This window comes from Uloborus diversus, chromosome 1, assembly GCF_026930045.1.
Source record: "Uloborus diversus isolate 005 chromosome 1, Udiv.v.3.1, whole genome shotgun sequence".
In the NCBI taxonomy this organism is placed as follows: domain Eukaryota; kingdom Metazoa; phylum Arthropoda; class Arachnida; order Araneae; family Uloboridae; genus Uloborus; species Uloborus diversus.
Window position 1 is genome coordinate 200,330,108 of NC_072731.1, and position 67,019 is coordinate 200,397,126.

A 67,019-nucleotide genomic window follows, 5' to 3' on the forward strand; every position below is an offset into this window, starting at 1 on the left:
CAGCGTTTTAATACATATATAACATCTCTAGTTAGAATTTTACTTCTGTATTAATGAACATGTGACCAAGGACAGATCCCAAAATATTTCAAGGAGGGGGGGGGGGTTGATTTTTTAACTTACCAACGTATTTATTTAAAACAGGCTTGGCGGGGGAAGGGGGGAACAACATTTATGACTACCAGATAAATCTCCATACCCCCTTTATCCTAACATCACCAAAAATCGTCTGATATTGTACTTTTGAAACTTCAACACTGAAACATTTCTGAGAAGGAGATTCGAATTCGAACCCTATTTCTTCCTTAACATTGTCAAATAGGGCCTACATTTGTGTTTTAAGACTTTAATTCGGAAAATTTGCCGGTGAGGGGTCCCTCCAGGGAGGGGCGATCGCCCCCATCACCCCTCTCTTGTATCCGTCCTTGCATTGACATCTGTAAATCAGTTCATATTGTGTCGTTTGGGAGATTCATGAATTGCATCTAGATAATGTGATGCAAGAGTGTAATTTTCATAACTTCAAAAATATGTGGAAGGGAAGAACAGAAACTGTGGTAAGATTTTTGCTTTCATCTTAAAATAATTTTTTTCAGATAATTTGCATGATACTTGCTGCTCAAAAAAGTAACTTTATAACTCATGAACAATTTTAAACGCATACAAAATATTTTAACTAAGAAAACGACTTGAATGAAAGATATGTGGTTTGTTGATCAAAAATAAGTTTATAAGTGTACAACTATGTATATTTAAGTATTGGTATTGAAAATGCCCCCCCCCCCCCCTTCGCTTTAAAACTTTCAAGTATTTTTGCATGAATCACCCCTGATCCAGATCAATACATGAAAGATCGCTGAGAAGGTTTAAAAATCCTGTGTAAATTCATCTGACAAATTAAAGAAGACTATTTAAATATACCTCTTGGAATAAACAGTTTATTTCTTTCTTTCCTTTTCTTTACTTGTGAATATGATAGAAACATTGTACACAGTTACATAAAAAATATCAACTCAGAAAATAATTTTCCATTATTAAAAACATTTTATTTATTTATTTATTGACATAACTTCAAAATGAAACATCATGCAATGCTAAGTTTTAACAGCCAAATGGAGCACTATGCATTTTCCAGCAAAAATATAACCAATTAATTCAAATAAATGCACTCATGAGAAATACTTCCAAAACCTAAACCAGATCACTGTTCAATGAAATTTACTTAAGATAAAAATGACATGAATAAATAAGTATTTAATATAAATAAATCAAGAAATTAAGTACAACAAAATGATTACCTAAATTAAATAATATATTAAAAATGTTTTCAATGCTTACTTCTTTCATGAATATTACTAATACAAAAATATCAATCATTAAAAGGAGGGGGGGGGGTTACAAATTTTAATGTGTATTAATGACATTACTCATCATTTTTAAATCTTTTATACCATGGTTGAACAAAACTACATGTCAAAACAAAAGAAGGAATTCATATTAAGGCCAAAGTTTTATGCAATTCGCACCACAAGACATTTTTAACAGAGTGGCACCTAAAAAATAGGAACCAATTGGGAATGAGCCCTGTTCAAATTTGCTGGAAGCCTATTTAAACACGTGTTATAGATCAGTAGTGATACGAAAGTCTTGATTTTAAATTAATAATAAAGGAATTTTAACCCTAATTAAACATGAGTGCTTAATACGTCATCTAAATTAAAGTAGCAGAAATATTCTTGTATGTATGTACAGTACAATGCAGTAAAAAAGAAGTATGACATGAGTGTACTTTCACTAAAGTTTATATCTATCGATGTGATGTACATATCGTAGCCTCAGAGCAACAGTGGGACACCTTGAGTGTTATTCCTAGGATTAGATGTCTCAGTGTTGCTCTGATGTAAAGATATATAAGCATAGTGATGCCACTGGCCAACATCGCTGGTGGAAGATAAGAGTTTGTTACATCAAGGAAAAATGACCAAATTCTGTTCTACACAGTAAAGTACAAAATTGGAATGTACATTGAATTCAAAATTCAAATGCTAGCTAAAAATATGGCATTAAAAAAAATAAGCATTTGAATCATAGTTTTTTTTTTTTTTTCAAATCTAATTTTATGTCTTCACTGCACAAGCTGCATCGATTTTCTGTAATTTTGGATTCCCGGGGTTTGAATTTCTGAGGCTCCACTGTAGATATTTCACTTTTAACCTTTCAAAACATTATTTCAACATTGAGAAAAGCAATTCTTTCAAATAACTATTATATCAGTTTTGCTTCATTCAATACAAGCTGTGTTTTTGGAGGACATCTTTTAATTTTAAAAGCCTTTTACAGCTATTAATAATTTAAATTAATCTAGAAAGTGATATAGTCTCTCTCTCTCTCTCAAAGGAAAAAAAAAAAGACATTTTCCAGCTGTTAAATACATAGTTCTGGTTTTTCCATCCTTTACATCTATACCTCCAAAAAAGGAAAGGAAAAACAGGAGAAAGAAATAATGAAGAAAAAATACTATTGTACATAAAGCAATCTATTTGTTAAGCTACCTTCTGAATGTTATATGACCCCTTACATTTGTCTAAAGTGGCTTAACACCTCCTTGTAATGTTTTGGAATTCATTCATTTCAGACCGTTGAGAAATATTTGATGTCTAAAACGTCTTAAATATCTCAAGTTTTTTTGAAAACATGTTTCTTTTTTAAATACAGCTAAAGTTTGTAATTAAAAGAATGAAAAATGAAATTTGAAATGAAATTTGAAAAGAATGAAATATAATAAGAACGAATTTGAACAGGACTGTAGAGGTTTTGTTCCCAATGAGAGAATGATCTGCTTTTACAACAGCGGTTTTTCGTATACATTCCTTTTCCATGATTGCAATTTTTGTTAATTGAAGGAATGATTTTGAAATAATAATAATAACTTTTCTTTTACATTTCTTGTTGCTTTATTGCACTCAATATTTAAAACATGTACTTAAATCTCTAACGCTCAACTATACAAAAGAGTAGCATGTTCGGAATTTGGTATTTCCGCTTATTTTGGGCAATTGAGCTTTACTGTATATATAAAACTGTGATGCAGAGATAAGATCATGGGTTAAAAGAAAGCAAGAATAAATAAATGCAAAAATATTAAAAACACAAAAGCCAAAAGTATCTCCTAATAAAAATAGCTGACATTCAAACCTTAAAATGCGATATGGTTCATACACAAAATTGGAAAATTTTCAAAATATTCAAGGATAAAATGGGCCTTTTTAAGGTCTAGTTAACACTATTTGAAAGAGCAAGCTTTCTTACAATTAATAAATTAACAAGGGTTGGTTTGGTTCCAGTTCATATAAAAGTTTCAGCATTAGGCAGAAGTTTTCATAGAACACTATAAAAGCTTCAGAATTAATCTTTAATAGTGAGTGTAGTAAGAATTAGAATGACTACAACTGACTAAAAATAACAATAAAAGTATAACTTTTAAAATTTAAAGGCTAGTGTATATAGTGTAGTACAATCAGTATTTAAAAAAATTCAGAAGTAATTTCAAAATTCATTGTAAAATTTTGCCATGATGGCGCTTTCAGGAAACATATGATAAAATAAGTTGCTAATAATGCTTGTCTGCTTAATACAAACCCTTATTTTTGAGCCTTAATGCGCACAAAAAGTTTTATCAAACTAATCGTTTATAATCACATGCAAGAGTGCCAACATATGAAGATGTCAATGCCACAAATAATGCCGCTAATTGCTCTGCAGTCAATTATTTAAGAACTTCAATCAAATTTTAAAAAATAAATAAATAAACTGTTAAAATAAAATGAGTAGACTGAAGGTAGCCTATGCTTAAATAGCTTTCAGTTTTTAAATTAATTGAAAAATTTACAAGATGCAAGAGGGTTTACATCTCAAACACTGCATGCAATTTTCGGCAAAGTACAAGCTAAAAGTCAGCAAAGTTCTTGAAAATAAGATTTTGATAAAATGACTTTTTTAAAGTGAATTCTTTCAATGCACCAAATTTGTTGCAAAATTTTAAAAAATAAAAAAAAACCCTAAATAAGCAGTTTTTTTTTTTTTTTTTTTTTGAAAAAAGTGAGATTTTGGACGCAGCTCAAAGAAAATATGAAGCAAGTTAAGTATATGCACATTAAATATGTTTGCATCACATCACATTATTTACATTTTGAACTGAAACATTTTTTCAAACTATACATATTTAGTGCAAGAGAACAAAGCCTATATTTTAAGTTGTAAAAGAATTCAATTTATAAATGTAATTAACAAAACTTGATTCAGTAAATTCTCAGGTCAAGTTTCCATATCATTTTACATATACAACAAAAATCAATCATTTTGTCAATTTTCAGTTTGAGATTAAAAAATAAAACATATGCTGTATTTCTTTTACTTTTTCATTATATATTGAACCTTTAATAAAACTTCAGGACCAAGCAAACTCTAGAGATTCAAACAGACATAAATATGACTAGATTAACAACAAAATTCATACAGAACTAATACTGGGCGTATGATGTAAAAAACGGTAAAAATGTTATGCTTCCTGAAACATATCAGATATTTTTTAAAAAATGCTGTAAAAATACACAAAGCTATTATTATTCATCTGTATACACACACCCATTATAATATGGCAAGAAAACTATTTTTTTTTAATTTAAATAAATTAAACTGAACAAATATACATATTTATGCTTTCTTGGCTAAGCAATATGACACCAGTGCACAAAAATATATTTCTTTTGCATTTTTAAAATACTAGTTACATACAAAATGTTTAAATTTAAAACAGAAAAGAAAATACTAATAATAATGATTATCCACTTTCAAAGTTGGTAAATCAAAACCTTTTTAAAAGCGCAAGTTTGGGGTATCATTTCACTTCATTTTAAAGCCTTTAGGTGCAGGCTGACATAGCTGAAGTTTTAAATGTAAGAATACTTTTAAATATCTGAACAGTGTGCTTTCAAAATATCACATATTTAATAGTTGATCATCTCTCTCTTCATCCGTCTTAAGATGATCATCAATTCCACGATATGCTTGTGATTCATGCCTCAAACCCCAGCGACAAAAATAATCACATCCGTCCTGCGAATGATAGCATTTAAATCTAAATTAAACCATGCATATTAAGTAAATTATAAAAGTGGGCTTTAAAGAAAACTGTTTTCATAACATACATTTATGATAGAGGCATTACATTTAGAGTTCATGTATAAAAATGAATAAACAAATACAAAGCAAAAGTAAATGAATAAATTTTAAAAAATGGCAGAACAACATAATAGATTGTAAAATTAAACAAGGCAAATCATAGAATTTTAAAACTTTTTTAACACACAAAGCTAACAAAATAACAAACATTAAAAAAGCTTTTAAGCATTCTCTTCAATTATATGTTGAATGAATCTTTCACCAAAACAATTTTTAAATAAAAGTACATCTTACAGAAAATATGGCGAATTTTCAGAGCATGATTCTTGAATCTTATTGGTTAAACGTTGCAGCAATTAAGCTTAAATTTTGTATAAATTTAATAAGCTCAAAAAAGTAGCAAAACCAATTATTATTTAAAAAAATGTAAAACTTTGGAGTTGAAAGGTGAAAATAAAAAAAGTTTGAAAATTTAGTAGTTTTTCATGTATATCCCAGCAAAGCACAGGTTTTTTTAGAATGTGTAAACTTGAGTTCATACAACCATAACTGATCTAAACAACATACTAAATAATCGGAAAGACACCACACTTATTAATTTCAATGTCTAATTTGTCTGGAGTGGACTATTTTAAAAAGTAATGAAGTGAAATCCCGTTACAACAAACTCCAAGGGAATGATGAAATTTTTCGTTGTAACGGATTGTTCGTTTTAATGGAATCGTCTTAAATTTCTTTACTTTCATAAATGTATTAACTTTGCAAATCTCCACTGTAACATAATTAAATCAGCAACACTTACCGTAACTAACGATCTAAAATATAATTAAACACTATTTATTCTGAAAAAACAATGACTGACCCTTTAGTTCATTGGTTGTCTTCACAAAACGTGTTATTTTCTTTTGTGCGAGTTTTTTCCCACAGGACGTTATAAAAGATTCTAATTTATGACACTTCACTGACCACTAGAAAAAACATGGCATTTGTTGTCATACATCATTTTATGTTTCAGCCTGAACGGAATTCCAACTTGAAGGGCTCTATTTCGAAAATACAAAGGAGGTTTTCACATAACGACTTGTAAAAGTCATTTTTTAATTTCCGAAAACAGCAATAAGTAAAAAATATTCAAACTGGCACTGAGAAAAACATTTCGTTGTAACGAATTTTTGAAAAAATCATTTTGTTAAAACGAGATTTTTTATACATTATATTAACAGGACCACACATTTTGTTCGTTGTAACGGATATTTCGTTATATTGGTATTTGTTGTAACGGAATTTCACTGTATTTCTGTTTCTTTCCTCACTTAATTTAGAAGCCTCATGAAACAATATGAATATTATGATACAAAGTTTTTTTTTTTTTAAATACACAGTCACATTCTGAATTTCAAGATGTTTCATTAAGTAAAAAGTCTAGCTTATTGAAAATATCAAGAGTAATCTGACAACCAAATATTATTTTTGATGATTGAATGTCTCATATATAAGTGTTGTGAGCTGACTGTTTATTATAAAACTTTGTTTTCAGAACAAATTAGACACAAATATGAAAAATAGAAATATACTTTTTAAGAGATCCAGTAAAAGCTATTTTTTAGCATTTGAATGTTGTAGTCGAGCATTAATGCAACTCATGATGTGGGAATGGAGGAAGGGTACAAAATGTCACATGTTACAGGGCCACATGCATTCATAATTGGGATCTGGTTACAGAAATTCTGAGGGAAAGTACCCAATCCTTCCACTCTCACTAAAATGGATATAACTGGAATCTTTTCATGCCATTACTTATTTATTTACATATTTTAAACATGTTCCTCATTTCAAGGTTTTTTTTTTTTTTGAACAGTTGGGAATATCTTGTATATCACAAAATAAAATGTTACTAAAATACAAATAAACTAGTGATTCAGCATTCAATTTTAATGACATTTGAAAACTTGCAGTTGAAATGTCCACAGAATTTCACTTAGATACATTAGATGCATCTTAATAGTATTTTACTTCATTCTTTTGAAGGTTGAACTGTTGAAGTTTTTGAGAACATACTATTCAAATTAATACTGAAAGTAGTAAACTTTTTAATTAGATCGTTCTTAAAAACAATTAGGAAATCATTAAGATCAACCATTTAATCTTTGGCATTACATAATATTCTTAATGTACTTAGGAGTGAGATGTACAAAATTATAAAAGGAATTATAAAAATACAGATTTTGGTGGGTACATGAGACATTATGTACAGGTTCTCTTTAACATCATAGTAAATTATAGTTAATGAAACAAAACTTTGACTCACCGCTTGCAAATTCCCAAAGTCTTTCCAGAAACAATAGTTAGGTATTTGCTCCATACCCTTTGCACCCAGCACAATTCTTTTGTATAGGACACCAATCACAAGATAAACAAATGCAAAAGTAAAAAACCTACAGGGGAAAAAATAATAACATTTGTACTTCAGAACAAACAGTACAATAATTAATTATCACGTAACAGGATACATAGTTCTTAAATTAAAAGAAGTGTTTAAGTTTCTAAAAAAATTGAACAAAAATAAATAGCACTTTTTACAATATTTAAATATTTTAATGAGTCCAGTAAAATTTTTTAAAACTCTTAGTAGGCAAGAACTTTCAATGGTAAGCCATTTTTGACAGAAACAGATGAATAATTTAAACAACATCAGTCAGGTGAAACTTTTCCCCCCCAACGTCATAAAGTTATGGCATTATTTGCCGTAAGCTTAATAACAGCTCAGCCTTGAAAAATTGTCTGAGACAAAATTCTGAAAACTGGAGAGTGCAGAGCACCTCGCCAAAATTTTAAGGTTCAATGCTTCACCTGAAGAGCACAAAGGAAGAGTAATAAGTTCTATTAAAAAAATAATTTAATTAATTAAAACAATGATAAGTTTCATTTCAGAACTTAAATTTGTAAAACTTAAATGTTATTAAATTTTGAGATTCCATCCCTACCATTTGACTGCCCCAAAGAGGTTCCCATGCATACAGTTAACCAATAAGATGATTTTTTTTGCAAATGATACACATTTTCTCAGATTATTTTGACTTCACTGCTCAACATTTAGGGGTAGGGGTCAAGGTACAGATCGCACTTCACAGAAATAATCTAAGAATCTATTGCTCACAGATCACTCCTAAAGAACGACAGCAAATGTATCAGGTGTTTTCAAACCTGTTGTTAAAAAATATAACTTAATTTGGATTCAAATTTCCAAATTACTACAATATGAAATGGGATTGGTGGCAGGAAAAGTATTACAACACCATGTTTTGACAAGATCATTGAACATACAGTTGAACTCACTTAAATAGCAAACCCTGTTTTAACAAAAACGCTGATTTAGTGAAGAAATAAAAAAAAGATTGGTTGGTACAATAAGTCCATGGGAACATAACTCGATTTTGACAGGCAAACCCCGCTTAAAGCAAGCAATATTTATGTAATTCACAAAATTTCTGTTGATTTTCTCCTCAGAAAAAATTATTTTACTCTAGGAAAAATTGCATTAAAATTTTGAATTCAACCAGAAGTTACAGATAAGACATAAATCCTGAGAGGAAGTGATGACACGCCTTTTTTTTTAAATTCCTGGCATAGAGAAGCATTTGAAAATGGTATGCTTGTTGGCACCAAAGTTATCATTTCTGATAATACTTCTGAGGATGTTGTAGCTCAAAGTCAAGCTAATGCAGATAAGAACAAAAATGAATGCGACCATATTAACTACAAATGTGAAGAATTTGAAGTTAAATAGCACTTAACATAATCTTGGTTTCTTAAGTGCAGAAATATTTCAAACAATTTTGAAGCCATGGATGCGAATGACACGATGTTTTTTGGACCACACCTTCCTCGAAGACAATGACAAGAAAGAGACAATAAGACAGTTCAAAGCAAATAACCAACTGCTTTGGTATTGTACAGAAATATAAAAGTAACAAAACAAGCATGAATAAATGTTTATGATTTTTCTCAGGCACCCATTTTTTACTAGCACTCCCAGAACTTAGAACATTGCTATCCCTTCGTGCTCATTATAAGCAAGTTCTTCGTGCTTGTTATAAACCAGTTTGACTACATTAGTTTTCAAAATTTAAAAAGATATGTTACCAGACTGATACAATTTATTCAAAATGATATAACTGCTATTTCGAAAAAAAAAAAAAAAACCCACTCAAAGACAGTTGGCAGAAGAAAAATTGTCAGGGCATCTTCCTGTATAAAACAAAGCTTACTGAGGCAATGAAGAAAAAATGTCTCGGCTGGGCTCTGAAGCATTGGCACATGATGTTTAAAGACTGAAAGAAAGTAAGTGAGTGAGTGAGTTATAAGCCCTTATTCCTTTTTTTACTCTTTTGTAAGTATAAAAATTTATAATTCACTGATTTCACATATGCTTTGCAGAAGCATCCACATTTAAAATTCACAGACAAAAGTACTTTTTTTTTGGTATCTGGTCTTCTGATGATACTCACACATACATTTAAACTCAAGCTAAAAACAATAACAAGGTATGTAAAAGTTAAAAGATTTGCTCATTACAGATCCAGGTAAGTTATGGCAAAAAAGTTTAGAGGAGGGGACGTTTTTCAAACAAACTGCTACAGTCATTCTCATTGATGCGTAAACAATGTTATATGTAAAAATCTGGTTTTAATTAGTTCAATGACATCATTGAATGGGAGAGGGAAGAATGGAAAAAAGAAACAGGAGTCTCAAAATGGATTTTGCACTTGTTAAATTAAGTTAAATAATTTAGTTTAATTAATTTAGTAAATTATCTTTCTTTCTCTCCCTAAAAAAAGGAGAAAATTTATCATACTTTTCATAGTATTCAACTGTTTAAATATTTCATAACCAAATGCACAACAAATGAATGAAAACAAACTTACAAAATACAAAACACACTGCCCGAACTGAGGCCATGAGTTACATATTCAGTTCTTTTTCTTGCAGTGCAAGAGACATTACTTCCTATTTCGAAAAGATAATAGCAGCTAGACTCAGCAGATCTTCTCTCTTCTATTATCTCTAGTTTTCCCTGAAACAAAAATTATTTAAATTGGGGATCGAAAACTGAAAAAATACATTTTAAACACAAAAGGAAGTCAGGTGCAATATAGTTAACCCTATATAACTTGAAGTCCTAAGGAACCAGCTGAAACCTTGGAGTTATTTGTTGCTCAAGTTATGGGATGTTTTCACAACTGTCTCAAGAGAATGAGATCTAATGAAAACTTCCGAGATAAAGGGATGTTTAGATTATTGCAAGTTGACAGCAATACTATAATGAGATACATTAAACATCATTTTTATCAAATAATGTACATCAGATTTTGGCAAAGATAAATATTGGTCTTGAAGAAGAGAAAATAATTATGTTTAATTTATCTTCTCATTAGACATATGTTTGTGTTCATATTCATATTTTATCATTCTGTAACATCAGCAATCTGTAAGTATCATTCAGGAAATTGAGAAATCCCCCCATTCCCAAAAATTTAAGTTTAGAGTGTCTCTGGGTGGAAGTATCATAAGCGAACCAAGAGTTTCACTTCACTCAAAACTTGAAGGAAATTCAATTTTTTCCAGCTCTTAATGGATAAATATATTGCCAAAATAATACAGGGCTCATAGCAAGTGGGGAAAACTATATAGGAGTTTCGAAAAATATATGATCTTGTATGTTTGGAGCACAAGCACAAAAAAAAAGGTCCATTATCAATAACATTCTACAATGCATGAATTTATAGCAATGTAAAGAGTAACAGATGTGAGAGCAAATTAATATTTGTACCCACATGACTTAGTGAAAGTGAAACACTCAAACAAGAAAATAAGCACTCAGAGCACATTTGGAGAATTATCAGAATCCTACTACAGTGACCGCTGCTTGTATGAATCATGTTTGTTTAAAAAAAAAAATTGATTCAATAAAGCAAAACGTGGAATTCTACAGAAAATTTAAGATAACTTGATTCAATTTTCAGCCAAACGAGATATTATTAGAAGTGTACCGTTCACTCAAAATATCCATCCTCTGAGTATTTAAAGAATTATATCGTAAAACAGTATAAAAAAGCAATTACAAAATTCAGATTTTACTTATGTGCTTCGAAAAATGCATCTCTTATTGATTGCTGCAAAATGGTAATAATTAATTTAGACACTCTTTTTTCAATGTCATAAATCTACCTATAGTCCTTGGCATTGGTACTTCAGTGCGTCAATGCTAACACTAACGATGAGAAAGCAGAGAGCACAGAAGTCCCATCCTTCCGTCGACTCCATGTCTTTCTACGTATCACCGGTTTTGTTGGAATTTTCCTGAGAAAAGAGTCACTAAAAGTTTCAGGGGTGATTATGAGTTCATCAAAAAATACCTGAAAGTTTCAAAGCGTGATGGGGGGGGGGAATCTTTGACCCTTATTACTTAAGTGCACTTTTGCCATAGTATTAAATAGCTCTGAGTCAAAATATTGTGTGTACATGTGATTAAATTTTTAATGGGTTACAAAGTTACTTTTGAGCTGGTGTTATACAAATTATCTTGACATTTCTTTGTCCATCTTAAGAGATAGGTGTCCATCTTAAGGCTCTTGCAGGTATATTTGATGAGTATTATATAATTTTAAAAAATTGCGGAGGTAGGGAGATAAAAGCATAACAAAAAAAAACATAATTCCGATATTTTCAGACATAAAAATACTGGAAATACGTACGAAAATACCGGAAATTCGGTAAAATACAGGAACACAATCACCCCTGAGGAAACATTCTGCCTCCCCCTTGTTTAACTGTTTACGGATTAAAAAAAAAAAAAAAACTCTTTTTCCTAAAACGAAGGCAAAGAAAAAAAGACTGCTCTAATCCATCACATGTTTGTGGGAAATGGTCAGCCACAAACTCTCAATTCATTTAAGTTGCGTGTTTGATTCAAATATTAACAATTTTTAAATGTTAAAACTGGATTTTACTCTGTTGTTGAGGAATTAATTCATTAAAGTGGTTGATTCAATTATCTAGCGCTCACTGTAACAGCATTTTTAGTCAACCTTCATAACTTACAGTTCATGTGTGCATATGTACTATATAAATGCATGATTTTATTGTTAAAACAAAAAAAAACATGAATAGGGAAGTTGCAACCTATTAAATGTTCATATTTTGGCTATTGGATATTGTTAATTAACCCTCAAAACTAAAAAATTCCCCATCGCCGAATTTTCAAACATCGTGGTTGATTTTTAATGAATTTTTAAAAATCCATGTGCAAAAGTGCGCATTTCTGAAACGTCACGAGCCTACGTCACAGGGCGCGAATGGGCAGCCTTCGGCCGAAGATCCCCTGTTTTCGCTAGGAACATTTTGAGTGCTCTGATATTTTTATTTTTTAGAAATTCAATAATCCTTTTGAACACACTATGGGGACCGAATTCCTTAAAGCACAATCTAAATAATCTTCCTCATGTAACATCAATGATGATATTCGAATATTTCCGAGAGGATGAGAGGTTTAATGTTCCAGAAACGCGAGGGGATAAGCCTTTTACGTTTCGTCTTCGAAGTTGAATGTGTGACCTTCGGCTTCTCCCCTATTGGAAGAGCACATGACGTCACTTCCTACGCCATTTGACATCACAAGCGCTTGAACTTTAAAAATTAATTTAAAAAAAACTACTTATCGTATTGCAAAAATTTTTTCACCTATGATGTTCATACATGTTACTCTATCATATAAAAATAAAATTGAAAAATCGAAAACTTCCTTATTGCATAGATCCTTAAATATTAAACATTTTTTATGTTTTCGGAGAAAATATAGCAGTTATACGCATTTTAATGTGTAAAAAAATCAATTTTCCTATTTTTTCCAGAATTTTTTTTCCCACTAGCTTAAAATTTCTAGAAATTTTCCCCCTTTAAGCAAAATATAGACCAAAAACTGAATATTTTAAATACGTCTAAGATTATACAAGACAAAATTAAAAGCTGTTAAAAACTTTACAGCAGTACTCTTAAAGTTAACATGTTATACTATTAAAATTACACACACACACACACACACACAAAATCATTAAAAGAAAAAAAGTATCAATTTATGAATTGAAAACAAATTAAAAATTGCAAGTAAAATCTATATTTTGTATATTTCATTAAAGAAAAAAAAAAAGTTTAGTACATATACCAACATTAAAGATGTAAAAGTGCACAGTGCAGGGAAGAAAAAAAATGGGTTGAAGATCATAGGATATATAGGAGAAAATCTGACAAATTGTGAAAATATAGGAGATATTGGAGGAATACGAGCCCTGTAATACTTGCCAAAAAAAAAAAAAAATGCCCAGTCTTGCATAATATAGACGAACACGCGAACTACGTTCGCAGAAAATTTTTGGCTATGCAGAATTTTTTTTTTCAAACTGCTAATGTTGTGATTTAATTTTTTTTTTAAATGAATTTTTAAGAAAATCCCAGAGTTTTTTTATTTAAGTTAAAGCCTTTTAAAGCATATGTGTAAAAAAATAATGGTTTTGGCAGTTTTCTTCAGTGAAAAATAAGCAAACTATAAGTTATTGTAAAAAAGAATTAAATGATTTAAAGCCCTTTTTGTTTGTCTCTTTCATATTTGAATATAAATTTAATTTTTTATTCAAGGGTGAACTAGGCAAAATAATTATTTGCAGAAAATTTTCCAGTTAGGATTTGTGTTCGCAGAAAGCTTTTCATTTTATCTAAGTCTGAAAATGCCTAAAGTGCAAAATAGCAACAAAAATTACAGACATGTATTTTGGTGTATCAAGCAACCCCTTTTTAAAACAAGATGTGATTGCTTGCCCAAGCTAACATCTCTTGGCATGAAAGAAATAGGTCATTGTAATCTCAAAACACACGTCTTTAATATTTATTGCTACCTTGCACATTCAACCCTTTTTTTTAAACAGTTACTTGATGGTGCTAAAATCTGTTTGTAAGTATCTGGCATAATTTATATTTTTTCAACTTGAATATATATATTTTTTTAATTTAAACAAGAGTAAGTATAAGAAAGCTCATGAAAAAAAAAAAAAACATTGTCATGCATCGAAACATTGTGATGTAACTTCGGCAATGCATTAATGATGTAGAAATTATTATATCACACAGCCTAAGAGGTATGCATAACTGTGTACATACATCTACCATGGACGATACTGGAGTAAAATTTTACGAAGGCAGTGTAAAAATTTCAAAAACTATGAGAAAGCTTGACCCTCTCCCCCTCAAAAACTTTCAAATATTCACACAGAAATCATTAAAAAAAAAAAATTATTTTTTTTAGAATGTGTTGTTAGCCCAAAATTTTGGGAAACAATAACCCAAAATTCTCAGAATTTCCGGATTACTAACACCCTTGACTACTACTGATGAAAATAAAGCAGGAACAACAATTAACATTTCTAATACCAATGAAATTTATATTTTTCATCTAAACAAAAAATAAATAAATGAAAAATATTAAACACTCTTACTATAAGCACATCAGGGTCACAGATGATCATGATTTGTGTAACTCGATGTGAGTTGTTGCAGTGGGTATGGTACATGTCACCACCATAATATATTAACAGTATCCAATCCGCTGAAAGTTATACACATGAAATAAGATAACACATTCATTGAACATTCAGAGAACAAAATAAAATTCATTGCAGATAATTGAAATTATTTCGCCAATTTTTTATTAAATTGTTGTCTGAACTTTGGCAGCCTTCAGGCAATGCTTATGACTTTCGATTCCCAGTTTGTATCTATAGAGATTACAGAATCTAGTTTTAAGAAAAAAAGTTTCAAATTGACAGTTAAATAACTCAGTAAAATAAATAAATTTAAAGACAAACTGCATTCCTGACAAAACCATTACCCTCAAGAAATAATTTTCAATTCCTTCTGTGGCAAAAGCTTGGATTTAAATGTTAAGCCTCACGTGAACCCTGGTAATCAGTGCTCATCCTTCCATTCAGTTCTCACCTGTTTGTAGAGAAAGCAAGGTTAACTTTTTGCCGGCAGAAACTGGCAAAAACTTATAATCGTCTTAAAAAACTAAAGTAATTACTAAATGATATTTGTTTAGGTAAACAAAAAAATTTAACTTCATTTCAAAAATAAAATGTAATGCTAATGCCCTTGATTTAGTTCAGAAAGGGAACTTTTCAATTGCTGATGCTCGTAATATTTGGATTAATCTAACAAAGGACAAAAATCCTATGGGTTCTTAGGATAGAGGAGTGACGTACAAAATTAAACCGGCATTACTGTTTATAATTTGCTCGACTGTTTGTAATTTGCTCACAAATAAGCTTCATCTAAATTGCTTGTGATTGAAATTATCATGTGCTTCAAGAAGAAAATGTCAAATTTTACTTGCCAATATTAATCTAAATTTTGTACTTAATGTCACAGCTTTGCAAAACAAATTGGCCCCACTTCTCGAAACTCATTTTTCCAGTCGAATTTTTACCACTACCCTAGTTACTACATGATGGACCAGTTAAAAAAAAATATATATACAATTTGAATGTTTTATGAATATTGCTTGTTCCTTGATGCATTGCCTGCTAGCTCTTTTGTTGCAAGAATATTCAAAAGTTTCTCATTCGTGCATATTAAATTGAGAAACTATTTAGATTTTTGGAACCACCTTTTCCATGAAGCAACTTAAGGGTCCAAACAATGTAACATTTGATTCTGAATTGTGATAATATTGTAAATTAAACTGTGCTTTGGTTAACAATTAATTATTTTTCCATGCATTTTCTACTGTCTGTCAATAGTTTTTTTTTTTTTTTTTGTCATTTTGAGTTTTTGCCAGTTTCTGCCGAAAATGTGGCAGAAAGTGGTTTTGCCTTGCCGGTTTTAACTGGTTTCTACCAGTGGTTTTAACCGCTCCGGGAGAAACTTGCCAGACCTGAGAGAAAGGCCTAGATTTTTTGTGCTTGTTATCATGGCATGTACATATGGCGAGCCAGTTGTTTGCCTTAAACTGGGGTGAAAAAGTAAGGCTGACAAAATTGTCATGGCACATGCAAAAGAATGAGGGAGGTAAACCTGAAAATTTAAAATCAGTAGCTTCTGAGCCACTAACCAGTAGGCACTTTTAATTTAGTATCCAATTTTTATTATTGACAACCACTTTATGCATGATCTTCTTTTATTTGAGAAAAATAAGGAAATTTTGAGACAGGCAGTTGCTAAAAGGTACAATACACAGAAAAGCAATAGTACATATCATTGCTACAATTCATGACAGGGCTCATACACTTGTGGTTAAAAAAAAAAATCTGATTTTTCCAGGTTGATTTTTAGAAAATTCCAGGTTACTTGTTTCATTCAAAATTAAGTTTAAATAAAATTATTTTCAAAGTAATTGAAATTGTTTAAAGTAGCAATGCGGAAGAACTAAAACGTTTCCCACTTAGATATTAAAAAAAAAAAAAAAAAAATGCTCTGTCTATTTTTTTCCCCAGAAATTTTAAGTTTATTTTAAAGAATTTTGTCCAAAATCATTTTAATTCGTTTACTACAAGTTGAAAACAAAGTATAGCTTGTTGCATTGATCGGCATACCATATAATGCAGAATAACAAAAATCAACATCTGCCAATCATAGGCCAGTATAAATAATCAGTTTTTTTCCCTTTGCATCAAGGATGCTTATATTAAAATGAAATTTTTCCTTTTCTAGAAAAAAATTAATTTTTAAAAATTCATAATTTTTGCACATTTTATGTTACTTTCAATAGCTTATATTGAGAAAAACATCCAATTCTGTTTCTGGAAATTTATGTCTACTTCCATTGTGGCAAACGACCAAACATAGCGACTAAGTGAAAAATTGAAGATAATAAGTAGATTTTTTAATTTGTAGCATAAGTAGTCATAAATAATTAATAATTATGAAAAAACTACAACTAAGACAAAATAGTCAGTTTTCATTACATAGGCGTCTAAATCAATTAGCATAAAAAAATGTTCTTAAGATAAAATTTTGAGTTTTTCCATAAAATAATTATGAACTATCAAAAAGCAAAGGGGAACACTTTGCGTTGTTTTCAACAGTTTGCATTGCAATAAACATCCAATGCCGTTTTCGGAAACTAAAGGCACTTAAGAAGTCTTGTGGACTTCCATCTTGGGAATGACCGTATGGCGGCTTCTCCAAAAAATAAGAAATGATTTTTTGAATTTGTAGCATCAAAACAATTAAAAATAGCAAATCTTCATGAAACTATAGTTCAGTTGAAATTTTTTTGGCACATTTGCGTCCAAGGCAATGAGGATAAGATTAAGATTTAAGAACAAAATTTTTCATTTCTCAAGAAAATTATTTAAAATAATAATGAAAAGAAAAAAAAAGAAACAATTTAACGAACATTTTGTGTCATTTTCATCAGCTTGCGGTTAAAAAAAACACATAACTCTGCTTTGTTTTTTGAAATTTAGGCATCTAAACATTGTGTCTACTTCAATTTTGTGAATGACCAAATATCGCGACTACGTTTCACATGTAGCTAAAAAAACTTCGCGATCAAAAAACAATTTTCCCCAATCAACCCTCCCATCTCAGGCTTGTGCTTCCAAAGCAGTCAATTGTCTTCTCCCCTGTTCAGTTAGTACATAATTCTGGTTCATCGGAGGAATTTCTTTTTTTTTTTTTTTTTTTTTTTTGGGGGGGGGGAACAATTCAGGGGCAAAAATGGTGACTGCAGAAGTTTTTTGGGTTGCCACTTTTTTATTGCCAGTGTTATTTGCCTTCAAAATTTTTAACAATTTTTTCAGGAAACATCGATAAAAATGAAGATCAGATTTCATAGTACAAAATTCCCTGGGGAAAAATTGGAAGAAAAAAATTTTGAGGGGCAAACTTGGGGAATTCCCTGACATTTTTAACTATGTCATTTTCCATGACAATTCCAGGTTTTTCCGGAGCGTACAAACCCTGGCATGCATAAATTTTAAAAACAAATAAAAGGAAAGTTGAAATCTCTGAATCGAATAATTAATAAATATAACAACAAATAATGACCTTAAAACCAGGGGTAGGTGTTTAACTATAGTGGTATAAACAGGGTTAGTATAAAAAGTTACAACAAAACATAAGTTTTTTTTTTTTTTTTGGTTTAAACCAGGGTGTTTTTTTTTTTTTTTTTTTGCTTTAAACTGGGTTTATTTGGTTTTTATACAACTATTTGTAAGAAAAACAATTTTATTTTAGAAAAGTCAAGAAGATTTTATGAATTAATTGTTATGGAATGTTTAATATTAATTTTTGTACCTGATTTCTATGTAATCAATTAAATAATTCAGAGTAAAGTCTTTTAATTTCATTTCCTCATACTTAGAGATTTCTATAGGAGAATATTGTTTGAAAATCTGGAACTATTATAAAAAATGCAATACCTAAAAGTGTCTTGGTATAAATAATCAAAGAAATAATTTACTGTGATAGCTCAAAGATTATTAATTACAAATAACCAAGAATAAATTCTTGCAAATTAATTTCCTCATAATCATCTATCTACTATAAACAAAAAAGTAAAATTAATGTCACTCATGCTTAAACATGGAAAGTATTTTGCAGTACAAATAAATCATAAGTAACATTATACAACTTTGAAAATCAAAAGATCAACGTATAATTTGTTTAAAGGTTTTTTGAAAAAGTTACAAATCATGTAATGTATTTACCTAAAGTATCAGTGACATCAGTTATAGAAACAGGACAGGTTAGGTTGTACAAAAATCATTACCTATGTTTCCCATTCTAAATATTATTTCTCTCCTGGTTTATGAATTTAGGAATACAATTTTTTTATCAAAGAAAAAAAATCATTTTAATTAAAAGTCTCAGTACAAACTTAAATGAAAATATTCTTTTAACATAATTTAATAATAAAGACTGTCATAAAAATTAATGTTTATTGATTTTTCCACCTTTCACATGAGACTTCTTTTATTATATTGGGATCAAAAAAGTTCCTTGAAAGATGAAAATTTGGCGTTATTTTTTTTTTTAAATAAGTGAGTAATTTAACATCTGCGGTAGGTACAGGGGGAGGGGGGAACCCACGGGTGTAATGAAATGCCTTTATATAGAAGTTCAGTAAGAATTCATCTGGAGTAATGATGTGCAAGTTTTGTTCTCCTCATTTCGAGAAAGATATTTCATTTCTTTATTGGAAAGTATTCAAAGAAGGGCTAATAGGCTAGTAAGGAGACTTTCAAATTTAGATTATTATACCAGATTTAAAAGGCTATAATAAGTCTAGTCTGGAGCAAAGGAGAGTCCACAATTCATTGTTTAAAATTATCAAAATGAAAGATGCTAATAAATTTAATTTTTGAATGGCAAGCTGGAATAGGGTTAGTTATATTCAAATCTCAGGCTAACCTGTAAATTGAGTTTGTTGCTGGTCTTCACATTTGCATTTGTATGTTTCAAAAAATTCAAACTAAATCGAAATCTAACGAGCTGAGCCTACTATTATAACTAAAATAATTTGCAATATAAGTTTTGATGCAGGGGTGCCTTAATACCAAAGGCGCATTCCACCAAAATATCAAGATGTCCCCCCTCCCCCCAAAAAGTTAAAAATACCCTTCAAAACAATATCCCTAAAAACTTTAATGGCGCAGTTTGCGCCATGATCCCCACCCCCCTAGGTGAGCACAACTGTATGATGGGATTTTCATATTTCATTGCTATCCTAAACAACTTTTTTTTTATTTTCAAAACTCTTTGTGCAAAACACAGGGGGAAATTACTGAACCACTGGTGAAAACAAATGACAATCTATACACCTGCTGAACTTGAATCGATTTGAATGCAAATGACATAGCTGCCAAGTGCTCCGTTTTTCCCGGAGTTTCTCCGATTTTTATTGCGTACTCCGAAAATCCGATTTATTCCAAAAAACTCCGTTTTTTGACTTTGCTTGTACACTTTTCGATTTCTGAGGGAAAAGAAGAAATTTACCTATCCTGGAAGGTAGGAATTGTGCACAAACTCAACAAAATAGGAGGCAATTTAATGCCCTGGAAGCATTAGTGTCAAGATAAACACCGAGTGGGAGCGCTAATCGATCGGAGAACATCGTTTTTTCATTGAGCATTTCAGCTACGTGCAAAACGTAGCCGCCATGTTTGGTCATTCAGAAGATGGAAAAGTAGACGATGCTTAAGTGCTTTCGTTTTCAAAGACAAAGCAGAATTGGGGGTTTCTTTTAACTGCAAAGTAATGAAAATCAGCAAAATGTGCTGCAAAATGTTTTTTTTTTTTTTTTGGTTATTTTAAGTAATTTTATTGAGAAATGAAAACAAGTATACTATTTAAAATTTCATCTTATCCCTATTGCTTTGGACACGAATGTGCTAAAGATTCTCAATTAAATTGTAGTTTCATGGGGATTTTTTATTTTTAAATTATTTTCATGCAACAAATTCAAAATTTTATATCTAAATTTTTGACTTAGTCGCCATATTTGGTCATTTGCGAGATTTAAGTACACAAAACTCTTAAAGTGGCCAAGTTTTCAAAATCGGAATAAGATGTTTATTGCAATGCAAACTATTGAAAATAATGCAAAATGGGCTTTTTTTTTCGGAAAATTCTTAATTTTTTTCTTGAAAAATGAAAAAAAAATTTCTTCAGAATATTATGTTATCCTGATTGGTTTGGATGCTAATGTACTAAAAACTGTCTATTTTATCTAAATTTTAGTTTTTTTAAGGATTATTAGTTATTTATAATTACTTTTAATGCAACAAATTCAAAAATCTATCATCTTAAATTTTTTGCATTGTTGCCATGTTTGGTCATTTGCAACATGGAAGTAGACAAGACTATTAATAGCCTAAGTTTCCGAAAACAGAATTGGTTGTTTGTCTCAATGCAAACTATTAAAAATAACAAATGGCAAAAAGTTATGGTTTTTTTTTTTGAAAGAGAAATTTTATCTGTATTTGATCCTTATTGCCTCGGAGGCTTTGTTATAAGCTGAAACCATTTCATCTAAAATGAAGGTTCCTGCTGACTTCTCATTTATTTATTTATTTATTTAAATAAATCAGAAATCTATTTTAACTTGAATTTTCCATGTACAAAAAAAGTATTGAATGACTCTATTTTAAAATGTGTGAAGTCCTATTCATCTATTTTTTTCATGAAAGTTGTAAAAACTGCCCCATCTCCCCTCCAGTTTGTGTTTCAAAACTTGGTGACAGTTGTGGCCCCTAAGTTTTTGGAGTCTAGTGGCCACTGGCCACTTAGAAGATTTCCAAGTCTTGACCTTTACTATGAAGTTGCTTTACTTCCAAGTATATGAAGTAATCGTGGTTTTTTTTTTTTTTTTAATCTTCAATATGTTCTTATGCAATGCATTTTCAATACATGTAGGATATGTATAAAGGAATATTTTTAAAAAGGGTTGCAGTTTTATTAAATCAAACACTAATCATGTTTTTTTTTTTAATTTTCAATATGTACCTACGTAATGATGCTTTTTTAATGTAAAATATTTTTATCTTATACTTGGTTGTAGTTATGTTGAAAATCTAACATGAAAATTCAGAAACGCATTTTAAGGGTGCTTAGAACTTATAGAAGCTTACGGTACAGAAGGAAGGTTGAGCACAGGCCATGATTTGGTGCTCCTATTTTAACCCTCATTGCTCCTATTTTTTCCCCTTAAGTGCTCCTATTTTTTTTATTTTGAGGTTGGCAGCTATGAAATGAATTAAAATTTACGAGTGGAGATGACGAAATGATCAGTGTAGTATGTACAAGTTTGCAATTATATAACATGTAATGCAAGATGGATTTCAAAACAAAAACGAATAAGTTCCATGGAAGCAGATGCTATCAGATTTTGAAATGTGTAAAAAATCATAACTCAACGATAACATAATAGAAAACAGATAAAAGGCTTAACTTTTACATTTAATGAGGAAAATTTGGCTATAACGCATATTCTACGACTGAAAGTTAATGACCAATGGGCAGTTTCCACGAGTCTTGAGCATTTTTTGCTGAATAACATGACTTTCCGTAACAAATTTTGAACATGGTAGAACATGACTTTTTAGATGTGATCAATGATATTACAGAACCTTTTAGACGAATTAAAAAGTCATTTAAGCTGACAACTGTTCCTATTAGCCAGGGTTGGCCAGATTGGACCCAATTGGGTTGGACCCAATGGGTTTTTTTGAAAAAACCCATTTAAAAAAACCCATTATTTAGCCCACTTTTGGGTTTTTTAAAATTTTCCAAGAAGTTTTTTAAAAAACTAAGTAATTTAAATACTTTCACAATTTAAACTTCTTTTTTTATTTGTTCTTCACCACAGCCAATGGACATAAAAAATGAATTTTTAACCTTAATAGTATTTCTTCACTCTTAACAGCATTAAAAAAATACTTCAAGGATTTTAAATAAATGTATTTAACTTTTTTCTTTAACTGGTCAATAAATAACTCAAATTATCTTGACTAAGTCCTGTCACGTCTGATTTTCTCAATATTTGTAGATTGTACAGAGGAAACTAATCAAGCCGAAAGGCTTTCCTGTGAAATATTTTCTGGAAACCAACATGTCACAAATCTCGAATAAACAAGGTATATTTTTTAGAAATTAACAGGTTTCACGAATGGTCAAACGAAAAACAGAATAAGATGTGCAGTATTTTCATTATCTTACGAAAAAGTTTAATATTTCTTACTCTGTACACAGAAATAGAAAAACAGGCAACATAAAATTCAAAAAAATATCTTGATTAAGCTGGAATTCAGTAAAAAGGGATTTAAACTACTTGAGGTTCTACCGTAGTTTTGCATAACAAAATGAAATACAATAAAGTAAAATGCAAAAAAAAAAAAAAATGTAGTAATTACAAACAATAGATTTTATCGCTCAAGAAGTAACTTTGCATTAAATGTTGGTAATCATGGAAACTAAAAAATCCGAAACTTCATCATTCTTGGGTTTTGTCGTCTTTTTTACTTTTCTTCAGAAAACGCTGAATTTTTCAGCCTTTTTTACCCCAAGACAATTTTTTTGCTTTGTCCATATACTTACGCAACAATATGCTACAAGTACCCCACATTTTCCCTAAGAAAAGACAAAAAAAAAAAAAAAACCCACATTTCTTTTAAAAAACCCAGCTTTAGTTGGGTTTTTTTGGGTTTTATTTAAAAAAACCCAAAAAACCCTGGGTCCATGGGCTTTTTAAAAAAAAACCCGGGTTTTTGCCAACCCTGCTATTAGCATGCAAAAATTTGTAGTTATTGATATTATACTTACTTCCTCCCATAATATCAACCTTGTCATACCTTCCCAAAACATAGGTTTTATTCCTGGTTTCTTGAATAGCACCAGCGCCACTAGGCTGACCATCTATTTTTCCACAAATGCTCACTTTATAACTATATTGGGCTGGGTCTATAATATCTTTGGTTCTAAATCTAAAAACAAAAATTGACATAATGCACGTAAAAAAAAAAAAAGTATTACTAAGATTCATTACATACAGGGTTTGAAAATATGATACTTTTAAAAACATAGAAAATATCCGATATTTTGATATATATTCGATATTTTCAATTACCAGAAACTAAAGCCGTCAAAATAGTAAATGCATCCTCAAATCACTCTTTATTTTCTTATATTATTATTACAATATGTTAGACTTAAAATTAATGTTTCTTTCATTTATATCTAACATTTCATTTTACATTTCGATCAATTTTAATGGAGTTAATTTAGCCTTAGCTGTTTTACTCATTTTTCTTTTGCAGTTATATGCTACAGAACCGTGCAGTCATAAGACGTTTTCTTTTTTCTGAGCAATGTTTAATATTTAATTATACACTTTTACTATGAATTAAAATTGCTACACTACTAATTTTATGAACAAAAAATACAAGTAAAAATGGAATATTATATTACTCATGTTATATTAATGATATATAAATACATCATAAAAATATAGTACATAACGTTTTGGTTATTTTTAATAATACATGAACAATATTAGAATAAGTATTATATTTTTTGTTTTTGAAAATACCGTAGTTGAAAAAATAAATATCGAAAATATCATGATATTTTCAAAATAAATATCGGATATATATCATCATGATACATATAGGCGAACCCTTATTACACATAATATCAATAATACAAGAGAAGAGCTTGTGTAACAGAATGAGAAAGCGCGATCAATACAGAAGTAGTTTAAATAGATTTCCGTATTCGAAAAATATGTTATAGCTTTCTGACTTTTCCTACATGAGATTTGAAAAATTTTCGTGTCATTTCAAAGCAAAATTTACTTACACATGATCATTTAAAGGTTTTATTACATCAAGTAAGGCATTTTCTTTAGCACTGTCGGTTGTATTCGTAGGTTTTAAAAGAACACAGTCACATAAACATCGCAGAGCACATTTTAAAATAATGAAGAATATAAAAAGATGTTTCTTCATAACTTTCGATTTTGGAGTTACCGTGTTCGTTTGCAAATGCTGAAAATTGAAAAACTTCGTTTGGACAATTCCGAATAAGGAAACATAAATTTCTTCTAGTTTTCTGAGCGCTATTTCAATACTTTCTGATAGTTTTCCTTATTTTTCAAACAATAAAAAACACACGTCGGTCAATGCAGGAACGATCCTGGGTCCATGGTTACCATATTGGCGACTTCATCTATTTCGAGGCGAGTTCTTATCAACATGACGAACATGATGCCAAAAAAAAAGTGCGATACCATAAGCAATACAGTTGCAGTTTATTTTTCCTTTTTGGAAACACTTCCTGAAGGAGTATATTCTTTCCGATTTTAAGTGTACTTTTTTACATGTATTTGGTATTTTCAAGAATGGTAAACATCATTTAATGCAAATTAGTTTAAGAAAATAAACCGGTTCGTTCTGTATTCCAAAGTTATATATTTTGAATTATAATAAAACAAACTGAATGACGTTACAGTATTTCCGCATTTTTTATGAAATTCCATTTGCACCAGAAAAAATCTTTCCTAAATCAGAGATGCTCCTCCTCCCCCTCAAAAACAATGACGTACCCTCCCCTCAAATGCATCCCCAAAATGAGATCCCCTAAAAAAAGCAAAGACAACTTTTAGCAAACCCTCCTCTCCCTAAAAATTTCAATCACGCTGTGTGCTCTGAAGTCCCACTCGTTGCACTTTATTTATCTATTTATTTAGAAGCTAAGCAGCTTCACATAGATAGAGGACTGCGTGCCAAGCGCCTTGCCTCCGGACACACACAGGAAAGATTTACAACAATAGAGAAGGTAATAACACTCAGGGCACAGGCGGGAATAGAACCCACGATCTCCGGCTTGGAAGACAAAGCTTCTACCACAGAGCTACGGAGGCCCCCTCGTTGTACTAACTACCTTAATTGCGATAACATATTAGTTGACCCACTTGAGTGCCCACCCAAGGGGGATCGTGGCACGAACCGTACCATAGAAATTTTAAGGGGTATCCTGAGTGCTCTGCTCCCGATTGGGGGTTGGGTAACTACGAAAAACGTAGATGCAGAGGGGTGCCCACCTTGGGGAGGTCATGGCGCACTGCACCATCGAAACTGTTACGGGGGGGGGGTGTATTTCGAGTGGTATTTTCCCTGTAATGGGGGTCTTATTTTGGAGGGGGTGCACCCTTGCTCTTAAGGGGAGGGGGAAAACCCTAGATGCAGTAATTAAATGAATGCAGTATGAAAATACGAAGATTGCTAATGAACCACTAGTAAAAGTCCGTCGTCATTTAGGGGGTTCGGGGTATGGGCGCCCATAAGCAAAATTTTAAGGGGGGAGGAGGTCAGATATTTTCCCCATGGTTTAGCAAGATACTTTCCGCATAGAAACCGATTTCAGTACAGATTAGAGTTATTAAAATTTGACATTTTTAATAACTAATTCATTAATGGGTGGAGAAATGTTTTTACTTTCTTGCTAGAAAAAAAAGCACTAAAAGCAAGGAAGTTCTAATTTTCAAGGTGGAGCTTGAGCCCCCCCCCCCCCCCCCGCATGTGGACGAAAGGGAGGAAGGTCGAAAGTCCCCCTTGCTTTGGAAAAATAATGCTTTTTATTAGTTATAAGTGGCAAGCGGGCGTGTTTTTCGGTGTTTCCCCGAGTCAATTCCCATTCAGTGCACCCCCCCCCCCTCCATGTCAAATTTCAAAATGAAGGACCGCAGAAAAATATTTCTGGTTGTGCTGCCCCCTAATAAGGAATATGTTGGAATTTTTTCCCCCTTCCACTTTAAAGAAAACGCAAACCTACCTGCACTTAAGGCTACCCACCGATTTGTTACGTTAAACTATTATTTTTTAATTTATTGCAGCGAAAAGGTAAGGAGCAAGTTACTAACTACTTCATTAAGTTATTTACTTAGCCCAATTTATATAATATGTGCATATAAGTATACAAAGGGCAAATGTATGTTCAAACTAACAAACTTCCTATCCTCTCCTACTCCATGATTAACAGACATTAAATTAACGTGACTAGGTGCGCACCCCCCCCCCCCCCTTAGTTTAAAAATTCCCTACTCTTGATTTTCTCCTGCAATAGAAACAGTATTTTCCGCATCGTTCCCTTGGTTCTTTTTGAAATGACGAGCCTGTCAGGTGTTTGTACTCAAAACAGCCTTCATTAAAAAAAAAAAAACTATTTATGACTTTTTAGTAATTAAAAAAAAAGTTTAATACAGAAAAATGTTCATATAAGCAAACGGATTAAGGAGAAAAAAAAAAAAAAAACGATAACACTTGTTTAAAATAGAAAAGAATTTTATAAGTAATGTGTTTCATATGATATACATGATAGAATTCTGAATAGATTAAAATTTGACAAACTCTTAATTAAACTCGATGTGAAACATAAGGTTAAATAACAATTCTTAATAAAACTATGTAATATATAAAGCTGAATAATTTTCTTCTAAATATACAGGCGTCTCTCGTATTCGTTCCGTGTAGTATCGAAATCGTGTTATACGACACTTTTTTAAACTTATTAACATATTTTTTACACTAATTAATCAAGTACATAGTAAAAATAATGTAAATATGTATCGCGTTGTACCGAAACCGTGTTATATGAGACTTAGAAATAATGTAAATCAAAGCATGTCTATCGTGTTATATCGAAACCAAGTTTCATGAAAAACAAAGTAAAACCTCCAGTTATCAAACATTTACAGAATGTATTAAAGAAAAAAGAAATTTCTTCTTTATTAAAGATAACTTTCGTGTTATATCAAAACTATGAAGTATTAAATTGAAGTTCCGTACCGTGTAATATCGAAACCGTGCTGTGCAAGTAGTGTTATACGAGGGACGAATGTACTACAGTAAATTTGTTAAAATTGAAGGTCAATTACATTGATTGTATTATAAAATAAAACCTGTTAAGTGTGAAGCATATGCAAAATATAATGCTGTGGTTTTATTTTAATTTAGAAGCAAAATTACCCACTTATAATTGTAATGTGTGTTGTTAAAATGCTAACACTAAAAAAGAGAGCAAAAAGGAAATAATTCATTTATTTTAATGTAAGATATAGCTCACATTGTAAGACAATTATTAAAAAGCCTGCAATTACAGCATATAACCAAATCCAGAATAAAACATTCTTAAAAATTTGTTAGTGTGATAAATTGAGGAATGTCTCCACATGGTTTTCAGCACTTACATTCAACATGGTGCGAATATTTTTAATGCTCTTGCTCAAATGTTCTTGACATTGAAATATGAATATAGCTTAAAATTACTCCTCTGTTAATTTGAAAGAATGATATTTTAAAAAACCCCACGGAAAATACATGCCGAAATGACTGTCATGCTAAACATGTTACCAAACTATGTATATTATTTTCACGATTACTACTAATATAGTGCTTTTGTAAAAAACAATCAAAGTACAAGAAAAATATATTTGACCCAAAGAAAGACAATCATTTTCTTTTTTAGGTATAGCTCTGAAATGTAATATTAAGTACATAATTGAAAGAACTATATCTGTCATTGCTTTGATGGGATTTTTGAAACATATCAATAACATAAGCATATATACCACTACTAATATACACTTAAGTTTTGCTGATACCTTTTATTTAAAATGCAATGTTGATTCAATTCTCATTTTCTTTTGATTCCCCTCACTTGAATACTTTGCTTAATTCCAGCATGCCAAAGAACGTTTTGTAAATGTTTTCTTTTGACATTGATGAAACTTTTGCACCAGGAAAAACTTCAGACTACTGAGCTAACTACAGAAATAGCTTAGAGAAGCGTATTCATTCTTGGTGTGATAAAAGCAAGAATTTGTTTTAAAATAGAATAATACAGTTTTTTTTAAAAACCGGCTGTGTTACAATTCTAAGCAAAATAATTGTACCAGAAACCAGAAATAAAATATATCTGCGATTGAGTAAAAATGTTCAAACCAAACTTTTTATCTCGAGGGAAAATCAGCTTTAAAAATGTTAGCATTCATAAAGAGGGTTTTAGTCACAAATTAAGTGACAACATCCCTTTATATTAATTCCGTAAATGCTTTTTATTACATCAGCCACAGGAATCATATATTTACAGTCTACACTATACTATGAATGATGTTAAATGCACTTGAAGTCGGTTTTAAAGCATAATTTCCAGCAAAATTAAGACTTCACAGCAGACTTTAATAAAGTAACTGTCATGCAAGGTCTAAATTCAACTAGTATTGTGCCTTAAGTTTCCATAAAATCATCTATCTTTTCGCCATTCAGGATCAAACAATTGACATCTTGGTAAACTAACATGGAGGAACCCTTCTGAAAAATAGATACAATAAGCAAAAAATGTATTCATAATTCACAGTACAAATTTTACATTCAACTTTGGGCACAATGAAATAATTATTTTTATACTTATCCCACAGGAAGTTTGTGCATCAGATGAACTTAATACTGATTTCTGACTGCAAAGCATAGACCCACCATTTCAAAGATTCTAATGGTTGTTCTTGTTCATTGCAAGGTCCAGTTAAAGCATTATTACCAGCAAAATTAAGACTTTGCAGCAGACTTTAATAAAGTAACTGTCAAGCAAAATCTAAATTCAACTAGTGTCGTGCTTTAAGTTTCCATGAAATCATCCATCTTCTCGCTATTCAGGATCAAACAATTGCCATCTTGGTAAACTAACATGGAGGAACCCTTCTGAAAACAGGGGTCGATCCAGGTTTTATTTTTTGGGTCCCCATTTTGTGAAAAGGCAAAATATTTTTGTGAAATTTCGTTATTTTTGTGAAAAAGCAAAATATTTTTGTGAATTTTCTTTGTTTTTGTAAAAATGACCTTCTCGTGATTTTTTTCTTGGAAAAGATTATATTAAAGCATTTTTAGCTGTCGTATCGTTATAGAAAAGCCCTAGACAGGTTTCAGGGGTGATTGCAAGTTCTTGAAGAATACATGAAAGCAGTCAAGAGAAAATGCGCTGGGGGAGGGGGGAAGTAAGACCCTTAACATTTTATTCGTAATTTGACACATACAATACATTTATTGCTTTTTACAAATATACATATGCAAGGCACACTTTCTTAAGGTGAAAATCTCACAACAGATTTCCTGTTTGCCCCTCTCAAATACTTTAAGAGCAATGAAAATTGCACATGTTGCTGAACGTAATGATAACTCCTAATAAATACAATATGAACAGACTCAAAGATATCACATATTTCTTAACACAGAAGTGAAATACTCATTAAAGATTCCATGTATGTGTTTGAAAAACTTAAAAGTAATTAAAACCCAAAATAATACTGCACCAGCATTCAGCGTTTAATTTTTTGACTTTTGACGTTCTTACAGAGTAGATATTTCGTTTAAAACTTTGCAATTTAATGATGTTAATAAATATATAAGAAATTTTATTTGTTTGCCTCTTAACAAGGTACAGTAAACATCAAAAATGCGAAAAATTCGTTTACCATGGCCGATGTAAGGAAATTAAGATCTTCAAAACAAATAAAAATATAAAAACAGCATGTAAATATGTTTATTTTAAGTAAAGTTATTTTAGAATTGGATTTTGAAACTCAACACAAATTAATACTAAATATATATTGCATAATCAAAGTAAAATTTAAGATTTTCCTGAAAACAAGCTACCAATCACAAGTTTCCCTCTCCCGTCCCCCTTCTGACGCTCTCAAGCAAAAACACCTCACGCAGCAAGCAAAAAGATAAGATGGGGGAAGGTGGAAGAGGCTCCCGCGTAGATGCGTACACATTTGCGGTTAAAAAATATTGTGAAAAGGTTGCCTTTTTATAAATTTTTCTGAAGGGGCTGCTTTTACGACGCGGAATATTGTGAATAGGGCCGCTTTTGCAATGGGGAATTTTGTGAATGGGGCCGCTTCTGCGGCGCGGAGTTTTGTGAATGGGGCCGCTTTTGCCATGCAGAATTTTGTGAAGGGGCCGCAAAGCGGCCCCAATTTGGAGCTGGATCGACCCCTGGAAAAATATACAATAAGCAAAAAATTCACAATACAAATTGAACATTCAACTTTGGGCACATTGAAATAATTATTTTTATACTTATCCCACAGGAAGTTTGTGCATCAGATGAACTTAATACTGATTTCTGACTGCAAAGCATAGACCCACCATTTCAAAGATTCTAATGGTTGTTCCTGTTCATTGAAAGGTCCAGTTAAAGCATTATTACCAGCAAAATTAAGACTTTGCAGCAGACTTTAATAAAGTAACTGTCATGCAAAGTCTAAATTCAACTAGTGTTGTGCTTTAAGTTTCCTTGAAATCATCCATCTTCTCGCTATTCAGGATCAAACAATTGACATCTTGGTAAACTAACATGGAGGAACCCTTCTGAAAAATATACAATAAGCAAAAAATGTATTCATAATACAAATAGAACATTAAACTTTGGGCACACTGAAATAAAGCATTTTTATACACATGTCCGCAGGAATTTTGTGCATCAGATGAACTTGGAACTGATGACTGACCAGTGAAAAACCCACCATCTCAAAGATTTCAATCATTGCTCTAACAATGACTGCTCACTGAAAGGTGAACTTATACTTCAGGTTCTATTGACAAATGTACCAGGTACCCTACTTATTTAATAGAATAGTGTTTCATGCTTAAATAATTTAGCTCTTAGCAAACTACAAAAATCTTTCATTTGTTGCTAGACAAAGTTAAAGTTCAGTAGAAATTAAAAATCTGGCATATAATTTTAAGTAATGAATTAAGCAGCTAAATAGTTTAATTATGTACGGATTAGGAAATAAGTATTTTACTCATGATAAACACCTATTTGTTACACATCTATAATGCTGGATAAGAATAATACCTAAAATGCATGAATTTTGACAGTAAATTAAACAGCATACTGATTTCTGACACCAAGAATATGAAAATTAATAAATGTTCATTTTTGGAACACCCGGGAAGGCTAATAGGGAGAATATTCAACAAGAAGACAAGATATGATGGTTGAAGGGAAGGGGACTTAACAGGAAGAACCTTTACAGAGTTAATTTTTGAAGGAAATATTTTGCCAGGAAATTGAACAGTTAAAGGGCTATTCCACGGAAAACGGTAATTTTTTCCTGCAGGTGACGCTTCATATATTTCATAAAAAATAATTTAAAAGAACAAAATTTTGTTGCTTAAGACATCACAAACGCATGTGTGACTTCTTTAGCCAAAACTTTCTTCAAAAATTATTTCTTTTTTATGAAATACAGAAACCATCACGTGCGGGACAAAATGACCATTTTCAATGGAATAGGCATAGACATTTTTTTTCAATGGTTTAAATAACTATTTCTAAACTTATGAGATATGTTTCCTTTACATTGGAACCATAGCTTTCAAAATCTGCAATTTGTTTCGTCATTGCTGTATTAAGCATTGCTGTATTAATAGAGCAAAAATATTAGATTATCCACAAGCAAGTTACCAGAGGTTGACTTTAGATGTCACGTACGTGACGCATGTAAATAAATTTTAATTTAAATAACAAAATTGTTTCAGAAGTATCTTTGTATCAAATTTAAAGATTAAAAAAATTGCTTACTCCAGTTTCATTAAAATATTAAGAGATATAACGAAATGTTAATGAAATTTAAGCGTATTTTTGTCCCACATGTGACGGAAGAATGGCCCTAAATAGTTTCAACTATGCAGCAAGAAAAGAAAATAAATGTCAGAATGAAGTTATTTGATGCTCAACTACACAGGAGACAGAAAGAATCCTTACTTAAGACTTGATATCTGAAAGAAAGTTAATTTTGGCAGAAAATTAAATTTGCTGCTAAATATTCCTAATTGTTCAAGGAACAAAAATGCTTTACAGTACAATTTTCAATAGCGTTCATTAGAAACACATTTTTGCACGCTAATGGCTAACAGGAGGAATCTGCCCTTAAGAATAGATGACAGGAATAAATTTAATTCTGGCAGTAATTAAATTAATTATACATCAAAATGGTTTTACTAAATGAAGGAAATTAAACAATTTACTCACGATAACAGATTTCTAGTTGACGCAGATCTACGCACGCTAAAGGCTGACAGGAACAATTCTGACAAAAGTCAACACGTCTGAGAAAAATGATTGTTAATTTTGGATAATTAAGTAACTCAGTAGCTTTAATTATGCAAGGAAAAGGAAACATCTAAACGTTTCACAAAGGATAAACGTTTAATGATGTGAATACATGCACGCTTACAGGAAAAATCCTTAAGGACGTCTTAAAGAAATGTACGTTAATTAGGCGGGAAATTAAAAGAAGCCTAATAGTTTCGATTATTCAGGGGGGGGGGAGCAAAAATCTCAAGCACACGAGAAACGTTTATTTAATGCACACTTATGCAAGCTAACGTCTAACAACAATTCCCATATTATATTAGATATCTGAAAGACGTCTAAATATGGCATAAATAAATATAAATTTTGTCCGGATAGAAAGTACAGATGCACAGAATGATAATCTAGAAAAAAAACCTAAGGCCTAGTCATAATAAATCTTAATACATGCTTTTAATTTCATGACCGTTGTACTGTCCAACTACAGATTGCATGGAATTTTCAAACGTCCAGATCAACGAATCTATGTGAATAAGGGGGAAAAGTAAAAATTTGATGCGCGTATTCCGCTCATTTGAATGAGACTCTGCTTCTGCAAAAGCTGACATCGGTAAAAAAATAATAAATTTATCCATTTCCGGCTGTAAAACGGTGTTTGTCATTCCATACAATCCGTGGTCAGACAGTAAGCATAAATAAAGGAACATGTTCTTTTTCAAAATAAAAAAAACAAAAAGATACAACTTACTATAGTCACATCCAAGAAAATGTTTCACTTACTTTCATGCATATTTAATTGTAAAAATCTCATCATAATAAATACATTAACACATTACTCATTACTACATTCTTCAAGCCATTTTTTAAACCAAGCACGAGGTACAGGAAGAATCCTTGTCGCCAAGTCTTAGAATGATATCATTTAGCGCCAAAATATAGGGTTGCCTCCCGTTTATCTGTCAGGATCGTTCCTGCATTGACCGATTTCCATAAAAAACTTTTTTTGTTCTTGTTTACACAAGTTGAAAGCACGAGCATACGGAACAATTGCCAATAAATTTCTCATGAAAGTGAGTCACAAATATTTTTCTCCATTAAAATGTAATTAGATTGAATTTTGACTGTTTGGATTTTCAGAAATAGAATAATCAATAAAAAAATAAGTAGGGCCTTTTTTTTTTCAAAAAAGTATAGAGAAGTGAGCACTCGTGGCTTACGTTCGACGAGCACAACTGGTAGCAACCGGTTAGGAAATCACGTGACAGCTAATGATCACGTGCTCCAATCAACTGCTTAGAATGGTAACCGGTTGATCATAGAACATTGCGGTTAGTACCGATTAATTATCAGTAGACCGGTGAGGTTCGTCGAACGCAAGGTAGAGAGTAGGGGAAGGGAAATTACTAGAATTTTGTTTTTTAAAGATGGCATTATAAAATTTGCTATCTCCTGAATCCTCATTCTTATTTTTCTGCCGAATTTTAAGAAGCGCAAAATTCAAAACACTTGTTTTACTTATCGCCTTGCAGCATTTGATTTACTTCAGTTTTAGTTATATTATTCATGTGTAACAAAAAGCATTTTTTTTTTGTTTTAGTTGTGCGGTGAACTTTTCAAATTTATGGTCATATAAACGTCATTGTATTAAACCCTATCGTCCTCGGATAAAGGTAATTTTCATTTCCCCTGCAGTGAAACGGGATTATTGAATGAAAACAAATAATTTCATTTCATTTGAGCCTCTCATTTTGTACTATATCTGGCACTGTAAAAATAAATAAATAAATAAAAAATTATCTGCATTAGAATTACTCAGATAATTTTATAAATTTTGAATTTTTTACAGGGCCAGAGTTGCTTAAATCAACTGGTTAACAAGTGTATGAACCTAGTGCATAAAAAGTTTTTATGATAGACAGAATGGGTTGAGTTTTAACGGTTTGATTTTTCTTTTTTGAATTGGTGTATTCAGTTATATCTGATTGATGATATTTTTTTGTGGCCGTCCTTCCAGTAAAGTTGTTTTAATTTTCTTAAAATATTCATGAGAGTCATGAAATGACTAAAACCGTGTTTTTGTAAAAAGTCGAAATTTCAAACATAGGTTGTAAGAACCCTGCTATTATATGCAAAGATTTGCTATTTTAGCTAAACCTTGCAGTTTTCTATCTAGAAAATTTCGTACTATTTATAGATATGAATTGTGCTTATGAAGTAAAATTGCTATCACATGCTAGCTTATATTCAAAAACCAATTGTCAAAATACATTTATTTAATAAATAATGAGCCCATAAAATTTAAATATGACAGAAATAATGTAAAACATCTGAAAATATGTACAAACATTCCTGTTTTTTTTTTTTTTTTGCTGTGCCTTGCCATTGCGATCCGAGTAATTTTTCGCACAGTGGAAGAATAGTATAGGGGCAATAAAATGCTTTTTTCATAAATTTGAGGGGGTGTTTTTTGAGATATTCAAATTTAAAAGTAAAGGTGAATGATCTTGAAACTTAAAATCTGGAAAGAGTTGCCTATGGTTTTTGAAAGTTTATTCTACAGAAAGAACGCACATTTAGAATTTTTTTGCAGGCTTTTATTTTGAATAATTTTTAAAATAGGCACCTAAAAATGGGTATGATTCTTTTTTATGTGTTCTTTCATACCAAGTTTTATTAAAATCTGAAATGATAAGATCAAAAACTTACTATTAATATTATTATTATTTGATCTGACATTGAATTGCTTGTTATTATTCAAATATTTTATTCACTGAGATGTCCGATGGACTTCTCTTTATTGCAGATCTTAATTATGCAGATGATATTGCTAGGGGTATCCCTCCTCCCCCACCAAAAATCACAACCCCTTTTTAAAGAGACTGAAGTCCTTTAAAAATAATTTCTCTAAAAATTTCAATGGTATGATCTGATTCATGAGCACCCCCGTCCCCACTCGGACATCCATGTTTTAGCCATTAGCATTTTTAAAATAAATTGCTGGAACATAAACTTATCATGATGGCTCATCTCTGTGGCAGATGATATACCGTGGGCTCCGATCCCCCTAGAGCAAATTTAATATGAATCTTGTAATGTTAATTTGATTTGAGGGGATAAGATTAGCCATAAATATTTCTAGTTCGGCTAACTTTTGCTGTTCCAGGTACATAGGTATGGTTTTTTTAAAAATAAAGTTAAAAATATAAATATTCAGTCACAGTATTGTTAGTAATTTCAATTCCCATAAATTCTGCTTTTATATACATTTCGTTAATTTGTCTGTGAACTATCGTAAATAAATCTACAACTTAATATAGTTCTGTTGTACAAAAATTACTCAAAGCACTGACAGCTCCTTTAAATTACAATTCTGTGACATAGAGGTTACAGTAAATACAGGAAGGAAAAATGCCTTTCAAATCAAGAATATAGTCTTTTGCTGTTATCAATTTCAAAATAACTTTAACTTAAACCCCCTATAGATTTTTTTTTGGCATGCCAAATTTAGCTATTGTCTGTGAAGATCACAATATTATCAGAGAAAATCCAAGTGAGGAATGGTATAGACCAGGATATTCTGACGAAAAAGGGGTAACTATTACAAAAAAGATGGTATTTACCTATGGAAACACTGTTAAGGAATATACTGGAACAAGTTCTAAGAAAAGCTGAAAATTTTGGTATTTTCTGGATTATATAGCCTAGATTTTAGAGTTTAGCATTTGAAAATACATCAACAACATAAAGCTTCAGTTGGGAACATTTAAACAGTTGGCTAAGCCGAGGGACAGTTTTATCCTGGGTTCACTATAGTGGGTTTGAACTGTATCAGTGCACTGGAGAGTATTATATTGGGGGTACTAAAATTTTGATATCAACAAGCCCTAAAAGTAACATTGTAAAAATCAATGACAGTATGACCCCGATTTAACAATTGTCAAGGGACTGGAAAATGTTATCATTAAATCAAGGAGCATATGCATTCAAAGCAGTTAAATCCGAATAAATCGTTAAATCCAAGTTATACTGTATATGCAAGAAATACGTAACTTAAATACACATTTTGTTGAAAAAGAGGCTGTTACTGTAAAAATTTTGCCAGAGTAGTGTTTTAGTGATTAAAATACATTTTGAAGTTTTTATCTCAAAATATTTTTCATTTTATTTTAGTCCAAAACTCCAAAAATAGAATTTAGTGTTTCATTTATTATTTTTTCCTTTTCTAATGTAGGATGTTGTCAAGTCACCAAATATACGAAGACTCCAAGGAAAATATAAATGCTAATCTTCATGGGAAACTTAGTAAGTTCTGTCTGTCATTAGAAACATTTTACATTCCTTATTAACTTCTTATAATAAATTTCAAAAGACAATTAAAATGCACTTTTTTTTCTAAATTCCATTGTGGAGTCAGGAAACATTTTCGATGCAATAAATTTTACCTCTTTAGTTAACTTTGATCTACCTCCTTGGTTTAAGTAACATTGACATGGTTGATATTCAGAACTTAATGTATGAAACTATAGGCGAATGCCAATTTGGACTACCAGACATCTGTTGTATACACCTCATATTAAAACAGTTTGGGTTAGAACATGTATAAAATTTAAAAATATTTAACATTTTTCTAAATAACATTTGAAAATATAAAAAAGGAAGGAAAATTACAAACCAATAATTGTTATCATTTCTTGATTTTAATTTTATTAAAGACAGTTTAATAAAATAAGCATTAAGTTCAAGTTTTTCAGAAACCACTATCTGAATATTTGGTTCCAAATTTGATATTGTCACTAATCATCCTTTTCGATTTGTAACATTGAACAAAACAACAGGACTCATGGATCAACTTCTTGGGCTGGATGTGGGCCATGGATTGGGCGCTTCTCTCTTAATCTAATTGGGTTTTTGAAGTTATTGAGAGTTGACTCATTGACAAGTACAGTCAATGAGTCAACTCTCAATAACTTGAAGTCCCAAGGGACAAGCTAAAACCTTTGAGTTCCTTTCTAAGCCATCTCAAGAATAATTTTTATTTTCTTTTTAAGGAATAGTGCATAATGGGTAGACTACAACACCTATAAATTGGATAAAATTAATTATTAGTACTTCATAAAAATATCCTTCCAAAAAATAAATTTTATTAAGATACTTTAAAAAGAGGAATTATTTTTGTTTGCTTAAAATTTTTTTTGGTTCTTAAAACTTCAGTAAGTTTGTATGTCGTAGTCCTAATTTCTTTTCTCTTGATTTCAGTTTGTATTGCTTTTAAACATCTTTTGTTCTTAAAGCAGTTTATTTGAGTCGTCCGAAAAACAGGGTTGCCACGCACCGGGAAAACCGGGAAAACCTGGAATTGTCAGGGAAAATGAAAATGGCCGAAAATCAGGGAAATGTCAGGGAAAATGAAAAATTGCACATATCCGATCTTCTTAGCGCGGCCTGCGGTCTATGACGTCAAAAAAAAAAACTTTCTGCCTTGTTTTTTTCGCCGCCATTCCCTTCCCATTCGTCGTTTTCTCATTCCCCTCTTCCTTTTTCCCCCTGCAGTTCTTTTTATCAACATCTCTGCCATTGGCACGTGCGCCATCGCCATAGCAGTCGGCGTGCACCATAGCAGTCAGCGGCGGACATGCGCAGAAGGTACTTCTTTTCTTCCTCGTTTGAGCCATTGAGCTGGTTTGAGCGGGCTCTGTTTAAGCGCTGCTTGTTTACGTCAGCAGTTCTGAAGTTGTTATGATGCACAGCACGTTGTTTTGTCTGGGAGTGCCGACTGACGTTTTTAATGAGCTGCAATAATCTTTTCATATTTTATATTATTTCTTTAAATTAATTAATGTAATCGTATTATTCTAAACAATTTTGTTCTGTAAATTTAGTTCATTAGACAATTTTAAACTTAGAAAGTTTCTTTTTTACAGAAGTATCGCTAATCTTTTAGTATTTTGGTAGTGATCTTTTAAGACTTCCAATGCGCTTCTTTCTTTCAAAATAAAAGTAATCCGATTAAAAAAAAATCTGCACATCAGAGAAGTTTCTGATCAATGCTCAAACTTTAACTTTATGACAGGGTGCCCACAGGAGTGATTATGGCGAAAGTTGCGCCATCAATTTTTTTTTTGGGGGGGGGGGATTTTTTAATTATTTATTTTACTTTATTTTTATTAAAATTATTTACTCATATTATTTTCATCTGTGTGTGTGTATTTTATTGGGGAGCTAGCACACTTTTTTTCAAAACAATAATAATTAAAAATAAATAAATAGGTTAACAAAAAATAAAAAAAGAGGGTTAAAAATAAAAAAAGCGCTAAGGCGTTCAGAAATATTGGGGGGGGGGGTGCTATTTAACTTGGGGGGGGGGAGCACCCCTGTGTTATGAGCCACAAACAGGGGAAATATGTGAAGCTAAAAGGTGCATGATTTTTTTACAGGCCAAAGTCTAAAAGCGCTTTGAGTTCAATGGATTGGAGAGGTAGAAAGCAATAATTGAAAAAGTTTAGGTTTCATAAGTTTTAGTTCAGATTATTTTAGCAATTAACTTTATTTTTGTGATACAGATGTCACAATTGCTAATTCTGCAGTTCTTTCACTTGATGTAAGGCAGTGGCTCCTCGCTATTGAAAATTAGATATGCTACATTTACATAAATTGTTTATTACAGTGATTTGCTTCACTTGTGTTAGTACATTCGGGGAAGTTCAAAAATACACTTTAAAAAAAAAGGTTTCTCCTAGAAAACAGGACACCACTCAATGTTTTTAGACTTGTGGATAGTAAAATACTGGAGGAATTTTAACTTCCTATTCCAACTGAAAGAGGGTGCTCGACCCCCTCCCTCAAACTTCATAAGTATGAGGAGGGGGTTAAAAAAATTCATTGAACTGAATAAACAATGTTACATACTATAATCTACACGAGTTATATGCATATTCATTGCAATAAAATAATTACTTACATAAAAAAAACAGCTGTGGAAATTAAATGTTTCTAAATTTGACTTTTTCTATGCTAGAGCTAATGTTAAATGGAGGGGTCATTGAGCACCCTCCTAAAATTTGAGCAAGAAGCTAAAACTTTTACAGCACAATACTATTAGTAAGTCTAAAAAAAATAAGGGGTGTCTTGGACTCGAGCCGACAGAGAAAAAAAAAATTGAACCACCCTTAGTACATATTTTTGATTATTTCAGCTTGAATAAATTAAATTTGGTAGCCATTGTTTGTAAAGTTTGAAAATGAGGTAAATTTTATCAAAATTTGAGATATATATATTAATGTTGCAAGATGAAGGTGGAGATTGATAACCTGGATTTTTTCTCAAAACCACCTGGAAATGTCAGGGAATTTCATTCTTGAACTTCTGTGGCAACCCTGGAAAAATAAAGCCTCCTTTTTTTCAATTTTACTACTGCTAAGTCTCTCTCAACTAGTCAGTATAAAAATTTTAGGTTGTCATACACGGAAAAAAGAAACCCAATTGGCTGCTTCTCACATAATCTTACACCACCATGTGCTATTACAAATAAATTATCCCCATCACACAAGCTGATAAGCAATGCAATGTGTAAATGGGGAGAAAAACTTTTTTTTTTCTTGCTGTGGCTGCATTTTTATGCATAAACTGGAAACAAAACTCTGGTAAACATTTCGACCTAAAAGGAGTACAGTCGAATCCCGACTTACGCGAGGAAGCATTCCAAGATCCCTCGTGTAAGTTGAAATTTCGCGTTGTAGAGAAGGGTATGATTAAATTTTTTTATAAACATATCTAATTATTTTAGACATTTGTTAACACCACCTCAAACTGTTTTAAACCACTCCTTAATTATACTTTACCATTTCTTACATAAAGAACTGATTTTTATTTGTATTTGTAAAAAATTCTAAAAATTTCTAAAATGTTTTAATCAACATAAAATACTGTTATGATGCACAAAATCGGTGATCAACGAGAAAGAGAGTAAAAAAATAAACCAGTACAGTAAGTACAGTATATATTAATAATAAAACAATGTACTATAAGTAAACGTAGTACATGTAGGGTGAATCGAAAAATAACGAAATTTCGAATCTTAATTTGGATTACCCACCAAAAGCTGTGCATGTGTAGGAACAATGCGCATGTAAAATATTATCAAGTTTGAACAACTCCTTGACGGTCCTACCAAGGCTTGAACTTCTCAAAAAATAGGAAAAAAGGTCAATTTTCCAAAATTTTTATGAAAATGATAAGGTTCAAAATTTTTGTTCTAATACCATTCAAATGTTTCCTTTTAATACTCTTTCCATTTATCTTCAAAATTATTAACATTCTTTTCAGTATTAGGTTCACAAATAATTTTGTAAAATTTCGTGCAGAAACCTTTCGTGTAGACTTTTTTTCAAGTTTTTTTGCACATTGCAATATTTTTTCTTTTAAAATCCAGTTGTGTGTTTTTTTTTTTTGCAATGAGTCTGCAGAATGCAGTTTTAAATGGAAATGAAATTATACTTTATTACATTAACAGCCCGGCACCTATGACAAGGAGCGTAATTGCTTCAAACTGGACAAGTGATAAATTGTCGCACCTGTCTAGCAATTTACCTATTGGACCTGAAAATTCACATGAACCAGCAGTTTCACCATCAAGGAATGCGAACAGGTGGCGCAAAGTCTGCTCGCATGCAGTTTGCAGATTAACCATTGGACAGGATGCCCAATTTTATGCTCTATGGCCACAATTTCACCGTTCATTTTTCTGGCATTCGTGGCTGTGCTATCACAGCCAAAAGCTAAAAGTTCCTTAAGGCTTAAATAAATTTTCAGTGCAAAAATCACGTTGCTGTTGCGACATGTTTTTCCATTCCAGAAGTTGGCGTCACTTATTATTGGTAATATGGAGATTATGAAAATTATTATTGCACAGCAGTTGAAAATAAAAAAGTTTAAGGGCCAATATAGAGCTTCTGTAATTATAATCAGTATAAAGAAGTTGAATTAAATCACGTTAATGCTAGATTGTGTTTTTTATCTGCCTTTCAATAACTGTTATTAGTTAAATTGGTCACGTTTATTAAAATTAATATAGTATGTACTATTGCGCAACAATATTCCTGTGTGTTCCAGCATCAAACCAAAATACTCCACCCCCATTACATGTATTATTATTACTTGCCTGTCCTTGCCTTTCTGCCATTTTGGCCTACCCTGGACATTCATCCTGGCTACGGCCCTGAGTTACTCTCAGCTCATAAGGCTCGTGAATGTCTTCCCAAAATTGCAAGGTGAAAACAGAGCTAACAGTTTAAGGAAAAATACAGCAGAGGGAGATAATAAAAAACACAGCAAAGCTAAAACAAGACCAACAAGGGGTTAGACTTTCTGACACATCTAAATTTTATACATTTAATGACTTAGTGCGTTTGTTTGGTGGATTTTTTTCATTTTAATATAAGTATTAGGCAATGAATTGTTTTGTTTAAAAATATATCATTTTATATTTCAACAATGTTGGTTTTTGACTACGGTTCACGCATTGTTTTGACCAGTTTGTTGAAAAATGAAAAATGTTGAAAATGAGGCGTGACATATTACTTATAACGGAAAAGTACTGGATCTGAGCTGTGTAAGCTTACGTGGTTTATAAAAGATTAACAAATATTTTCGACTGAAATTGATCCTTTCACTTTAATACAATAATATTTGCAAAATCATAAATTCAAAAAGATTTTATGTGGTAAGACACATTAAGAATTAGGGTTTGAAAAGCTTTTTAAGTACCTTATTATTTTCATAGAGTTTTTGGGTTATCTTTAGTTAAATGGAATTTTTAGTGATTTGTTCTTGGTTATTTAAACAGGGCCATTAACAACATTTAAGAACTGTTGTCCTCACTCTAATGAGCATTTTTCGGAACTAATATTGTGATTGTAATTGGCAGGTTTTTTTTTGGGACTTATGTACTTATTCCGATGAAAATTTGTAGCATTTCTCGATGCTATTTCAGAACTTGTCTTTTTTCTATTGATGTTTAATTACATTCCTAATCATTTAATGAAAAAGGACCTGCATCACTTGACCCTGGTTCCTTTCTCTGCTGGAGAAAGATGGAACTATCAAAATAGCTCAAGCAGTAACAGTTTGGTCCGATGAAGATCAAGATTTCCAAGTGAATGTTGACTTGATTTTAGAATTGTTGTCCTGATTTGAACGGTGATTTTTAGAAATTACCTCTGCAACACCAGACTGTTGTCATTATCCTAATAGAATTTTTGTTCTCCAAATTTCCCATTTTTTAATAATTTTGTCCTGCAATGCCGGATGATGCAGCTAGTAAATTAAAAAATAATTTTTTTGGTTAGTTTTTCAAATATTTTCACTTTAAAAGAAATTTATAAATGTTTAAATAAATATTGTTCATGTTTGTCTATTATTTCAGACTACATCCTAAAAACATAGAGGTGCTTAACACCTTAGTCCAGGCTGTATAACATAAGATATGTGGTGGTTAAATGTTTAACTTAAAGAAAGATTGAAACACTGCTTCCCTCTTCCCCCCACAACTACTGTTGCTTTTGCTTTAAATATTTGCATTGCTTATTAAAAATATTTGAGTTCACCCAAATTGCAGTTTTTAGTCGATCTGGCATTCAAGAAATATTTTATTACTTTATTTATTTATTTTTTTTTCAGATATTCAACATTCTCATACCAGGCTGAAAAGTCAAAGTCTAAAGAATTTTAAAGATTCTACAAACATTAATCAAATCAAGAAAATTGCTTCTGATTCATCATGCGATGAAAAATTTGCCTTCAAAAAAGATATTTTATTAAAAAAGGAAACAGTAGAAAATGAAGTGAGTTTCACTTGAAAATTTTCAAATTTGTTTGTTTTTATGAATAATTTTTCTTTCTCTCCCTTCTCTTTATATTATACCGGGTGGTTATGAAATCAGTATTTTTATTTGGACCTGTCTGTAGTGAATAAATAGTCTGAATGAAACAAAAATCCGTGCACTTACTAATCAGGAAGGGGAAGAATAAAATAGAAAAATAGTTGTAGCAATCACCAACAGTTGGGACTTTTTGATACATAATGAGTAATACAAGAAAAAGAATCCTCATATATGTAATAACGAATGATCGAGTAACGCTACTGATGTCATCAACAATGAAAATTCCGCCAGGGCAGGATAATTTGTTAATATTTTTAGCAGTGTTTGAGATGCAGAGAAATGCTTTGTTTCAACAAGGCTGAACTGGATCGGGAAACTTAACTGTTTTACTCTGGGTTGTCCTATTTTGTCCACTCCAGAAAAAAACCGTCCTGGACAAAATGTCATTTTGTTCATTTCGTCCATTATGTCCACTTCATAAGTAAACTGAAAGTTTTGAGTTAAAAATTTGAAGTTTTAAAATAATAAATATTTATACAGATTTTTCCTATTCAAGTAATATTTTAATATAAAAATAGCATACACATATCTGTATATAAACAATTGATGGTAAAATATTTTAAAGTGAAAAAAAAAAGTAAGACCAGTTGAAGTTTATTTAAGTGTGTTAAGAAATCAAATGAGTGTTAAAATAAATTATAATGCATATAATAGAATTTGTAAAACAAGCACATCAGCTGTAAATTTTAAGATGTTTATCTGTGACATGGAGGTTTATAACCCATAATAAGTGCATTTGTAAAATTAAAAAGTAGAAATAAAAAGTTTTTAAAGGTTGGAGTTTCAAAACACTAAAAATCATATTTAAAAAAAAAGAACTACTTGATATTAATAAAAGCAAAGTTTGCATGAAGTGAAATCGGTTCTTGCAATCCAAATACAAATGTGAGGATCAGCAACAGGCTCTGACTAGGCTGTTCCTTTTCAATTTATTAGTTCCCAATGAAGATTAATGGCCCTTTTAAAGCTATCTACCCTCTTGCCTAGTATAGCCTCTTTCGGTACACTGTTCTGAGTACCCACAAACCTACTTTAGTAGTAATTCTTCTTAATTTGTATGACATTAACATATCCATAAAATATGTGAGTACAAATATTTTACAATGGGGTGACATCAATAAAAACTCGAAAAATATAACAGTTATAAAATATTTTTAGTCTATAAATCTTTGTTTTGTATGTATGTCTCTAAGCATTTCATTTGACTTTCCCATTATGTTTAATTTCTACTATTGCGTATAATAGTCTAATCATGCCCAATAGCATATTCACATTGTTAAATTTCATTACTTTTAAGTAAATTATGATCTAAAATTAGCTGCACCAATGTGTAATTAAAAAATTTATGAAATTATAAGGCTGATGATTCTATTTTAGTTAAATGCATAATAGTTAAATTCATAATAAAAAATGTATTAGAATAATATACCAATATTATTACACCATAACAATAAATTTATGTATGTATAATCAGTTTACTTTTCATTTCGTCCATTTTGTCTAGTTTTGTCCATTTCGTCCAGTTTCTTCCGGCCTCCCGGACTTTTTTGGACAAAATAGCAACCCTGGTTTAACGGGGTAGGCTGTCATTTTAGGAGAATGGAGAAACAAAAAAGTGGTCAACAACGAACGCTATCTACTGGAGTTTAGGGTTAATCCTCTTGAGTTAGGTTTAAAATTTCAACTATCAAAACATCACCAAACAGGAAATTGCTTTTTGAAAATTGTTACAGATAGATTGCACTTGCGTGTGGCGATGCCGATCAAGTTCAGGTTCCACATACCCATCGAGATGGAAGACGCAATCCAGGCAGTGCGCCTCAAGCTCAACTGCAGAATGTAATGCCTCAAGAGTGACGCTTTGCACATATTGTGTTAAGTGATCTTTTATGTTTATTGAGGTTTGCCACACATCTGGTCAAATATTTGGTTAGAATTTTAGATCAATATTCTATATTTGGTGCATCCCTATATTTTACCATTTCACTCTACCCCACATTCCCATTACTGCTCAATTTGGCAGGTCGGCAGCTCTGCTATAAGTAATCTCGGTTTATTTCTTTTTGAAATTTATACAACAGCATCGTTACTAAAATGTTTTATGCTTAATATTATGAATATTTTTATTCCTACAAATATGTATTCAATTTTTGAAGGAAAACCACAGTGATGTTTCAGACATTGAAGAAATGCATATTTATGAAGAACAAGAAGGTATGTACTTAAAAATTCTTTTACCACTTGGGCATGGTGTAGGATATCATTTTTGCCAGATATGTTTTACTGTCAGAAAAAAAGATTTAAATGTTATAACCCATTAATGCTTGACTCTTGGAACTGAAAATTTCTGCAGAACTTATACAGTTCAAATTTTTTATGAAATCCAGTGTTTCGAGGTGTAACAAGATTTTAAGAGCTTCTTGTAAAAATGCTGTATTATTCCATACATTTTATACAATATTTACTTAATCATATTCTAGAGGGCCAATGTTTGGTATACCTTCAACAAAAAAAAAAATGCACACTAAAATTAAAAAAAAAAACATTGCCTTGATCAGAATTTTCAGCACTAACAGAAGAGGAAGGCTTTTTGAGAAAAGTAGATGAAATCAAGGTAAAGGCCGAATTCTGATTTGCCATAGCTAGGGTTACTAGTTTGTCGCACCGCGACAATTTCTGCATTGTTTTCATGATTTTCATAGTGCTTTCTTAAAATCCATAAATTTTTGAAAAAGTCACGATTTATGCAACAATTGTTTAAATTTAAGTTTTATTTTGTCTTTTTTTTTTAACATTACTTACGTTTCAATAGCCATTCATACTCTCCCGAAAGTTCAAAGTTATTAATAGGTGTCCGAAATATTTAGAAAAGAAGATCAATGACAAAATACAGTAAAACCTGTAAAGTTGACCACCCTTGTAAGTTGACCACCTGTCTATGTTGATCGCTTTTGTCAGGAACGGAATTAGTCCTATCTCATGTAATGCAGGAAAACCTCTGTAACTTGACCACCTCTCTATCTTGACCACCTGTCTATCTTCACCACTAATGTTCGCCAAATTTGGTTTGGAGTACTGTAAAAAACCCTTTGTAAGTTGACCACTTGGTTTATTTTTTTTTTTTTACTTTCTTCAGCAAATTATTTTATTATTTATTTATTTATTATTATTATTTTTTTCATAGCTTTCTAAGAATGTTTTTAATGCTTTGATGACAGAACAACATTTTACTAACTAAACAGCAGCATAAAGCTTAATACTGCTCTTTATTCTCCAAACTTGTTTTTCATTTGTTCTATTTCAGATTGCTTTTTGTACTCTGTTCAATGAAAATAGGTGTCAGTAGAAAAGTTGTCTTTACTTTCAGTTGCAATATGTTGTGACAACACAGGAATTGTGCTAAAAAGAGATCTTGTACATTTTGATTCCGCTGCAACAAAATATGTAGGCCCTCTCCCTAGTGACCAGCAGTGTGTATTAGTAAAGTAAATAAGTCTTAGTGATAGTTTTTTTTTTTTTTTCTATTTTTTCTTCAATTTCTAGGGCCGTTAGCCCCTTTAAGGACGCAGGCCTATCGCACTGCGGGTACGCAGATCTGGGCTTGCTAATGAGTAAAGTTACATGTTTCTGGTGCAAGGGATAAGAGATAGGATATTTTGATTTTGCCTTTATGAACTGGGAGAGTCGAGCTTGTTGCTCTTTGTGCTATAAGTTTTACATAAAAAGGCTTCAAAAAGAAAGTTAGCTGAACTTCAGATTAATAAAAAGTATGAAATATTAAAATTAACTGAAAATGGAAAAAGCCAGAGAATATTAGCTGGCATATATGGAATTTCTAAAACTAAAGTGTCTAATATAGTTATGAACAAGGAAAAACGAACAAAATCATTTGAATAGTATTTTTAATTATTGTTTCACTTTCAATAATGTTAAACAATGTAAGTGAGTTGAACAGAAAGAGTAAGGGTGAATTCCTCAAAAAATGAATACATGGTGCAAGAAATGACCAAAAAAAAAAGTAAAATAAAATAAATTATTACCGCCCTTTATAAGTTGACCACCTGTCTAAGTTGACCGCCAAAGTACTGCACCGCGAGTGGTCAACTTACACAGGTTTCACTGTAACAATAAAATTAACTAGAGACAATTTTAATTAATATTGAGTAGGATGGTGAGTGAACGCAGTCAACACTGATTATTAAGGAAACTCTAAACCCTTTCTTCGAAATGTAACAAGATAGCCAAAAGATCCTATGTCCTTTCAGCACAAAAATGATTGATTTGAAAGGGAGTCAGTACATTACACAGAATCAGTACCTCAGCCACAGGAGAGTTTTGCAGTTAAAATCCCTCGCAGAACTCCGTGTTTTTTTCTACAAATAAAAGGGGAAAACAAAATTTAAACTTTTCCAAGCAGAACAAGGGCAGAATATAGGGGGGTAAGTGAGGGTTCAAGCTCCCCTTTAGACCGGGATCTGAAGGGGGTTGAGCATGCATGGAAAGGCTGACGCAATATTATTTCTGATTATTGTTACAGGCACGATGGTGATTATGAAACCACATGTCGTCGCCCCCCTGGGTGGTCGACAACCCCGGGGGAGGGGGAAAGCAGTGGGGGGAGCCGTTTACTAAAACACTCATAACTCGCAAACTATTTGAGATAAAACACTGAAAAAAGTGGCAATCGACGCAACAAAACAAGGACTTCATAAAAGCTAAATATGACTATCATCATATCTTTGTTAGTTTCTGAGTAAAATTCTATTTTTCACAAACAAGCAAAAATTTTGAATAAAATACATATTTTTTTTTTCAAATTAACTAAATTATTTAACTGTTTAGGGAACCAATAAAATCTGAAATATCATTATCCAGTTTGTTTAAAATTACTTAATTATTATCAAAGCGTTGAAAAGTGAAAAAAAAGCAAGCTCAAAAAGCATTTGAGGTTATTCACAAAAAGAAAAAAAAATGCGGAATGTACCTTGAAGACTCGACATAAACCAAAGAAAATTTTGTGGCTCTCCTGTTTTGGCGGTTTTATTTCGTAATATTATCAAAACAATGTCCCAGTTAAGTAATTACTTAATTATTTAACCTTTAACGTATTATAGCTGCTTAGTATGAGTCACAATGGCACTTTTTAAAAAATTAAAACATGCAAGTTTGCAGGTACAAAGTAATTACGGAAAGGATAAACTATCAGGATAACCCTTTTGCAGATTTTCCACCTGAGTTATGAAGCATAGTGAGCGAGGCTATTGCCACATAAGAAGCATCAAAATTTCAGTGGAACGTTAAAGAAAATGTGAATAGTCTCTTATCCAGAGAAGTCCTGCAATGGCAATGTCTTCAATAGCGACAGCAGAACAGCAAAAGAAAACCAAAAAGCATTCAACTTGGGAAACGTTAGCTCAAAAATGATGTTAGTATTAGTACATCTAAAAATCATTCCCATTCAATAAGCCCAATGCTAGGTTAGGTTCATCAGAATGGTTCACTGAAGCAGAGCAAGAGGTCCGATTTCGTGAATGTAATTGAAAATGATACTTCTTGCAGCAAAACTCTTGAAGAGGCACCCTATTTCAAGAACAAAGTTCAAGTTATCGATGAAATGACTCTGGTTCATAATGTCCCAAACACTACTTTCAAATGCAGCAAATATTTTGCAGGTCTCCAAATAAAAAATAATAAAATTTTCTCTCTAATAGTCAAACTACACGAGTGGACCTTAAACACGATCGGTGCATCTCACTGTCATTTTCATAACTTGAAAACCAGAAGTTCAGAAAAGTTTCCTTCGCTTATAAAAGAAATCACTAGTTACCAAACCAGTGGTTTCGTATCATAGCCATTCCTGAAAATAAAAAGAACCTTTAAAAGTACATTTCAGAGTATGTAATATGTAACATATCTGTTCCTGCATCCAATCAGCTTCTGGTGTCTGGTAACTCTGAAAACGAAAATGAATATTATTTAAAATCTGAGAGTCAAGTAATAAATTTCTCTGAAATGCCCGAGTCCAACCAGGACGAAGCACGCAACAGAATCTATCTTCCTGCATATGATTCAGTGTAGAATAGGGGAAAAAGTAACTAATAGTTTATAGATCAAAAACTAATGAATTCTTATTGGCAATCTTTGTTAAAGGACATAGGTTGCCATTTCATGTGCTGGCGTTGTGGAAAAGAAAAGAGCTTTAGGATGGCATCTATCTTCAGGAGCACTTACGGAAAAAAAATCTAAAATTTTACTAGCTTTTGATGCATTTTCTGACTGCAATTCAACAAGTAAAATAGGAACAAAAAAGTATGCTTTCTCTTTGTCAAAAAAGTCGGAAACTGTTTTTCGTACACTAGAGTTATCATTAAAACAATATCTGAGTGCTTCAGAATTTCAACTGTTAGAAGCTGTATTATAAAAAAATTCTCAAGAAAATAGGTATTTCTTGGGAATGCAACCATTACAATAATTTCTTATCATTCTATAAATATAATATCAGCTCTCTACCATGCTCCTGCAATTCTTTCCAACGTGTGCTAAGAAGTATTGCTCAACTGTACTATTGAATCAATTAATCTGTACCTTAGCAGTGCCTTTAGATGCAACCAAGTTTGGGTTTCACTTGAATGAAAATAAAACAAAAAAGTCCCACACCTTATGATACAGCCAGTGTTACCAGAGAGTTTAATTCCACCCTGCGCAGCAAGAATTGTAAATAATCTTGTAAATGTTTTATTAATCTTGCTCAGTATCTTGATGTAAATATTGTGCTATTAAAGCTAAAGCAAAAACCCATAAACTACAAAATACTCGGAAGGGAACGATTCAACGGAACAATTAAAAGTCAACAAAAAAGAGTATGATACAGCTTTCAGAATTTCTGATATATTAATGCTTTATGTATGCATATTGATATTCTGCAGTTATTTTTTAACACGCATTATTTTACTAATTTTATTTAATTAGTTTTTTTAGAACTCTAGTGTATAATTTTATATTTATATTCGTTTCCATAAAAGCTCAAAGATGCTTCTCATTTTTTATATTTATTTAGAACATATTATTTCTTGTATCATTGTAATTTGTTGGGTAAGTTATAAAAAAACAATATCCGCAAAACAATACCCGCAATATTCTTTTGTGCTAATTGAAAATATAAATTAATTAAATAAATAAAAATTATATTTGAATTGAAACTACTGTGGGCCCGGTTCCCTAGTTCCTCTCAAATTTAAAGCCGTATATTACAAAATTAAAGCCATAATTGAATACTTTGCAATTAAAATAAGTTTGTAAACTGAAGAATGAATAGTTCGTCATAAGGGTAATAAGGCTATTTTTTTTCTCCTTAGCATACTGCCGTTTTATTCAATGTGCTAACTTAGGCAGTGCTTGCATTTTCTATTTCGCTTTTTAAGGCTCACGTTGGTAATAATTAAGTAGTTTTAAAGAAACTAAATGGTGAAGTTTCAGAGTTTATTGATTCCCTAAACGGTTAAATAATGTTAAAAAAGAACTTATCTTTGGAAAAAAAGCTTTTCGTATTTTATTCAAAATTTTTTCATGGCTGCTAAAAAAGGAATTTTACTAATAAACCAACAAAGATAGAACTATAAACATATTTAGGTTTTTCAAGCCCTTGTTCTGTTGCATCTTTTGCCACATTTTTAGTGCTTTACCTCCTACGGTTAGCAAGTTATGAGTGTTTTAGTAAATGGCATCCCCCTACTGCTTTCCCCCTCCCCCGGGGATGTCGACCGCCGAGGGGGGTTGACGACATGTGTTTTCATAATCACTATAAGTGCCTGTAACAATAATCAAAAATAATTTTTTCGTCAGGTCTTCCATGCATGCTCAAACCCCCCCCCCCCCCCCCCCTTCAGATCCTGAACTATACTACGAATAGTGTTCGAGCTTGCTACTGTCATTTTGTTTTTCAACGCGTTAACAGTACTTAAATAGTTTTAAGAAACTGAATAATGATATTTAGGACTTTATTTGAAAAAAAAATCAAACAATTTTGATTTGAAATTTATTTTGGTCAAAAAAAGTTTGTTTTGCTCATTTTATTCAAAAATTTTGCCTGTTTGCGAAAAATGAAATTTTACCCAGAAACCAACAAAGATAGGTCCATAATCATATTTAGTTTTTATAAAGCCCTTGTTTTGTTGCGTCGATTGCCACTTTTTTCAGTGTTTTATCTCAAATAGTTTGCGAGTTATGAGTGTTTTAGTAAACGGCTCCCCCCCACTGCTTTCCCCCCTCCCCCGGGGTTGTCGACCACCTAGGGGGGCGACGACATGTGGTTTCATAATCACCATCGTGCCTGTAACAATAATCAGAAATAATATTGCGTCAGCCTTTCCATGCATGCTCAACCCCCTTCAGATCCCGGTCTAAAGGGGAGCTTGAACCCTCACTTACCCCCCTATATTCTGCCCTTGTTCTGCTTGGAAAAGTTTAAATTTTGTTTTCCCCTTTTATTTGTAGAAAAAAACACGGAGTTCTGCGAGGGATTTTAACTGCAAAACTCTCCTGTGGCTGAGGTACTGATTCTGTGTAATGTACTGACTCCCTCTCAAATCATTCATTTTTGTGCTGAAAGGACATAGGATCTTTTGGCTATCTTGTTACATTTCGAAGAAAGGGTTTAGAGTTTCCTTAATAATCGGTGTTGACTGCGTTCACTCACCATCCTACTCAATATTAATTAAAATTGTCTCTAGTTAATTTAGGAATTAATTAGGGAAACCAGGTGTTATGTGTATTTTTCCTGCATCTTGATGAGCTCAGGACAGCTTCATCCCTATTCTCATAGGGCTTATGACACTCTTCCCTTAAATTTAGAATTTCTGTAGAGTGGTTTTGGAAGAGCCTAGCTCTTATGAACAGTGATCACGCCCCGTACAATCAGGATTAAAAACTAAACTGGTCAGGATAGCTGTAGTGAAGCTGGTTATTAAGTAAAAATATGGATAATTTCATATATATTCAATTGTACTATGTAACATTTATTTTGAGTATATTATTGTTAGAAAGAAAAACAAAAAGTCGAAGAACAAAATACAAATTTATTGGAAATTGTCTGGGATCTAGGTGAAGTTTAGCATGTAATATAAATCACTCTCAAAAAGAAAAACAGGAAAATTTAGTTGAAGACCACATTTTAGATCAATTGCCTGTTCCTGAACATGAAAGAAAGTAGATCCATGTTGATTTTCCATGTCGCTAAATTTATCTTCCTTAAGAGTTTTCATTGAGGAATGGTTGCTTTTTATTTGTTCTTAGTGGGCTGATAAAGAAACTTTCTAGAACATCCAAGGTCCTCACTAGCACACAACACCTCCGTGTGGGAGAAAGCGTTCAGTTGGTTTGTTTTGGTTATTTTACTTAGCACCATTTATTGGAGCTGCATAGAATAACAATAAATTTAGATTTGATTCCACAGAAACATTCACAGTAAGTTTTAAACTACTTTTAAATTATTCAAGTTACTTAATAAGCGATGAGATATTGTATAATATTTAAAATAAATATTAGTATTTATCAGTGTCTATTGGAAGGTAAAAGTTAGTGAAATTTTGAGTCCTCTAAGCTGCATAGAGTAGCAACTGTTAGTTGATCTGCTGCTCCCTTTTCTGTTATTTCTCAGTATAATCATGCAACCAACTGGCGTTCTGATCATCCGTTTAACTTTTTCAGCTGCATATTTTCTGATATTGCATTTTCTGTGTCATATAATCATAATTTCTATTGTCTGTTTAATACTTTGGGAAATTCTCATGTATTTTCCTTTTAGATAATTATGAAGACATAATTTCAAAAGAAGACAGACTTAATCAATCGGACATAGACTATTTCTTTCTGGCATGCTCCAATTCAACATTCAACTACTGTGAAGAGCCTGAAGATAGATTACCATCACCTATTTATATATTTGAAGGTATTAAAAAAATAGACACCGTCAAACCTGGTTATCATACCTGGATGCCAAATCACTTTTCTTTAGTCCCAAATCTATGGCATATGATCTCAAGCTTAAGTTGCTCCAAATTTGACAACTGTGTATTGTGAAATTCTTGTTACTATAAAACTAAAGGGCCATTCCATGGAAATTGATCATTTTGTCTCTCATGTGATGCCTTATATGTTTCATTTAAAAAATACTTTAAGATAGTAATGAACAATTTTTTTCTGCTTAACAAATTACAAACTTGTGTGTGATTTCTTAAGCAAAAAATTTTGTCATCACCCTTTAAAATTATTACTTTTTAATGAAATATATGAACCGTCATGTGCGGGACAAAGGGTTGACTTTTTTGTGGAATGGCCCTGAAAACAATAGGGTATGTGATAATTTTTTTTTTTTAACTTTGACTTGCACATTTAAGATGCACTGTACTTTAGCTACTGGGAAACAAGTTTAAAAGTTTGAAAAAAATCCAAAAAATGACAATTTCCTAAAATTTTTATGAAAATACAAATGTTTAAAATTCCTGTTCTAAAACCATTCAAATGTTTCCTTTTAACACTCTTTTCACATATCTTTATGATTACCTACATTCCTTTACAGTTTTTGCTGCACAAATAAGCCGTACATTTTTGTGAAATTAACCAAAATTCTATTTTTTTTACCATTTATCGTACATGGCAATATTTTTCCTCTTACCGTCCAGTATATTTTTTCCTCAACAACTGTGCACTGTTTATCTCTTTGTTGGAAATGCAAATATATTTTGTTGCATCAATAACCGAGAACCCACCACAAGGAGGTGGTTCCAGTTCATGCTGCTCTTCCCATCTACCCAGCCAAGAAGGATAGTTATTACAAGACTTACATTTAAACTTACTGCACGAGGTTAAACGAATTTCAATGTATGGACAAGGGTATGAAGTTGTACTAATGATTCAGTTTTGGCATTATGATTGTAAGTATAAAGTTGCTCTTCCATCTCTTGCATCTACCTGATCTTTTGCCTCGTATGCCTTTCTCTGATTTAACTGCTTTACATTTTGAGTGTCCCTCACTGCTATGACCAATAACAAATTCTCCAAATTGGCATAGTAGCCACTTCTTTGGATCAACAGATCCATAATGTTTAGGCGATGATCAGACAAATGACTTGTAATGTACATTGTGCAACTTTCAATAAGTTGGAATTTCATTTCAATTTTCGTTACATAGAATGACATGAAAAATAATTTAAGATATGACTTAAGAATATCCTCGTATCTTATTAGTTCAGCTTGAACAATATACAGCTCTGTAATTCCATTAGCCCACGTTAACAAACACTGATAAGTGATATGTCATGAATTTCTGACAGCAAGATCAGGGTCACATTTTCTTCTTGTATTACTTTGACAATATCCATCAAGGTTTCTCTCCTCTATTTAGTACTCCTAGATAAGCACCTATGCATACACAGTCACGTTTTTGTAGATGTTAAACATTTGATTTGGAGACAGACTGGAATACCAATAAAAGTAATTTTGAGTGGCATGAATTGAAATTTTGCTGTGTTCATGCATTTGTGTACCTTATAATTAATTAGTGTAATCATAAAATGCTTTTAGGCAGTGAAAACTTTTTACCATTGCTCATACTATTACTTTCTCCAACAATTTTATTGCATACATTTTTTAAGGAGTTTTGTTAAATAATGCTTTTATTAAAGTAAGACAAAACGTTAGAAGAAGCACAAATTTGTAAAGAAGCACAAATTTGTGCTTCTTCTAACGTTGTCTTGTCTTACTTTATTGTTCAGCACAAAGGTATTTATTTATCTAATGCTTTTATTGTTTAAAAAATATCAAGTTTTTTCTTGTTTTCAGAACTTACTGACAGTTCAGATATGAATGATTCTGGTGTAGACAGTAAGCTGTACGAAGACACTGCTCTTATTCCAATAGAAGAACCATTAGAGATTTCAATTTGATTTTTAAATTTTGAATGTTGTGTATAAATATTACTCTCAAATTTTTAATGGCATTTTAGATGTTTTGTAAAAGTTCTAAATTAAAATTGAAAATAATGTTTCATTCAAAAAAGTGTTTATAAAGCTATATGGTTATGTAAATTACAGAATGAAATTTAAAATGTATTAAAGGTTTTAGTATTATTAATTCCCTGTAATATTGAGTTAGTCAGTTTATTACTTTAATGTCTCATGGAGTATTTAGTTATGAGACATAAGATATTTTATAATGATTATGGAAATAATTTTTTTTTTGGCAATGAATATTGTTGATGATGAACGATTCTATTATGAGAATCATTTTGATAAAATATCGATAGGATACATAAATGTAATCGTTTAATTTTTTTTCCTTGTGATTTTCGCAAAGCTGAATTCACCTTCAGGGTTCATACATGGGCGCCCATATGCAAAATTGCAAGGGGGGGGGCTCAAATATTTCCCCCGTGGTTTAGCTGGATATTTTTCTCGTGGAAACTGATTTCAGGACAGATTAGAGTTATTAAAATTTGACATTTTTAATAACTTATTCATTAATGGCTGGAGAAGAAATGTTTTTACATTTTTGCCAAGAAAAAAGTACTAAAAGCAAGGAAGTTCAAATCCAAGGGGGGGGGGGCTTGAGCCCCCCTATTTGGGCGCCCTTGGGTTCATACTGAGTTTTTAGAAATGAAGGAGTTTTATAGAAGTTTTGAAGAAATACCAGATTTTGAAGGATAACTTTTACTATTTCATTATTGCTATTTCTAAATCATTCTTTAACACAATCACTCAGCATGTTACATCAACTTAAGTATTTTTATCATAGAACAACTCACTTCACAGACAAACACAGTTGGGAGCGTGGTGGGGTGAAACAGCATAAGAAAGGAAAGACCTAAACAAATAAAACATCAGACTTCATATTTGACGGCATCAAAAATATGCAAACTTTTCTGCCCACAAATGTTCAAAAATAGATTTCTCAACGAGAGGGTTCAAAAAGGGTCCAAATACAGTAATTTATCTGTAGCTTTCAAATGCTAGTTACAGTTGTAAAAAAGGCATTTTTAGCCAACTATAACCAAAACAACGTGAAGGTTGACAATGGTGCAAGACTGGTAAAAAAATCTTCATTTATAAATGGCAGCACTTACAACAGCATTAATGAGTTCCTCAAGTAATAGTTGATCTCAAAAATCATTCAAGCAATTTATTCTAATACTAAGAGCATTGTTGTCTAAAAATGAAGGGGGGGGGTTATGCCGTTGCATGACCCCCCTCCTCGAAATAAAAAATGAATACAGTAGAGAACCAATTATCCGGGAAGTTTGGGACCATCGCTATCCCGGATATCTGAATTTTCCGGTTTTTTGGATCGCTAAAAAGATCTATTGGCCGATTGCTTATAAAACTCAAATTATTGAAATTTATAGTAATACATATTAAAATAATAAGAAAACAGTTCAGAAATGCTTATAGATTTTGAAATATTAAAAACTACTTGTGTGAGAGAGAAATTTAAACATGTTTTAAAACGAAAGAAAATAAAGTGTTGGTAGTTTGGTGTTTGAATCTAGTGGTTTTTAAAATTTGGGGTTCTCAAGGGACTTTTAAATGCTTCTTTGAAAAGGGAATGGCAAGAAACAAGTTTTTGAGCGTAAATGTGTGGTTTTTCTACTACAGTGTATAAATTAATTTGTATTCATGAACACGTTTTTTTAAATTAATTTTTTGTAAAGTTTTGGTGTTTGCGATTACGGTAGTTATTAACTTAATGCAAAAGCAATAGATATCAATATCAATAAAAATTTGATTTTTGAGTTCTTGCAGAGTTATTACATTCTTGCGTTAATTGATTTCTAGAATTTAGATCCCACGATCAACTTTGCAGAAAATTTGCGAATCTGGTTTTTAGCGTTTCCTGCAATTTTGTGACGTTACTTATGCTCTAAACAGCTTTAATGAAAGGCCATTCAATTAAATAGCTTAGGACACGACAATATCATTTCTTTAGTTTTCAGTTGGAATAAAACACGAAAACTTCCGACTTATAAGTGTACTTTTTAATTCAAGAAAATATTTCGGAAATTTTGCCCCGCGTAAAGTATAACCCTTTGAAGTTCGTTTTTGTAAACATTTTCACAAGCTATTTGTGAATAATATAATATTTATTAAGAAACCGTTCGTATTCTTTTAGGTATTTCAAAAAAATGCTTTGTGTTTCAAAAATTGCCAAATATGCTTATTTTTTAAATATGGCGGGAAAATCGGCAAAAAGGTGCTGTTTTTCTGGTTTCCCGTTTTTTTGGTTCCCGGATAAAAGGTTCTGCACTGTAGTTTTAAATTTATAAGGCGCTTTTTGAATATGTTTCAGTCTCATTCTTTTGGAGGTTCTTACTGTTTGGGGAGGGGGGGAGCTATGCATAGGGGGTATCTGTTACTTTTTGAGTTTTGAAATCCATGACTTCTGCTCATAGCTTTCCATGACTCACGTTCTTCAAATCCATGACTTTCCATGACTTACGCAAGTTACTTCATTTGACAATGACATCAAAATTGCGCATAAATATAAATAGAGACTATAAAGCAGTATAACTTTGTTTTAGGAAAATATCCTTTTTGTCTCAGCTATGTAAATAAATCTAAGCAAAAGCAGCAAAAAATATTCAACTAAATATGTATATGAAAAAGAAATGATGCAACAATTTATTGAGACAAAAAAATTAAGTATGAGGATTTAAGAACATTCAAAATCTAAAATAACCCATTATCTCCCCAAAGCGTGAGTGTGAAATTGTAAAATACAAATTTAGTAAATGCATTAAAATATTAAACAGAAAAAAAAACCCCTTCAAAATACTCAATTCCAGAGTCATCATTGCTAAAGATAACTTAGTAATAAATCTGAATATGATCGGTGTAATTATTGAACTGTAACGTACAACAGCAAGATTACCATTAAACATAGAAACTTCAAACTATTATTTCTACTGTTTGTGTGTGTTTATTTAAACAGTGTAGAAAAGCTATGATACGAAAAATAAATATCCAATCTCCGGAATGGGAAAACATATGATATTCTGAAGCCATTGTAGTATAAGAATGGAATGTTGATATTAAATGGTACACAAACATGAAGATTTTAAGGAAATTCAACGATAAATGTTTTATTCACACAGCACGAAAATCTTGATTATGCACTTTAAGTATAAAAATGTGAAAGATGATACAAATGTGAATTTAGAAACAGTTTAAGCCTTAAAAAAAGAATATTACGTAGATGAATTATTAAAATAATTTCTCTTCCTTTCCATTCCTGTGCTTAAAGCAATTTCTTCTTATTTTCGAGGCTTTGAATCTTTTCATGAAGAGCTATTTCTTCTCTCTCTTTTTCTAATCAAATCTTTTTTTTTTCATTTTTTGCAATTCTTGTACTTCATTCTCGATCTTTCTCTTCTCCGAAGTTTTAGAGGCAATTTTTTGGGCATCATTTTTCTTCCTTTCTAAATCTTGTCTGTACCGCTGTCTTGCACTGCGTACAGCAAACATCAGTTTCTTGTCTATGGTACAATTTAATGCTCCTCCACTTGCTTTTACCGCATCAAAAACTATTCGTTGTCAAGCAAGACTTTCCTCTTGCTGGTTTTCTACTAGAAAGGTTTCGTTTATTGAAAACTCCTTTTCGACTGCTGCATTTCCTTTAGACAGAATAAAGCACAATTTAACGATCTGCCACAAATCTTCAAATTTTTTATCATTTGATAACAACTTGTAAAAAAAAGCGATCAAGTTCCAAGTTGTCTTCTTCAAATGAAAATGACTCAGTCATCCTTGAAGTTTTCTTTTACCATGCAACAAAAAGAGCTATACTGTTGTTTTGCTCTTTCTGCTGAAACTTCACTGATACGGTTTGCATCATGCAGAGTTTATAAAATAATATTGAGCCTTGTGAGTCCAATTCTAGGACTGTTTAGCATGACCAACAGATGTAAACTGGGCAAACCTTGTACCAGACTATATTTTAAGGGGCTTTTCTCAATAACTTTCATTGCAACCACCTGTAGAATCTTCTGGCATTCTAGATAAAAGGACTGACTTTGCTTCTGGGAAACCTTGATCTCTTTAAGAACTTTTTTAGCACGGAAACCAATATCAATTTGTTTTGCTTCTACAAGATTGTTCTTTGACATTACATCAAGTTTCAATAATGCTGAGCCTTCAGTAATTTTTTCTCCCTTCACAAACTTTTTGACAATACCTCCCAACAATGTAAAAAGTTCTGAATGTAAGTAGGGAACTAGCACAGCTTCACTTTGATATTTCCGTAAAAATGCTTCACAGTGATGCGAGAGTGATTTAAAAAATCCTAACTTGCACTTTATTAATGGATCTGACAGATATTTTAATAAAAATATGTTTACTTGTGTACTTTTAACTTGCGAAAGATACTTCAAGACTGGATTGACTATTTCAATGGCTCTTTCAACAGTCACTATTTTCCAGCCATCTTACTGAGCAGAATTTTTTGGGGAATTTTGAACAATCAGTTACATTTGTAAATTCTGCTCGACGAGAAGGGCTATCTTTAATAAATATAAATTTCTCAAAATTCCAAAAATATCCCAATCTACAGACTTGAACATGGCCCACGTAAAATATGCAAGCCACAAGTTCCCATTTGAATTTGTTGCTTGCCATTTGGATCTTTGTCACGCATATAATCATCTAGTTTCTTTAAAAAAGATTGACATTCGGTCCATCCATGGACACATGCAATAACTTGCTTACTGGAATACTGTCCAAAGCCTTAAGAAAATTTTCAAGTAAATCTTGGGCGGTTGCACGACCAAGAAAGACACTACCAAGATACCTTGTGCAGACCTTTTCTTTAAACCAAAATTTCGCAACTAGATCCATCTGACCTTTCTGCACAATTTTATTTATACTTTGTTTCACGTTAAGTTGGCACTGAAGGGAAAGCTAGGCGAGCCGAATTGCAGCCGTTGTTAAGGAAACGAGGTTACTGTGCATAGGGCGCGTGCCAGTCAGCGGCGCGACTTGCCGAATTTGGCGAGGGAAAAAAATAATTTAAAATACCAAAAACGAAACAACTATCCTTGAAGTTTTCAAAGAAATTAGATTTGTCTCAAATATATTTCATCATATTTTTATCACAAATGCAAGGCTGCGAATGGGATTTCATTTTACAGCGGCGGAGAGCTATCGGTCTCAAAGTAATTAACAAATAATCCTGAATGATTAAAAAATTACCAGGAAAACAAAAAAAAAAGTAATAATTAAAAGAAGAGAATATGCTCTGAAAGACGAATACTTTGTCTCTGGTGATTTCTTCGTTCGCTGATAAAAAGCATGTTCCTTCTCGTCAAAATATTGGCCATCCAATATATATATTTATATCATCTATTTCAAAAAAAAAAGATAAGACGACCGAAGTTTATATATATAAGGAGAACGATAACACACAGCTGTAAACATTTACCCACGGTAATAATGGGTACCAAAGGCATCGAAAAGAACCGCGTTCTTTTCAGAAGTATAACAAATGAAAAACTATCAGGCATGTTCTCCAAAGCGCATCTTGGTTTTTCTACTGCAGATTCAAGTTCATCAACAAGCCTTTAGCGAAAAAAGAAATGTAAATCTTCAATCCTTGCCTGCAATTTTATTAGTTTGTTAAGAAGTGGATCTTTTACTCTGCCTTTGACATGGAAATGGTATTCCATATGTGCCTCCTCTTATCCATATCTTATCTTACTAATATTATATATGCGAAAGTTTGTCTGTATGGATGGATGTATGGATGGATGTATGGATTTTGTTACTCTTTCACGCAAAAACTACTGAACGGATTTTGATGAAACTTTACAATAATATAGCTTATGCATCAGAATAACACATAGGGTAGTTTTCGTCCCGTTATGGGGGGCAAAACCCCCTTAGGGGGGCAATAAAACACAATTTTTGTATAAATTCTCTAATATTGGGATGAAAAAATACTTGCACATATTTACATTATATGTCCATCGAAAGCTCTGATTTTTCTGCTGAAGATAGCACCTGTTCGAAATTTCTAAGTAGAATAAAAAACGAGTTATGAGCGTTTTAGATCCATGTTCGAAGGCTTTCCTCAATTCAATACAGTATTTAATGTATCATCTCAACTCCCTGTCGATAGCGACAATTGTTGTATTGTTGACTTTCTTTGCTTTTCGTGATTGTTCAAGGCTTTTCTCAAGTCAAATCTTGAAGTAAGATTTTTGCACAAGATTGGCAAATAATATATGATTTGGCTGATGATTTTCCATTTAAACGGAACTTTAATGTAACTAATGGTTTTTATTATTATTTATGCTGATTGAACACTTACTCATTATCCAAACAACCAACAGATCGCCAAAATTTTTGCAGAATGATTTCCGTAGCTGATGCATTTGGCTGTTTTTTCAACGTTGCTGTTTTTGAAGCCGAAGTCTACGTCATAATGTTTCTCAGCTTTCACCATGTAAACAAAATATCGCCAATCAAAGAATTTTCAAAAGACTTTTTTTACTGTGTTAAATAATCCAGCAACTAAATTAGGCAAATCCATAAACAGCACAAAAACTTCCATTAATTTTCCTTTTTGCACAATTTCAAACAATCACCAAATTTTATTACTTATTTTAGTAACATTTCGGATGAAACTGTTTAGCGTCATTTTATGGTGACCAAAAATATCTCAACATCTGGCGACGATATCTCTGTAACGAAAATTAATATCATATCGTTTTACAAAGTAAGGAAAGAATGGGGGAGCATCATCGAAGGTACCCCGAAACGACTTTCGCAAATTCGGTAAAATCGCACCGAGAGTGAATCGCACCGAGAAATGATTGAAATTTCCCGAAATAACTAAAGCAAGTATAAGGGGATAACGAGCGCAGCTACTTTTTTTTAATCACTTCGTACTTCATTAGCCATACAGAGAAGGTTTTAGACTCCATGTTAAAATAAAAGTATCAACAGATTAATCTTTTTAAACATGAGAAGATTAATTTCATGTTTTTTAAATTTGTATATGCTTAAATATAGTGCTTTCGTTTCTAAATCAATACTACTTTGTTCTTTATACTTATTGCTATTTTAGTTTTATGGGTAAGGAAGAAACTCGATTTTTAATCACGTCAAAAAGATGTGTTTTAAATTCTTTCACTTAAAACAGAAAACAAAAGCAAGTAACGATTTTTTCTAATAATTATTACTGACCCAGGCAACGCCGGGTATTTTTGCTAGTGTATACATAAATCTACAGCTTCTTTACAACTTGTGCTTTCAGAAAAAATGACTAAATTAAACTGAAATTGAATATTTAAAAATAAAACTTAGCTTTCGGGACAAAATTGATTGCATATTTGAAATAATCTGCAACCTTTGTTACCCCCCACATTCTTTATTTCTGTTTTGAATAACTTCTCTTTAATTTATCACATACACTCGATTTGCTCTCTGGAGTTGAGAAATGCGTCCTAAGTTCGTTTAAATCTTTGCAACAAAAAAGGAACACTTAATATTTATAGATTATTTTCCATAATCCCCACTGATTTAAAAATCCAACTGTGCCAATGCCAACCATTTCTTCGGAATTTGGAAAAGGTGCAATTGTGTCTCTTTATACATATGTATATAAATCAAAAAAAGTACCTTTGTGCAGAAAAGTAAAAGAAAATTTAACAATGTTAAATCGTTCAAAAGAGAACTACAGACACCCGTTTTGAGGTTTCAAGGAGCCCCTTTTTCATCGGAAAAAAAGTTGTGCTCACTTTTCTGCATTAAAATTGGGTGTTCTTGAAACCCCGAAACACGTGTCTGCAATTCTCGTCAAATTTGTGTAACTCAACGTTGTTTTATTATCTAAAATAATATACTCCAACCCTGTATAGGCGTTTTCCTTTTATACACTCTAGTAATAACGGTAAAGATCAAAGATTAAATAACCAGTTTTGGAAAAGAAAAAAAAAATGCCCTTTTTAAAAAAATTCTATTCATATAAAAAACTTAGAAACTTCATGGAAACAATTAGCTATTACTGCATTCCGGAGCTTAGAGAAGATATTAATTTTAAATTTTTCAAAAAAAGGTCGATTTTAAGCAGGGGTGCCCATCCCCCCCAAGCTCAATGGCGCAAATTCCCCCCCAAGAATTTTCTCGCTTTCGATTTGGGTTAAATATAACAGTTTTTAGAGTGTATAATTTACAGTCAAATTCACAGGGGGGGGGGAGGAGTAGGGCTAACAAATACCATTTGAACTGAAATTTTGTTGGATTGTTGACTTGCTTTGCCTTTCGTAATTTTAAAACGTGGACTTTGAGTACACAAGTTTTGGGTACCCCTGAATTTTGCTACACCTTATTATTTTTTTTTCTTCAAACGTATGAATAATTACAGGGACAACTTTCTGGCTTGGGATGGAGCCATTAGTAGATGTATACAATATGAACCGTGAAACGGAAATTTATTGTCACTTAAATAGGGGATCCGGGGAGTTTCTCCCCCGGAAAATTTTCGAAATTGAAATTTTAAAACCACAGTTTTACACAATCTGTGGTGATGAACTCGGAACAAAAGGTTTGGTGCTCCCTTCCCGATAATTTTTCAATATTGAAAAATTACAAGTAATCGATCGTTGTGTTGAGGGCTTTCCTTTGTTTTCAGAATTGTACTTGTAAAAACGCAGTTTTAGACTATCTGTGGTAATATTATGGAAAGAAGAGATCCTAGGGCTCGCCCCTGGAAAATTTTCAAAATTAAAGTCTTAAAAACGCTATCCATGGTTGGAGGACAAGCAGTTTTCTGAAACTGAAGTTCTAAAATCGCAATTGTAGCCGACCTTTGTGACGTCAAGAAAAAGAGTTTTCGGAAGCTCTCCTGGAATTTTCTCGATATTAAAGCCCTAAAAACCAAATTTAAGACGACTTTTTAATAATGTTAACGAGAGTGGGGAGGAGGGAGAGTGGCGCTTCTCTGAAATTTTCGAACTTGTAGCTTTAGAAACGCAGTTTTGACATATCTTGATAATGTTAGTGGAAGGTGAATTTCTGTGCCATTACCCCGGCAATTTTTTGAAATTGATACTCCAAAAACGCAATTTTAGGCTTGTCTTTGATCGTGTTAAGGAAAGAGGGGAGAATCAGGGGCTCTCTCCTAGAATTTTTTCAAAATTGCATTACTAGAAACGTGGTTTTAGATGACTCTTGATGATAAAGAGGGTACGAAACAGGGAACCCCGCTCTGCTATGCCATCTAGGGCTTCCAGAGAACGGACCTTTCGGCCGGGGTCCCCCTAATGATAAAGAGGGTGTCATTCTGGCATTACAGTGGAGGACGCTCTCCTAGAAATTTTTCCGAAATTGAAGTCACATAGCCAAAAAAGATGGATCACACACACCATGACAGATATTTTTCGGAAATCCTCAAAAATGGATTCAGCTATTCTGCACACATCGAAAATCAGAACTCGAGAATTTTAACGAATCAAATATTATTCTATACATATCAGATATGGAAGAAAGTAAATATGATTTACGATAAATAATTTAAACACCTTCAGAACAGACTATTCTACTGCCATCAGCGAAAACCAACATCACTAAAAGTTTTAATAAAAATCATCTAATGATAAGTTGAAACAATCAGTTTAAAAATGGTAGAGAAGATGGGAGTAAAGTGAAATGAAAAATTCTTCATAAGCTTAAGCTAATTAATGAAGAAAATATATGAATTGTCGATTGGAGGGATAAAAAATATGTAATTCGCAAACTTTAAAACTAGTTCTTAACGATTGTCAAGGTGCAAATGAATCAATGAAAGACTAGAGCATACTGGTCAGAATTATTGCAATCAATAAAACATTTTTGACCTCCCTCCCTCTCATCACTCACTGTCACACGTATTCATCATGCAGAATTGTGCTACTTTCAGAAAATTTATAAGATATTGAAAAGAAATCAAATCGTCTGATCCAACTTTGAAACGGACACCAACTCCATGCCGTCTGTGATGCTCCTTTCATTGAAAAAAAAGACATGGTCATTAAATTTTGGAAAGGGAGTACCAAGGCCGTCGCTATTTCAAAAAACTGAAGGGGGGGGGGGGGGGGTTCGCGCTTTTGGCGGCCCATTAATTTTTTCAAACGCACGCTTGAATATGCAGAGAGACAGGGCCCGACTAACTAAACGTGAGGCTCAAGGCTCACAATAATTTGGAGGCCCCGTGAAGGCTCTTATTTTTAAAATGTGTGTATTTTTTGTATAGTTGTAATGGCTATGCATAATTCTTTAAATAATTTGGGGCCCCTTAGGAAGAGGGGGCCCCAGACCCAGGCCTAGTAGGCCTGTGCGATAATCAGGCCCTGCAGAGAGAAAGAGAGAAGATTTGGTTTCTGGTTTAGCAAGGATAGTCATATTACTAGACCTTAATACTAGTAAATATAAATAATCGTAAGGATAATATATTCAGTCAGAATTAGGGGGTGTCGGAGGGCTACCTTCTTGCATTATTTCGCAATTTGAAGGCATAAAAACGCAGTTTTAAACTATATTTTAAGTTTGGGGGGGAGAGGAGTTCCAGGATAGCCTCTCCCGATAATTTTTCCAAATTTAAGTTCCCAACACAATCCTACGTTACATTTAATTATGTCCAGAAAAGGGGGTCTGGGAGCTCTCCCTTGGGAATTTTCAAGACTGTTATTTGAAGAACACAGTTTTAGACGATCTATGGTGATGTTAAGGGAGGAAGAGACTCGGGGTCATCGTTCTATAATTTTTAGAACTTTTGGTGTGAGTATTCATTACAATACTTTGAATCTCTCTTTGCATTTAACTGTTTTTTTTTCTCTCTATTTCAAATTTATTTCGGCAATCTCTCTTTGCATTTAACTGTTTTTTTTTCTCTCTATTTCAAATTTATTTCGGCAACTTTTACATTTTTATCCATTTAGCAATGATTTTCAGGACAATATTTTTTTCATAAAAAAAAAAAAAAACATATGAGAATGTTTCGGCGAACCCTATCCTGTGGACTGTTCTAATGAAGCTGTCCTATTTATTTATGTTTTTTTTTCTTTTTTTTTTTTTTTTTTTTTTAAACTGAAGAGCCATGTTGCATAGTTTTGTACAACCAGGGCCACCGAGAGACAAGGCGTGCACCATGTTAGTTTTGTCGCATTTCCTC

The 67,019-nt window shown here is 31.9% G+C and overlaps 2 protein-coding genes across 2 annotated transcripts; one reads left to right on the top strand and one right to left on the bottom strand.

Moving 5' to 3' along the window:
• Positions 1–929: 929 nt before the first annotated feature.
• Positions 930–24,887, bottom strand: LOC129224305 (cation-dependent mannose-6-phosphate receptor-like). The gene is made up of 6 exons (XM_054858742.1): positions 24,589–24,887; positions 23,554–23,714; positions 14,727–14,836; positions 10,107–10,255; positions 7,490–7,616; positions 930–5,115 (listed from the first exon to the last, which is right to left on the bottom strand). Exons 1-6 carry the CDS (start codon positions 24,735–24,737, stop codon positions 4,999–5,001), a joined length of 813 nt encoding a protein of 270 aa, XP_054714717.1. The 5' UTR covers positions 24,738–24,887; the 3' UTR covers positions 930–4,998.
• Positions 24,888–34,357: 9,470 nt separating this feature from the next.
• On the top strand, positions 34,358–55,917 carry LOC129224314 (uncharacterized). Its single transcript, XM_054858754.1, has 6 exons — positions 34,358–34,559; positions 37,121–37,191; positions 43,564–43,727; positions 45,983–46,040; positions 53,629–53,772; positions 55,665–55,917. Exons 2-6 carry the CDS (start codon positions 37,122–37,124, stop codon positions 55,766–55,768), a joined length of 540 nt encoding a protein of 179 aa, XP_054714729.1. The 5' UTR covers positions 34,358–34,559; position 37,121; the 3' UTR covers positions 55,769–55,917.
• The last annotated feature ends 11,102 nt before the right edge of the window (positions 55,918–67,019 follow it).

What these genes read in the sequence shown, in the direction of transcription:
- LOC129224305 (XM_054858742.1), bottom strand. Translation starts at nt 24,737, where the DNA reads ATGAAGAAACATCTTTTTATATTCTTCATTATTTTAAAATGTGCTCTG. An exon ending in AAACCTTTAAATGATCATGT is followed by an intron (nt 23,715 to 24,588) that starts GTAAGTAAATTT and finishes TTTTGTTTTTAG; the next exon opens with ATTTAGAACCAAAGATATTA. An exon ending in GGTTGATATTATGGGAGGAA is followed by an intron (nt 14,837 to 23,553) that starts GTAAGTATAATA and finishes TATAACTTTCAG; the next exon opens with CGGATTGGATACTGTTAATA.
- LOC129224314 (XM_054858754.1), top strand. Translation starts at nt 37,122, where the DNA reads ATGTTGTCAAGTCACCAAATATACGAAGACTCCAAGGAAAATATAAAT. An exon ending in AGGAAACAGTAGAAAATGAA is followed by an intron (nt 43,728 to 45,982) that starts GTGAGTTTCACT and finishes CAATTTTTGAAG; the next exon opens with GAAAACCACAGTGATGTTTC. An exon ending in ACCTATTTATATATTTGAAG is followed by an intron (nt 53,773 to 55,664) that starts GTATTAAAAAAA and finishes TCTTGTTTTCAG; the next exon opens with AACTTACTGACAGTTCAGAT.